The sequence below is a fragment of the Apus apus genome, chromosome 2, assembly GCF_020740795.1.
Source record: "Apus apus isolate bApuApu2 chromosome 2, bApuApu2.pri.cur, whole genome shotgun sequence".
Classification (NCBI taxonomy): Eukaryota; Metazoa; Chordata; class Aves; order Apodiformes; family Apodidae; genus Apus; species Apus apus.
The window spans coordinates 117221977-117294065 of record NC_067283.1 but is presented as its reverse complement, the minus strand read 5'-3'; the positions used below and the strand labels follow the sequence as shown (position 1 = coordinate 117294065).

Sequence of the window (72089 nt, the reverse complement as noted above, 5' to 3'; positions counted from 1 at the left end):
TGGGGAAGCAGGGCAGGACTGTAAGGAATCCTTCTTCCTGAGGAGGAAGGAGCAGCAGGAACCACCAGCCTGTGAACTGACTCTAAACCCCATCCCCTGTCCCCCTGTGCTGCTGGGGGGAGGGAGGGAGAGAAACCAGGAACAAAGCTATTTGGGCCTGGGAAGAAGGAAGGGGTGGGGGTAAAATATGCAAGCCCTGCTCTCTGTGTTGTCTGTGTCCTGTGTGTGTTTGATTAGTGTGAAATTAAATTATTATTTTTTCCCCAAGTTGAGTCTCTTTGCCTGGGACTTTAACGGTGAAGAACCCTCCTTGTCCTTTGTTCTTTGTCTCGACCCAGGAGCTTTGTCCTCCCTCATCCCAGGGGGATGCGGGGGGGAGAGTTGAGTGAGAGGCCATGTGGCTGCTCCTTTGTTGTTGTGTTGTCCCAAACCACGACAAAGATACAAAAAATGTTGAGCAAAATGTGGAAAGACTAAGACATAGAAGCATATTTCTCTGGACTGGGAGCTGCTTACTAAAAGGGTATGAGGATAGTCAGTATCTGGATGCAAATCCGACAGCTTTGTTCCAAGAAATTAAGCTGTGAAGTGGCACGCAATCTGCTTACATACATGGCATGAATATTTTTAAGGGAAAATCCAAAGAATTACCAGTGGGATTTGTAATTTCTTGAGAAAACAGAAGAATTTCTAGAGAAACAGGCCCACTCAGATCAGCTGATCTGTGCCCAGAATCTATTAGACAACATCATTTCTTGTTTTGACAGAACTTGATTTCAATTAAGTCATTAAATGAATGCAAAGCCCTATGTTCCATTATCACTGAGCATATCCACAGTAAATATTTTAAATTAAATTATAAGGAGATTGAAATACCTTAGGGATGGTATAATTATGCTTCAGTGTTTGGCATGTACATATGGGGATTTAAGAACACCAGGCAGAAACTTTTTTTGCTCAGTGATGAAAAAGAATATAGACTTGAAGGTGGATGATGAAGATCTGAACAATATTAGACAAATCAGTCTGTGAAAACTAAAATTCACAGAGGTTCTGCAATAGAACTGAATGATAAAATTAGTGCTTGTTTTCTAGCCACAGTTTACATTTTTACCATTTACATTATATCATTACATCAAGGTTCTCCTCATTATGAGGAAAACTTTCAAGAACAGCTAAGCACAAGTTTCTGAATTTCTAGCTATTTATGCAAATCTATACTGATATTATACATTCCTGTTATATATACCACCTCTATCAGATGAGTCTAACCCAACTCCTTTCAATGCAGAACATGAGTAAAAGGGGAGCTGACCTGGTTGCTAAAGACAGGGCTTTGGTTTCCTGCCAGAGTAGCTGTATGAGATGTAGCAAAATTTAGCATGCACAGATACCCAGAAATTTGAAAGTTTACATTTTTTAGTGGGTCAGGAAGGAAGACCAAGGATAGACCCTAGGGCATGCCTGTCTTTAGCTGGGTTTTAATTAAGAACTTTCCCTTTGGAAAAGGTTTATTGCTGTTCTGTCTAAGCCTGCTGCCTAAACCCTTTTGTTGATAACCTCCAATCCTCAGTGGCACATTTTTTTTCAAATGCTGTTCCCAGAAAGCATAATTACTTCAGGGTAGGAAGGCCACATCTGCTGGTCATAGCTTGCAAAGCATTTTTAGACATTGCCTTAGCCTACTAGCCCAGGGAGCCTTGGTCTGATTCCCTGCCCTGGGGATGTGCATGGTCAGAGCCACTTGGAGGAGGTGTAGGCTCCTTTCCCCTGCTCCTGGGGTCATTTCTAGGAGACCTCATGAATCATTGCCATCCTGACAGGGTGTGTAAGGTGCTGGTTGCAAAGGCTGGGGTCAATGAGCAGAGCCAAAGCATCATCCATTGAACAGCTGTGAGCTTTTCAGTTCTTTTTCAGGAACAAAGTGTATGTTGGGGGATAACATTTATCCTGGCTCCATGAGCACACAGAAACCCAGGACACTGCCCATTTTTGCCTATCCTTAGGCAAAGGTTGTGTCCTTACTGGCTCTGTCAGTCCTGGGGCTGCCTTCTCAGCACCTTTATTGATGGGGCCACTCAGCCCTTGGTCACATGCCAGAGGGAAAATGAAGGCCATTAAGACACACCAGCTCTGCAGCCTTCATGGGAAGAGCATCCTACACCACCACCGAGATGCTGGGAACTGGTGGGACGAGCCAGAGCTATACAGGCTGCCCAGCACAGGCTCAATTAAGTAACACTGATGTGCAAGGCACAGCTGATAACTCAGAGACTCTTCCCTCATTTGCCTCCACTGTTCACTCACTCATCTGTTGGCAGATGTCTACAAAACCCAGCAAGTTCTCTTAACATAGGATATTGCAGTAGAGTCCCTGGCTGCGCAAAGAGCAGGTTGTGGGGGCAAGAATTATCCTGGAGATGTCTCTCATAAGGAGACAAATGAAGCCTGGCAGACTGCACTGCCATCTTTGAGGTTTCTTGCTTTTCTAATATCATATCAGCAGACCGGGGTAAAATGCTGAGACTTACTTTGAAGACCATGAGTAGCAAAGAAAGTGTGAAGTGTGTACTGGGAGAGAGAGAAAGAGTTTAGCTCAGGAGTACCCCAAATGGCAACTCTGTTCCAAAGTGCATCTACATGTATGATCACAGGAAAAATATGAGAGAAATACACACCAGATTTTAAGATTATGAGTGTTCCATGAAACAACGAGAAATGACCTTGACAGGGTAATATCACTGGCAAACTTTTAAGACACTTTTATACTGCATAACTAAATTGCTGTTCATAATCAACAGGAGTCATTAAAGCTCTCTGCATGCAGCCCACTGACACCACTGCTTTTGTCTAACTAATACCATATTTCAGATGTTCATTTCAGTTATATTCCTTCTGAAGGTAGAGAAAAATATAATACTCATCAAAGGTTCCCTTATTGCCAAGACACAGGCACAGCAAAAACACTCTTCTTGCTAAAATGAAGTTTAACATAAAATTATAATCTGCCATGATACTTGGTGATTAAATGTCTAGTACATCCCAAGCCAAAACCCCTGTGGTCAAACTTATTATGAAAGGAGTACCATGAACTATTAGTACTGCTTTGAAAGTATAATCAGTGACTGATGGCTCAAAAGATAACATAAACTCTCCCTGTAGAACTTCAGAATATATTTTTGTAGAGGGGAAAATGATAATTTTCAACTGACATTGAAGCATGGGAACTACTGAGAAAATGTGTCACATCCATTTTCTTCACTCTGGGAACTTATTTCTGTGGCCTCTTTCCATTTAAAACAGGACTGAAATATTTTTTTTTACAATTTGGATCAGTCCATGAAGAGCAACATCATATGACCACTGCTTTTTCTGGAAAAATCAGAACATGTATCTGATCCAAGCAGCAGAGGGACACACTTGTTGATGTGAAGGTTTATTGAAAATATCTACTGGGGCTGGAAATGAAGGGGTATCAGGAGAGGTGCTCTGGGAAACAACCACAAATAAACAGTAGTCCACACAGCCAGTGTTGGTTTTAGACAACAGAAAACACCAGAGCTATAGCAGCAGCTGCAAGACAGTGAAGAGAGACTGTTTTCCTGTGTCAGTGTTCACTCTTAGTAACAGGAGCTAAAGAGAGTCTATGTTAATAGAATAAGCCACCACAGAGACAGCTGTGCCCTTTATTAGCGTTCATGTCATCTGTCTGTCCTCACTCAAAAAGAAAAAGAGAATAAATATCAGAAAGGCTAATGCATCTTTTCTGAAGTTGTTGTTCGATAATTATAAAAGGATTAGTATAGCACAACTAGAAGAGCTTACACCTGGTTCCTGATGAGCCCAATATAAAACCCTCTGAAAGCAATATAACTTTTCTCTCATCTTTGGTGGATTTGATTTCAGGCTCCCTCAGGGCTGTGTAATGTGCAAGTTATCTAACACACTCAAAAAGGAGAAAATTAAAGTGCATTACCAGAAAGCTTGAATCAAATAATCACCAATTTTGATTACCACTGAAAAACAACAGTTCTGTTCATAGTAGAAAATATTAGTTTCAGTTGCACAGTATTGCTAGCCATCTGAGAATTTCTTTATTAAATTTTATAAATATGATAATACTGTGAGCTTCACAAGATTGTATGGCTTTATCAAGAATAATAAATCAAAATTATTTTGAAGCTCCTGGTATTTAAGGTATAAAAATACAAAGGTTTTTTCATTACAAGTACAGAAACTAAATGTCAAATTCTATCTTGAATTAAACAAAAACTTATAAAAATTATCTTACCAAAATTCATATGAGAGCTGACAAAATTATCTGTTCAAAATAAATTTAAAATAGTGTATATTGAATATGATAAACCTTTAGGGTTTGTCTTACCAGTAACTGAATTGTAAAGTCAAAAATATTGTTTCAACAAAACACGAAACTTCCCATTTTGAAAATATCTGAGGAGGATACTCTGATTGTTTTGAAAAAAAATCACAAGTGGGAAATACCTAAAAACTAATATTTCCTTGTGAAGCATTATGGATCAAAAGAAATTACATTTTACAATAAATGAAATGCTGCCTCAGAGAAGTCCTAAGAAGAGATGGAAATGTAGGCCAGGAGAGGAAGTCAGGGGGCAAGAAAATTCATGTTTCCAGGAAGTTTTATTAAGAATCTGTATTAAAGTTCCCTTTAGGGTATTCAGCTGTGAATTTATCATACTCAATTCACGTCCATGATAGAATTGTTTCTATATTGTCACGTAAACAGATGACTTCTGTTTTATCTACTTCTTCCCATCTCTGCCTTCACAGATAAGGCAATGTCTGGAGCTTGGGCTTCCCCAGTGCTGAAGATCAGGGTATCTGTGAGTGGTTTTAAGATCCTAATGACAAATGCCTAAGTACCTCTCTGACTGAAGGGGAGGATGCAGATATCAGACCGGCACAATTGCAGCTCAGGTGATGGCACTGGGTGTCCTAAGTGGCTGAAAAGGCAAGAGGCAGCAAGCTCAAGAGCCCAAAATCCTCTCCTCTCTCACTGCTAAAGCCAGTCTCACCCCACTGCAGGTGCACACAGAACCCTCAGAACAAGCTCCTCTGTCCTCTGCACCCCCCATGGAGTCTTCATTCACCCCAGTGAGGACAGAGGGAACCTGCCTGCCCCCCTGCCCTCCCTGCCGTGTGCCATGCTCCCTGTCATCCCAAGTAAGGAAGTCTTGTCAGAGGCGCAGGAGTGGCTCCTGGGAGAGCTCTGGCCACAGACTGGGTGCCAGGTCTGACAAAATACCAGTTAAGGTGGCTGCCAAAGTCTGCTCCCCTGTTTACAGCTGGCGGAGGGCACCTTCTGGGCTGACACCAAACACAAGGGCAGATCTGCTCACATCTCTCATCACACAGTTCAGAAACATAGCCAAACTCCAAGTCATGCCAGTGTGTGGGAATAGCCCCCACAAGCAAACATAAACTCTAAATTGTTCTCAAACCTCCAGAAATTATAAATTACTTCGAAATGCAGCAGGTGAACTGGACCAATGGGATTAGCACTGGTCTAACAGGAAAATTATAGAACAAGATCCTTCAGCTTTGTGCTTCCTGTTAATTTAATATTTTCCCAGTTTATTTCAACATCTGCAGAACTATTATCCAGCACTGAGATCACCGCCATTCAACGGATTATCTTCTGCAGTCAAGTACAGCTTTTATTTTTACCCTGTCTGAGATGAAGCATGATAATCCACGTTCAAGCTGGATTTGTGATATTAGCAGTGAGATTTAAGAAGTGTTTACAATTCCAGCTGGGCAATTAAACAGTGTTAATTTTTGGAAACTCACTGCACTCAATAATGTAACAGGCACTTTCCTGATTAATAAGATATTAGACTATCCATAAATTCTCTGCTGGATGCTAAAAGCTTTGCTGTGACAAGTGTCTTCCACAGTGTGACAATTAAGGCATGCATCTAGCTTCCTAGTTTCCAAATCTTCCATGCACTGTTATGCTCCTTTGTCATCATCGTGTCCACAGAAAATGCATAATATCTTCTAACTCAAAAAAAGGCTACAGGAAAAGCAGTGCTACCCAAATTCGGCTTCTGAAATATGAAAGATTTAAAAACCTATTTAACCAAAACAAAGGAGAGAATTTATTTTGCTGAGTAAAAGCCATTCGTAAGTACAAGACTGAGATATGAGGCAGGATACTCTATCACAATGTCTAGGCTGCAGCAGTAACTGCTGCATCCTCTCTCATACTAATTGGTCTTGGATTTAACTGGTTTTGGTCTGCATGGCTTACATGATCTTACTCCTTACATGACTTACTACTTACTGCAGTCCACACTGAACATCTACAGAAAGAAATAATTTGGAATTGGTGATATCCCACCATTTTACATGTCCAGCCATGGCTGAACTGAGTTTTGCCCTGAGTTTACTGGATGGGGTAAAGTGTAGAGCTGATTTTTCATAATATAGTTACTCAAACCCACATGCTAGGAAGGTACAAATCATTCTAGTTCTTCTTCTGAAAAATGTTGTTTGCTGTGCCTTCCCTAGAGCAATGAAATCTAAACAGGTATTTCCTTTTTCTTACATCTCAAGAAGAGTGAGAGAAAACATATATGGGAAAAGTGCAGGTATTTCAAGACTGTTAGGAAACCAACATTTGGAAACAAATCATAAAAGTTCCCCAATTTTATTTTATTTTATTTTTGGTTGAATAACTTCTGTAAAAATGTTGACTGCATCATTTTTTAGGCTCCCAATAGAAGTTAATTCAAAAATTGCCTCAAGAAAGAGGACAGCATAATAGTAAGTTCTCACAGTTACTAGTTTTCAGGTTCTTTATGGCTCAATTAAGATTCTCCTAAATTAGTCAGCAAAACCCTTGTTACGGGGGCATGGACCCACATCACAAGCAAAGAGTCAAGCACTTCAAATACAAAGAGCTTGAGATGAAACCCAGGCTTTGAAGCAAGAACTTTGTGATTCCTTTTTCACATCCCAGAAAATTTGTTAGTGAAAAAAGGTAAAATATGGCCTTTTTATTAGAATCAGTAGTGCTTTAAATTAAAGTTGAAAATTCTAAAAATCCTGGAAAACTGACAAAAAAAACCAAACCAGAATCCACATGATCATGGGACCCAAAAGTTGGGTCAGGTTTCGTGAATCAGGTCATCTATCAGTAACAATCTACCGGTTGTATCTTGAGATATCATTAAACAGGCCAGTATTTTTTACACCTATGCCAGTTGACAGTTCCCATGGATGGTCCTGTCCCCGGTTCATGTTGATCATTCCCACTGCAGTGTAAGAACCACTTAGGCAAGGGATATAATCACATTCATGTGATTTAAGTATATCACAGAAAGAAAATGTGAGATAAATTTGCTAGTACCTAATTAAAATAGCAGGTAGCATTTGACAGACAAAAAAGATGGCATTTCAGTGTACTATATCTTGGGCTTTTTACCACTTTCATACTGGAAAAAACGCACTATTGATTGAATGATGTTCTCCTAATTACCTGCATTATAAGCTTCCAAGTTCTGCATACAACATTGTTGCTGCCAAATTAAAAAGGAAAGTATTCCATATAAAATAAATTTATTATATTTATTTATTTGTTTGTTTATATAACATATTGCTATAACAACAGATGAGTACACTTAACAGTACTTTCAATATAGCATTTTTCAGTAAGCTGGTAGTGAAGCAACAGTGGCACATGCTGTAGTAGGAGACTGCAACCTGTGTTCTTATTCAAGAGCCTCCTTTTTCAAGGGAAAAAAGGCCACTGATTACAGCCCAATGGCTCTCATACAGAGCATGGACTTGAAGTTCTCTGTGGTCACTCAGCTGGGCAGAGGTGAAAGGTTGGTTTTTAACAATGTTTGGCTATTTGTTTCTGAACTGCAAGGGGAAAACTTTCTTTTTTCTTTTTTTCTTTTTTTTTTTTTCCATAATAGTAGAGTCAAAAAAATTGCTCTCTCTCCAGCTAGGAACAAAAACAATAATGGAAGCTCTTCAAACTAATGTTCAAATGAGGAAAAGAGAGCCAACACATTATTAACTTCTCAGCAGGGAAAATGCTGTTACAGTCAAAATACTTGAAAATCCCTTTTCTTACAAGATTCATTAACAGACTTTCAGACCTCTTTGTCCTCAAAACAAGACTGTATCTATTTCTCCAGTGGTTTGTCTTTTGGGGAATTGAGGCTAACAGCGCAAAGCCTGTTGTCCAATTATTTGTCTCAAATATGGCACTTTTGTAAATGTCAGTGCTAGATGGGTATTAAAGTCATCAATCTGTACACGGTCTCTGAGCTTTGCTAAACAATAAAATAAAATTGTATCACTGCACTCTGGAAAAAAAGGATTTTTGAAATCTTTGATATTTCCTCACTAGCCAGCACATGAAGCAAATATCTAATGCAGATTCTACACATTAATCTGTCTTCTAATACTAAGTAAATGGTAACTGTGAAAATGGTGTAAAAAATCCTTCTCCTTTCTATCACAAATTAAAATCTCTTGGGAATTTTACTCTAGTTCCCATTATGGAACATTATTTTGAGTTTTTGGATGTATTTTATTTTCAGAGAAAAACAGGTTTTCAAAATCAAATTTAGATTGTAAGCATTTCGTAACACTACCTGAATTTGTTTATCAGGCACTAATTAGCCTATGACTTTCATTTAATAAAGGCATCCTATTATCATCATCAATAACTCTGTGTTATAATAGTCTTCAGTATTCTAAGAAACAAGTTTCCTAGCAAGAGTATTCATGGAATTTTTTTGCTTTGAGACAGAAAATACCTGCCCAATACTTGCAGTAAATACAGTCTCACAACTATGAAGATCCTTACTAGGACTTTATTATAAGTTACACAGATCCAAAAGAAAATAAGAAATGTGTAAAATGTGTTGTAAATGCAATCCAGATATAATTTAAGACATTCAAATTAAAAAAAAAAAAAGGTATAAACTGAAATCACAGACAAATATCTTTATAAATTCAAAACATATAATTCCACACTAAGTATGTAACCAGACTCTACTTTAAAAGCCTTAATTTAACTTTAATAACATTTCAGAACAAGAACTTTTCCCATGAGTCAAAATTTTTAAGAATGGTATCCTGTGCAATACTTTCTTAAAACTAACAATGTGGCTGATTGATACTGATCACAATATAGACAATAGTCCATTTGGGTTTTGTGACTGCATGCAAAGGTGAACCTCTTTGTTTCATATCATCCCATATTTTGTAAACCTAAGAGGTTTACAATCCTGCAATGTTTCTGAGAAATTTGCTTTCGCAGTTTCTGAGCCACAGCAAAATGCAAAGGTTCACACCTTCTCACAAGAAGACTTTAGAGATAAAGATTAACTTCTGTTTGGTTGAAATATTTTCTTTCTTTTTTAAAAAAAATTTACTCCTTAATTTTGTAAATAATATATTTAAATTGATTCAAGCAATCATCTAAAAGACAAAAACTGAAATGCTTTGTTTCAAAAATACTTTCTTTGGGAACACTAACATTCTCCGAATTTTTCCACAAGCTTTTCTTGGAAGCAAATCTTCAATTAAATTGAAAAAAAAAAAAAAAAAAAAAAAACAAACCAAAACCTCTTCAAGAGCTCCCTTCAATGTTAGAAAACAGGCTTTTAAGAAGTTTTTAATTTCTAACAGTAACCCATCACACATAAAACCTTTTAGTCTGCAGCCCATCTCTAATTAAAAACATCCTGTAACAGCCCTTCTTTATGAGCCATAAAATTTAGCAGCTATCTAAATAGCTATTCTTGTAATAAAAGAATGCTTATCAGCATGTATATATCTATCATTATCTTCATTTCACCTAAAAGGTCAGCCTAGTTGAAACAAAATATTTTTGTCATTCACTTCTTGTTTAGAAGTTTTACCTGCAGAGCAGCTGCAACATACGGGTACATCTAGACACCCCTGTGTACCAGACTGGATTGCAGAGCCATATTCAGTACCCTCTACAATCACATATTTTCAAATATAGACAGGCTTATTCTTGATTTTAGTTATTCTTAGTCCTTGTCTTTCCCTAAGTTTAAAGCATGGCCTGCTTGAGGCCAAGCCCCTCAGCCAGTCCTGTCCCAAACCTAAATTTTGACCTTGGGCTTGCCTGGTTTTTAGTTTGTTCCCTGTTCCTTCCATCCTACATGGGATGCATTTTCCATTTGAGATTAAAGAAAAGAGCAACTGTTGTGCCATCCTTCTCTGAGTTCAGAATTTCAGCCCTTGTGTTTGAAAACCATCAAATATTGCCATCATTTTTTCCCAAACATGGGATGACTGAATTCAGTATCTCGCATCAGCTGCTGGCTGCATTGGGCACTTGCAGAGGGAGGAGTCACAGGCAGATAAAATGGTTTCATTAATTAGGTGGTATTGTCAATCTGCTCAAGGGTACGGAGGCTCTGCAGAGGGATCTGGACAGGCTTGATTGATGGGCCAAGGCCAATGGCATGAGTTTCAATAAGGCCACATGTTGAGTCCTGCACTTCAGCCACAACAACCCCTGGCAGTGCTACAGACTTAGGGAAGGAGTGGCTAGAGAGCTGCCCAGAAGCAAGGGACCTGGGGGTGCTGGTTGACAGCCAGCTGAACATGAGCCAGCACTGCGCCCAGGTGGCCAAGAAGGCCAGTGGCATCCTGGCCTGCATCAGGAATAATGTGACCAGCAAGACCAGGGAGGTGGCCCTGTCCTTCTACTTGGCCTTGGTGAGGCTGCACCTCAAGCACTGTGTGCAGTTTTGTGAACCACAGGATAGGAAGGACATTGAAGAGTTAGAGAGGGTGCAAAGAGCAACTAAGATGATTAGGGGTCTGGAGAACAGGTCTTATGAGGGGAGGCTGAAGGAGCTGGGACTGTTCAGTCTGGAGACGAGGAGATTGAGGATGATTCCATGATGCCTGGTATGACTACATATAAATCAAGAAAAAGAATGGGCAATTACTTGATATCTGTTTTTCACTTCTCTTGAAAAAAAAAGTAATTAAATGGTCTCAACTTTTAGAAATCTGCTGTGAAAATGAATTGAGTCTTTATAAGGCATTTTCCTAAAACTGCTAATCAAATATTAAGCAAGCATTTGGGAAATCACAAAAACAGAAGTTATTTTCTAAAAACAAATAAAATTGAAATTCACCCTAGCAACAGCCTGCTACAGCCCTCACAATGCCACACACTGCCTGCTCCCTCTTGGAAAAAAGGCTGCAGTTTTTGCAACTGAAGTGGGCATTTATGGGAAGAAACAAAGTTAGAAATTCTGAAGTTCTGTGCTGATTAATCCGTTTCCTTCTTTGTTAGTCATCTCTGGCACTTCTTCAGCGCAGAGAGACAAGAGACTCTTGAGTGACACATGGCACATGAAGCTGCAGAACAAGCAGGGAGAGGGAAGACTCCCCTCCTGCTCTGCACCACAGGCTGCACAGACTTTAGGGACTTCTTTCCATGCAATTACATGAGTACTGTGAAAACAAACTATTAAATAAGCCACCAGAAATGTTTCATAATGAGTCTCAAACTATAAGCAGCACCATGTGGGAGGAGATTCCCTCAGACATGGGAGCTAAGAGGGCTCCCACAGGCTTCTGTCTCGGAGGTATATGTGCTAGCAGTATGTTACAAGATCATGCCCAGGTGGCTGCAGGTCTATCCCTGCCGTCAGCCTCGGTCTGTATCACACTTCATGTCAATAAACAGATGTAAAAAAGCACTAGAAAATGGAGGATTTAATTGCAAGGAAGGCAGAAGTACAGCCTTGGCACTATTAAATGTTTGATTGTCTCCCTGTGCTGGGCACTGGTGAGGCTGCACCTCAAATACTGTGTTCAGTTTTGAGCCCCTCACTACAAGAGGAACACTGAGGTGCAGGAGTGAGCCCAGAGAAGAGCAACAAAGCTGGTGAAGGGTCTGGAGAACAAGTCTTACAAGGAGCAGCTGATGGAACTGGAATTGTTTAGATTGGATAAAAAGAGGCTGAGGGGAAACCTTACCACTCTCCTCAATTACCTGAAAAGAGGTTGTAGTGAGGGGGGGTTGTCTCTTCTCCCAAGTAACAAGTGACAGAACAAGAGGAAATGACCTCAAGCTGTGTCAGGGGAGGTTCAGATTGGATATTAGGAAAAAGTTCTTCACCAACAGGGTTGTCAGTCACTGGAACAAGCTGCCCAGGGCAGTGGTGGAGTCACCTGGAAGCATTTAAAAGACATGTAGATGTGGTGCTTTGGGACATGGCTTAGTGGTGGACTGAGCAGTGTCACGTTAAAGGCTGGATTTTATGATCTTAATGGTCTTCTACAACCTAAACAATTTTATGATTCTATGATTCTGTCTTGTATAGTTTCCTACGGCTGTGCTAACAAGACACTGCACAGGGCTATGGCAAACTAAGACACAGGCTATGAGAAGACTTTCCTAATCACCTCCAGACTGAGTGAGGGAAGCAAATTGGGCCTCTTGGAAAAAAAACAGCTAGAGACCAAAATCATGCAGCCGCATGCATCCAGCTGAGCACCAAAAGGAATAAAAAATATTTTGGGCTAGAAATGAAGTGGTGAAGGAAAAATGTCTGAAATTTATAGGAAAATTATATCTAAATCAAAACCTAAAGTGAATTTTTTTTTTTTTTTCAATCTCATGGCCTTCTTTTTTTACAGAGACAAAACAGTAGTCAAAATTCTCATGGATCTTGTATTAAATGTGCTGTCAACAAAGTCAAAAGATGTCTGACTTGGTGGGCATGCTGTCCTTGGCCCTTGATATCAACTGCCTCTTGCTAACACTGTCCAGGCTGGACCCAGCTGGGATGAATCCAGAGGGATGGAGAGGAGAGCTGCGGTATGGATAGTGGATCATTAGGCTACAGCAGAGCAGAGCTGCTTTCCTCCAGGTCCCTCTTCAATTACTTCCACACTTGGCTGTGTCAGCAATTTCTCTATGCACTCTCCACTGAAGCCATTATAAGCAGAGATGACAGACATACATCAGCATGGCCTTTCCCCCTTCAGAGTGCTACCCTGCTGTGGGAGACTGAAGCAGACACACTGCAACACATTTAGGTTCAGACACAGCAACTTAGTATGGTAAAGTTCAGGGGACCTGACTCTGTGGCACTCTTACATTGTGAAACTATAAATGAAAATGAAATGGATTACGAAATACAGATATTACACAAGTGAATGTATATGAATATTATGTACATTAATATAATCCAAAATTTAAAAAAATAACCAAACATCTGTGAAACAGCAGCTATCACTAGATACAGGGTCTGTGTCTTCAGTTGTTTAGAGAAACTTACAAGAGGAGATAAAAATCTACCAACTAAAACTGATCATAACAACAAACAAAAATTTCTAACAGTTCACAAGATACTGGATGGGCCTTCCCTAACAAAGACACTTAGAGGCTAGTCACAGAGAAAAAGCAAACTTGTGGGCCATTTCATATTTGCAGTCAGCCTAAGCATAAAGGAAGGAGTAAATTTACGTGTTCAAGTTGTAAAATGTAGGTGAAATGAAAAGCAAGGTATTTCAAGAGAGGCACAGAAAGTATGCCAGAAGAATAATCAGGGCATTAAATTTTATTCTCCTATTTTAATCGTAATAATGCAATAGAGAATTACTTGAAAAATACAGAGTACAATCAGTCTTCATGAAATAGTAAATGTAAGGGAATTTTTATGGTTTATCAAAAAGAACTTCAAGATGAAAAAGAGCAAATTAACAGCCTTCTGTCAGCTTTGAAACACCTCCTCTCACTTCTAATATCAATATCCATTATTAAAATTGCTGCTCCCCAAATCCAGGGATTGAAACTATTGTGATATCCTCGCATTTGTTCATTCTGTCAGCTCTCTCTACCTTAATCCATTTTTATGGGCTGACAAAGGCTTGAAATCGGTAAGAAAGCTGTTTGCAGGGGGTTTTACACAATGTCAAAACTGACATGGATGGTGAGGGATGCTACATGGTGACATATGGTCACAGCATGCTTTGGGGACTTGAGGCTCTGGCTAGTGCTTCCTCCCCCTGAACATGTGAGAGATAAAAAGGCTGCAGAAGATTTTTAACACAGAGTCCTCCCTGGACACCAACCATGGACAGGAGAGAAGGAAAGAAGAAGCAGGAAGGAAGTTGTCTTCTGTGATCTCTGACCTTCCTCTGAGCTTAAGTAGATATATGGAATGGAATATCTCTGGCCAGTTTTGCTGTCTGTCTAACTCAGCCTCCTATGGGGGGGTCTTAGATCTCCCCATAGTGTCTGAGCCAGCAGAGCAAAGATGTCACATTGAAGATCCAGCAGTTAGAAAAACATTCCACCGTTTGTTATCATTCCTAGCTGGAACACTCTGCTACTAGTTAAAAGAAAGCTTACTGAAGGAAAGAAAAGTGGCTTCATCCTGGCTCAAACCAGGACAGGCTGACAACTAGAGACTGCAGGGCTGGGTCCATCAGACCCTTTACTGCCAACATGAAGGTCTCTAGAATTAGGAGTCGGGCTCTGTGACTCAAGATGTCACAAAACACTGGTCCATAGTAAGCACATTCATGTAACTAATGGTTTTTGCTTCCTCTGGCTGGTTGTTCTTTGTCCACTATAAGCTTTAACAGCTGACCCTAATTTTTTTTTCTTTATTCCAGTTTCACTCTCTCTGTAAACATTCGTCAGCCTGCACAGAACTAGTGAAGGATGCTATAGTGTAAGCATGGTTTGCAAACTTCCACAAAACAAATAAATGATCACTTCTGTTTCCTCCACTTTGGAAACCAAGACCAGTAGAAATAAAATTCTTATTATTGTCCTCTCATTGCAGATATTCTGGCATTTACTTTTCAGGTTCTTGTATTTGTCACTAAGACAGCTAAAATAATGCACTTCTTTTACAGGTAAGCTGGAAGAATCCCATTTATACATCTGCCACAGCCAGAGCTTTAGCAAACAGCATTGTGAGGCTGGTGCTGCAGTTGCACAGGCTGGCAACACTGCTGTGCTGCAGCCCCATAGCTCACCTGCTGAATTACTTTGATGGATAGTACTCACCATTACTAACCTGGTCTAGTGGAAGATGTCCTTACCCAAGCAGGGGGCTTGGAACTAGAAGACCTGTAAGGTCCCTTCCAACCCTAACTATTCTATGATTCTATGGAGAAACAATGTTGTAGTGATGCTGGGACATCAATGGAGGGATCAAGTGCAAGTTTGCTGATGAGACCAAGTTGTGTGGTGTGGTTGACACACTGGAGGGAAGGAAGGCCATCCAGAAGGATCTTTCCAAGTTGGAGAGGTGGGCCTGTACAGACCACCTGAACTTCAACAATGCCAAGTGCAAGGTCCTGCACATGGGTCAGGGCAATCTTAAGCACAATTAGAGGTTGGGCAGATAATAGGTTGAGAACAGCCCCGAGGAGTAGGACTTGAGGGTGCTGGTTGATGAGAAGCTCAACATGAGCCAGTAATGTGTGCTTGCAGCTCAGAAAGCCAACCCTATCCTGGGTTGCATCAAAAGAAGTGTGACCAGTAGGTCAAGGGAGATGATTCTCCCCCTCCACTCCACTTTTTGTGAGACCCCACCTGCAGTACAGTGTCTGACTGTTGAGCATGTGAATGAAGCAGTTCACCCATGAGGGAACATGGGTAGGCACATGTCTGCAGCAGTGAACTGAGTTGGGATGTGATGCGCTGAGGACAAGCAAGGAGCAAATGAGAGTTTACCACCACAGTGACAAACTGCTGACAAGCTAGAGCTCTCCAGCCCTCCCCTCTGCATAGTATGGTCACCAATGCAGCACTGCTAGCTGCCCTACCTCCTTTACAAAGTGTCCTGAGCAAAGGATTGAAGGGAAGGCAGCAGATCCAGAGAGGCACAGCAGCAGCTTCCGATAAGGCAGTTGGGCTTGGGAAGGCACATCAAACAGTGAGAAGTACCTCCACAGTTTGTTTCCCTCTCTTGCATGAATGATAAAAGGAATGAGCCAGAGTTTGAAACAAATAAAAATACAAAGATCTGTTATGCTTGCATATTTGTTTGACAATGTGTTAAAACAACTTGCATAACGTAGTTTACTTCTTTCATTCTTCAGTACATAAAGTGTATATTAATGTATTTGGGCAGTTGGAGAACAAGGGATTTATATTGAGTTTTGCTAGCCCTGAAATTTCAGAGTTATTGCAAAATCTGAATGCATCTAGGGAAAATATGGTAACATATCTCTTGACCAATGAATAATTAATAATATATTTTAAGGAAGATTTAATACAGATCAAACAAAAGAATTCATTATGTAGAAATGGAAAAATGTAATGCAAGTATGAAATATAAACTGTATGCGACCTTTCCAGAGAGTTATTAGGAAGAGAAATTAATGAACCCAACATGAAAGTTGTAGTAATCATATTGGACTTCAAGAAAATACAAGGTCACAGTGGGACTGGATGTTGAGTTTTACAGGCCATTCAGAAGATTTTCCCACATTGCACTAAAGTGTATAATCAAGTGTTAAACAATGCCATATAACCACAAAGCCTCAGGAAACCACTGATTATGACTGCCAAGTGTCCACATCCCTGATCACAGTAGACCTTTCAATTACACAGATTTGTATTAAACATGCAATTGTCTTCTCACTGCAGTCTAAGGAGCATTTGCCCACAGTCTGTGGGGAGCTGGCTGACCTTTTTTTTCAGCTGCCAAACTGCGTTAATAAATTAAAAAAACATACACAAGAGACATCCTGAATAATATTTGTCAGTAAACAACAGCAGTCATGCCACAGAGATGTTATGCAACTGAGAGTTGCAATGATGATATAATTTCCCTATTAACAGAAGGCAAGCACACTTAAGTGTCCCAGAAGCACAGAACAAAGTGGAAAGCTTTGTTAGCTAGCCTTGGTTATCTACACTTTCTCTCCATCCTTCTTTTCATTCCCACCCTAGTCTAATCACCAGATTTCCTCTCTACCCACGCCAGCACAGCCAAGCCGCCTCGACAGCAGCTTAAATATCTGAACCTTTCCACAATGGTCAGCATGAACCCAGGCCTTCTGGTCTCACAGAGCAGCTACTTCTTCCAGTGGACATTTAAAGTCCATTCTCAGCCCTGTTTTGCATGCTATTTTTCCCTATTTATTTCAGCTTCCTCAAGGGAATAGTCACTGCACTTCCTCTCCTTTGTGAAGCCAGTCCCTGCATTTCATGAAATCTCTGGGTTAAGGTTTATCATAAACATCTTTTCATTCCTAATGCTTCCAGCTTAAATTGAATAAAGCACAACTACAACCCAAATCCTCTTTCCTACAGCTACTCAGGATACATGGCTTTGACTGTGAGATCACCCATCTCCCTCATAAACAGAGGGCAACTTTAGACTCTGTGATGGTCCCTGACCGTGAATTGCTTTGTTCTCTCCTCTCCTGGATGCAAAGCTCAAGAGACTGACAAAGTTTTGAGGCTCCATCAAAACTACTCCGAAGTCCCATTTGTGCATTCCTGTGCAAAATGCTCCAATGTCATCCCATGTATCTCTAGCTAACAAAACTAGAGCGTCTGGAAATGATGCTTAAGAGAAAAATTCTTCAGGGTCCCAAGTCACAAAAACCCTATGGGAATTATTATTAGTCTCTTACTGTGCCCAGTCCACAAAGGATACTATTTATCCTAGCTGTGACTTCTAAGCAGCAACTGTAGCTCAAGCAACTGTTTGCATGGTTTTAGAGACCTTTTGTTCAAATTCCTGTACCGTCTCCCAGTGCAAGATTGATCGCCATAAGCACACAGACCAGCAAGAAAGAATGGATCAGAGAATTAATATGAACCTTTAAGAGAAAGAAAAAAAAAAAAAGTCTTCATGACAAGAGTGAGTACAACAGGAATAGGCAGCCCAGAAATGTTGTGGCATGTCTAGCCTGGAGAGTTTCAAGACTTAACTGAACAAGGTCCTGGGGAACCTGATCCAACTTTGCAAAGAAGTCTGAACTAGATGACCTCCAGAGATCATCTCTAGCCTACATTTTGTTGTGATTCTTTATTCTCATGTGCATTCTTTTGTCTTGAATGGAGACTACCTCCCTGGGAGAAAATGTGACACAGGAAGCTGTAGCAGGACTATCACTGTCGCCAGCCATTGAAGAACAACTTCACTCTCTCAGGCATATAAAAGGAAAGGATATAATGAGCACTATGAGAGATACTTGTATTCCAAAAGGGTTCCTGGTTTCAGTCCCAAATACAATATAGACTGTCATGGTTTGAGGAAAAAAAAAGATTGAAGCATTTGAGTATAAACAACAGCAAGGAGGTGATTGGTGACAGCCAGCATGGCTTCCCTAAGGGCAAATGGCGCCTGACAAATTTGGTGGCCTTTTAATGACAGGGCTACAGCACTGTTGGATAAGGGAAGTGCAGCTGATGTCATCTACCTGAACTTGTGCTAAGTATTTCACACTGTCCTTCATTACATCCTTGTCTCTACATTGGTGAAATATGAACTTGACGGATGGACAACTTGGTGGATAGGAAATTGGCTGGATGGCTGCACTCAAAGAGTAGTGGTCAACAGCTTGATCTCCAAGTGGAGATCAGTGATGAGTGGCATTCCTCGGGGATCAGTATTAGGACCACTGATGTTTAACATCTTTGTTGGTGACATAGACAGTGGGATCAAGTGCACCCTCAGCAAGTTTGCTGACAACACCAAGCTGTGTGGTATGGTCGACATGCTGGATGGAAGGGATGCCATCCAGAGGGACCTTGACAGGTGGGCCTGTGCAAACTACATGAAGTTCAACACGGCCAAGTGTAAGGTCCTGCACATGGGTCAGGGCAATCCTAAACACAATTACAGGCTGGGCAGAGAATGGATTGAGAATAGCCCTGAGGAGAACGACTTGGGGGTATTAGTTATGAGAAGCCCAACATGAGCCAGTGATTTGTGCTTGCAGCCCAGAAAGCCAACTGTGTCCTGGGCTGCATCAAAAGTATTATGGCCAGCAGATCGTGGGAGGTGATTGTCCCCCTTTACTTTGCTCTCATGAGACCCCACCTGGAGTACTGTATCCAGTTCTGGGATCCCCAACACAAGAAGGGCACGGAGCTGTTGGAGCAAGTCTGGAGGAGGGCCATGAAAATTATCAGAGGGCTGGAGCACCTCTGCTATGAAGACAGGCTGAGAGAGTTGGGGTTGTTCAGCCTGGAGAAGAGAAGGCTCCAGGAAGTCCTTAGAGCAGCCTTCCAGTACCTGAAGGAGGCCTAAGGGAAAGCTGGGGAGGGGCTTTTTACAAGGGTTTGCAGTGGTAAGACAAGGGAGAATGGTTTCAAAGGGGAGGGGGGCAGGGAGGTGGGCAGGATGGGTAAAGGTAAGTTTAAATTAGATCTTGGGAAGAAATTATTTCATGGGACTGTGATGAGCCTCTGGTGCAGGCTGCCCAGGGAATTTGTGGATGCCCCCTCCCTGGAACTGTTCAGTGCCAGATTGGATGGAGCTTCGAGCAACCTGGTCAGTGTACTACAAGGTGTTCCTGCCCATGTAGGGGCGTTGGAACTAGATGACCTTTAAGGTCCCTTCCAACCCAAACCATTCTATGATTCTATTATTCTGTGAGTGTGAAGAGTATAAAAAATATGTGCAGGATGCATGGAATGAGTTAGGAGGAAACAGAATATGCTTTTTTTTTTTAAGCAGTTTTTAAAGTATTTTATGCAAATAAATATAAACTATGCAGCAGGGGCAGAATAAGACTGAACTTGAGAAGGAGAGTTGGGGTAGAAAGGTCTCAAACTAAAAAAAAAAAAATCATTTTATGATTTTTTTAATTCTAGGAACATGTAATTTCTGTTTATCTTTAATACTGCAGCTTAGCTATTGCTGCCTGTGTTCTCCTTGAAAGTGGCCTCGTAAAGGTATGTTAATCTTTCCCTGTGGATGTCACACATGGATGTGGTTGTCACCATGCTCACAAGCAGCTTCCTTTCTGACCCATCCTAAAAAAGTAACTTTTGGATTTAGTTCTAAAGCTGCAACCCTGATACTGGTGGACTTACTCAGTATTTATGTGAAAGGGGAACATGTTCTGTTTCATTATAATTTAGTAATCATCAGGAGTCACAGTTTTTCCTATTTTTCGTGCTGAAAGTAAGCCTTGAAACAGTTTCAGGATTAATAAGTCTTTGAAGGGGTAGCACTGGGAAAGTTTCTAAAGACGAGCAATTTGATAAAGAGCGGAATTATTGAAACTCAAATTTCAGGTTTGTCTGTCTTTACTCTGTGGATCCCGATGCCTGAAAAAAGGAGAGCTCATTGTCTTTCTATCTACATAGGCTTCCATTCTCCTGAGTCTTGTAAGAACTTAGCAGCTGAGAGGTTTCCATCATTCTGTCAAAGGGAGTTGGAATGGAGCAAGTTCAGAACTTGTTCTAGGGAGTCTGATACAAGCCCATGCACACACAGTGGGACTGCACAGGTCTTATTTCTTTCAGAAATCTAGCTATAAGAAAACAGGATATGAAAGTAAAATACACCTTTGGAGCAAAGATAGGAAAATTATAAGAAAAAACTCAATACCTTGGTTCTGGGAAAAGAAAGCATCACATAATGAATAAATAAATAAATAAATAAATAAAGCTGTGACAGCCTGGTAAAAGACAGATAACTCATTCATTGAAAGCTGACGTGTCTTAAATTACACTTTGTCTCAGAGCCTGATAAGCAAACTGGGCAGAAGTAAAGGGGAATTTACAATACCTTTTGAGGTTTCCATTGCCCAGAATTACTTCTTTGCAACCCATTTTTTTGTTGTTGTTTTTGTTTTGTAATAGCAAAAGATCTTGAAGGCCACTAAGAAATGCAGATATCAAAGTATTTGATGTATTTCATGTGTACTGTTGCTGCATGTTTCATTAGTAATAAAGATAATGACAGCAAAAGGTACCCCTTACTGTGACAGGCATTCATGACACACAGAAAAACAGTCAACACACTATTAGTAATGACAGATAGACAATTGTGCCATGTCCCACTATGGTGCAAAGAGTCAGAAACTGACAGAGGTCACAAAGCACTTGTTGATTTTGTCAATTTAATGATACCTGGTAAAGCAGACACAGGAGATTATTTTGGGTGGGGTAATAAAGATGCATATGTGAGTGTATATCTAGCATGTCACATCAAAATGTAACATTACATTTCTATTCTAGTCTCCACAGTAAAGTAAATTTTCACTTTCTGAAACAAAATCATGTCTTTTGCCAGGAAAAAAAAAAAAAAAAGTGTTTGTGCATGGGAGAAAAAAAAATGTGCTTATCTGATGAGATATAGTTTTATGGAATGGGAATCGGGGTAATAATTCATCTTTATTCCATTGCTTTTGCACATAAGGCACTGCCCAAGGTTTTCATCCATGCAAACTACAACCTCCCAAATCACTACACTGAACCACAGATCTTCCAGATTATCTGCTTTTATTTAGCCACCCTAGAAATATTTGATTCTCTCCATGAAAGTAAAAAACAGAGCTGTGATCCGTCTGTTAAGTTATAGACCATAAGTTCCCATCTGTCATCAATGGACCAGCAGCAGCCCCTGGGGCACTCTCTGCCAGTCTACAGAGAGTTGGCTGCTCTCCTGGTGCTGCCTTCTCCTCATCTCCAGCTGTTAAATCACGTTAAAAGATGGGTTAAAAAAAAAAAAAAAAAAAAAAAAAAAAACACCAAAAAACCAAAATTAAAAAAAAAAAGTGAATAGCATTAATATTTCCATGTAACCAATTGCTTTAGCTGCAAGAGGGATGCTATACAATTGTGAATGTGCAGGAAGGAACTGCGGGGCCAAGCGCCTTTCTCAGCTGCTGTTCAGTGAATGTCAGGTCTCTGCCAGTGGCTGCAGCAAGGGCTCTGAGTGGGGTGGGCTGTGGAGTGCTCCTCCAGAAACCCAGGACCCTCATTTAATTATCATCATTAACTGGTTCACTGCTGATTGCTTTAATAGAAACATCTACCTCTTTAGTGAAGAAAGAGCTGATTTCCCTGAATTAGGCTGGATCAGTTGTCCTCTCTAACAGCTGTTCAGCTGTTCCTGCACCCGAAGCACCAGCTCAGACCACGGCTGAGCAGTCTTGTGACAGCTCTCCCATCTCCACAGTTTTCAGCTTGGGGTTGGAAACATCTTTTTTGTTTACTTCAGTAGCTGTCATAGTTCAGCAATTGTTACAGATCCCATTCCTGGAGATGAGGAATTAGTGGGGCATTTCACTCATCCCACTCTGATCCCACACATGCACAAAGTGACACTGCCTGATCCCTACCCCTTGTTATGTCTGGTGGGGCAGCAGTAGAAGGGCTGTTGTTCCCCTCCATCCTCCCATTCCCCCTGCTCAAGGCTACTGAACCAACCCAAGCCACATCTGAACATGCTGTCCAACCTCCTCACTCACAGCCCAGCATGAGAGCAAAAGTGCCATCAGTTCTGGTTTGTTTTAAAATATCTCAGGCCTTTGCATTCTGAAGCCCTGCCAGATAACCTGCTGGGGTAGATTCTTCAGCTATCACATCAGAATCTGACAGAGATCTTGAAACTTATAATACAGAGCCAAACTGTTTCACAGATACTTGAACTCATCAAACCATCTTCAGCCAACACCCTTCAGACACTACACACAGTGTTACACACAATGTTGCTATTACAGATCAGACTGAAAACTGAGGATGCAAGAGAAGCATAACCCATCATTATTTAATTTCATATAAGAGTACCTGAAGGGAGGGTAGGTGTGGCAGTGCCTCTCTTAGCAGGTTTTATTCATATTTAACTCAGCAAGGTTTGCCATTTTAATGTGTGCCAAATACATCAAAGTGTTCCTGTACATCATGCCAAAGGAACACAGGAGAGACCCTGATGGCAAAGACAAGTTATAGGTGTTTGTGGAGTTGGTGCGTGATGTTTATTCTCATCTGCACAACAGAAGCTGACACACACAGGCTACCATCCCACAGCCAAAGCTTTGCCCAGCTGAATCTATTTAGCAAAGCAAACCTCTTTCTGTGACCAACAGCACACCAGAGAGTAGTACACCTGACATTCATCATGAGTCCAAACAGCCCAGCACCAATTTACTGCTGGGTCTGGTGGGACCATCCTTACACACACAACTGGGACAGAGCTTCAGTTCTTACATGTGGATTAACACTGAGACTGCTCTGCAGCTCTGCTGCCAGTGTTGAGAGCACCAATACATCTAAAGACAGGCTGACAGGGGAATACTCTAACACAATGAAAAATATCATCCCTTACTTAACTGCCCCCAGAAGGGCTATTTTAAACCTTATCTCCTCATTCTTGGAGTACATATGCATGTACTTCCTGTCTAGTAAAATCAGACCTAGCTAATATATTAAAACAACTCCATGAGTGAAGATGAACGTGTTTGTAGGTGTCCACAGAAGTAGCTTCCTGGGTTCAGTTTTGCCAGGCCCAGGGTTCTTTGGTCTCTTCAGATTCAGTGTGGGTTTAAGCACTTTACAGTGTTTGAACTGTAGTGCTTAATTCTAGGCTTCTGGGAGCCCAGAATACTCCACACACTAAATGTGTTAAACAATTGACACTCGGGGCCCTCAGTATCTCTCAGTTATTCATCTGTAACAAAAGGCTGTGCTTTTCATGGACTTTATGCTTTGCTTGCCTGGAACTAGCATTTTTCCAGCCCCTAAGGCCCAAATCTGATCTCATCCAAACTTTGGGAAGGATGAATTTGGCTCCAAGCCCTGTATTTCAGGGCCATTTTTAGTCCAGTCCAAGGAAAGTATTTGGGCTTTTTTAATGCTAATTCCCCACTTTATCTTCAACTAATGGAACAAAAAGGAGGAAAAACTATCTAGGTCCTAGGGATATTATCTTCCTTTTCTTTTGGAAATACATAGATGATGAACCAATCAGACTGTGAATAATAAAAAACTGCTTTAAATAGATAAGAAGCAAATAGGCAAAGAGACAATAAGGTTATTAAGGGATAATACTGGGAAACTGAGTGACAGATTATTATCTGAACTTCATTGAATTTTGAATTTAGCATTTCCTTTATGTTCTCTCTTATAATTTTTCCTTTCCCTTTTGTCCACATTCACTTTCTGTGGCAAAAAAAAAGTGGGGATAAATTCAAAAGACATAATTTGTCATCATCTAAACCAAGAATTAAACAACTTGCCTAAAACTTAGTACTTTGCCACAGGTCTCCAGGTCCACATGCAGGGGTTTTCATGTAGATTACTGCCTCTGTTCTCTCCTCTTGCTCTGTGGCACAGAAGCCCACACTACCCAACACAGGACAGTTTTGGTGCAATTGGAAAGTGCTGCCCTGGCTGCCTACTGTGGAGACCTGAGCTGGCTTTTTGAGACAAGACCTGTTCTTGAACCAAGACCTGCTCCCTGCTGGCCTGAAGCATGGGCAGAGATGACACGTGGCTTTCTATCCCAATCATGCAGGCATCGCTTCAGAAACTTTTGTTGAAGAACATAAATGTAGAGGTGAAAAGTCTCACTTATTTTTCTTTTTTTCTTTTTTCTTTTTCTTTTTTTTAATTCATAAAGTGAAACTTGTGAGGCGTATCAGTTTGTGTTGTTGTTCATTTCCCTCAAAATAAACAGGAAATTTGATTAACTGAGATCGTCCTGGCTTCACAGGCCTCAGGAGAGATATCCTCTTTTACTCATGTACATGGGAAGGGCTAAATGCTCTTCTGAATGGTCTTGCTAGTTTCTGTGGCACTCGGGGAGTTGGAGGAAGAGGACTGGTTGTGCACCGTAGTAGTCTCATGGAAGGAGCAGCAATGCCTTGCTCCTGTGGAAGTTGTCTATTTTTATACTGCTGACCTACAGCTCAGTAACTATATCATACACTTCTCCCAACAGATCTGACATCAAAACTTCACCAAAATGTGCTCGGTTCTCTCTCCTCTTCATTTGGAGCCCCAACACCCATTTTGTAGCTTCCATCCAAAAGTACAGATATTTCATACTTTGCTCTAAATCTTGCCACCTTAAGCAAAATGAAATTTAAATCCTCTCGCCTTCTGCTCTATCCTCACCTTATTCTATAAAGTTTAGCTACTCAAGGATGAGTAGCTTATTACCTCTTTGAATAAAGTATCAGCAATTTTTCTAAGCATGGTTTCATTCACTTGGCAGTACCACAGCTGTTAGGACTACTGTGGATAGTATCCTTTTAAACAATGCCTGAAAATAATGTCATTTTACACTTAGAAAGTAGCAAAGTTATGTAGTTACATTGGTTCATCCATGAATATGCCATCCTAGAGCCCAAAAGGGTCACTATTTTTTTTTAATCCGTACTAGAAGGAAAATATAAAAATTCCTGGGTTTATACTAAATTAACACCAACAGCTCCTGCAATCGTATCTCTGATTTTATGTGCATAGGGCATAGAAAGGGTTATAATAAGCGGCAGTATTTTTGTCAAAAGAATAATTCAGTATGGAATGACATCAGCATTGTGAGTAATATTTCTTCATTTATTTTAGGTAAAACATCACAGAATTTTTGTGAACTGATTTTTCATTATGTTTAGTTGAAGTTCCACAAGAAGCATATTATGATTTTCCAGATCTGGCTTTAGATAGTAGGAAATTGAGCTGACAACTGGTCACCAGTGGTGTCACTTGGGGCTCAGTTTTTGGGCCAGTTTTGTTCAATATCTTTATCAAAGATCTGGATGAGGGGTTTGACTTCACCCTCAGTAAGTTTGCAGACAACACCAAATTGTGTAAAAGTGTTGATCTGCTTGAGGGCAGGAAGGCTCTGCAGAGGGGCCTGGACAGGCTGGAACGATGGGCCAAGGCCAATTGTACGAGGTGGAACAAGGCCAAGGGCTGGGTGCTGCATTTCGGCCACAACAACACCAGGCAATGCTACGGGCTTGGGGAGGAGTGTCTGGAAAGCTGCCCAGCAGAACAGGACCTGAGGGTGCTGGTTGACAGCCAAATAAGCATGAGCCAGCAGTGTGGCCAGGTGGGCAAAAAGGCCAACAGCATCCTGGCCTGCATCAGGAATAGTGTGGCCAGCAGGAGTAGGGAAGCGATTGTGCCCCTGTACTCAGCACTGGTGAGGCTGCACCTTGAGTACTGTGTCCAGTTCTGGGCCCCTCACCACAGGAAGGACACTGAGGTGCTGGAGTGTGTCCAGAGGAAAGCTACCAAGCTGGTGAAGGGTCTGGAGAACAAGAGGAAATGACCTGAAGTTGCAGCAGGGAAGGTTTAGTTTGGATATTAGGAAGAATTTCCATACTGAAAGAGTGCTCAGGCACTGGAACAGCCTGCCCAGGGAGGTGGTGAAGTCATCATGCTTGAAGGTGTTCAAGAAATGTGAAGATGTGGCACTTCAGGGCATGGTCTAGTGGCCGAGCTTATAGGGGTATTCGAGGGGTGTTTTTTGGTGGAGCATGTGTGGTTGTTTGTGTTTGTTTGACTTTGTTTGTGTTGATGGTTGGACTTGGTGATCTCAGAGGTGCTTTCCAACCATGACAATTCTGTGATTCTGTGAAATGTTGGGTAGAAATCGGTAAACTAAGCAGTCTTTGCTCAGTGCCATTGAAAGCTTCTCCTTTGTGGAAAATCCAGACTATTAATATCGCCTAAGAGGTTGAAACAATCAGGTTCTAAAGAACTTCAGCTGGGTTTTATTGAATGTAACCTAAAATCTTCATGATTGTTTTTGAGGGGTAGGGGGGGTCTGCTGGGTTTTGTGCATTCAGTGGAGATATTTTACTAACTATTGTTTGGTTTTTTGAGCTGTGTAACTGTTCCCAAATTGAGCTAAATTCTACATGACTGTAGACAAATAGTCCCTGTTTTAATACTGAAGAACATGGATAAAAGTAGGAGAGAGAGTCTTTTGGGAACACTGATGCAAATCAGGGGAAATACACATAGTTTGCCATGTGTTGAATTTTGTGAATTTACATACTGAATGAATTCCAACAAAATCCCAGTTCTGCAGATAGGAGATAATACAGACCCTTTCTAGGCATAAGTTGCTTCATCCCAGTATCTCTTGGGAGCAGCATTTATAGGAAAATCCCCTGGCATTTATTTCACTGCAGCAGCTTCACAGAATCAGTTTGTAGAAAATACGAAGCAGCCCAAACATAACCTTATTTGCCTTTTACAACTTGTTCTTTGGGGGACTTTTTTTGCTGACATCAATTTTTTTTAAAATAAGAGCAAGACAAAGAGGGTTCCCATGTCCCCGAAGTGGAACTGTAGAATAGAATTGAGTCTGGATTTGAGCTTGTATCTTTCTATAGTGAGGAAAATAAATGGACTGCTACCATGTCTTTCAGAAGCGGGATGGGGCACCAAAGTAAAGCAGAACAGCTGCTTCAGCAGCAATGAGATAAAACAGACATCCTGTTGTGAAGAATACAGCAAACTAAAAAAAATTTTTAAAAGGTTGATGTGAACAGCTACTGTTCACTATCCTCTTGAGAAATATGTTCAGAGCATCACACAGCCAGAGATATTGAAGAATCAGTAATGCTTTGACATGCCTCCACAGTATATTGCTTGGGAAACAAGCACTGTTCTTGCTGCCAGTGAAGCTTGGAATTACATTTCCAATTATTAATTTTGCCTACCAGAGAACAATAAGGTAAAAACTTATTAGTATAAAGCTGGTGCAGAACTAGCATCTAGTGTAAAATGAAATCATGTAACTACATAATGTGCACTACAGTGGGCTGTGGTGCTACATCTTCTATCAAATACAGCTACAGTAATGCAAAGAAAACCAACCCATCTATCCTCTATAGTTAATCAATATAGCAAAAAGGATAATACTCACATTTTGATATGCATTTTAGTTTCACCTAAAATGTCTTTGTCAAACAAGCACACACCCGAGCTGACATGAAAAGCAAGGTTGCATTCATTTGTATTTGATAGCTGTGGTCTAAAGAATAGAGCCAATGTGTGGAGCAGGAACACTGCTAGTGGGCATCTTGACATGACTGGGACAAATGGGCATGATGGTGACAGTAGCATAAAGCAGAGGGAAGGTTAATGTGGCTGAAGGGGTATTTTATTGTCCACAAAACATGTATTCAATAGTCCCAGTCCAAAACAAAGAAACAAGCTCCTAAGCATACATGCAACAATTATTTCAGAAAGTGTATAAACAGTTGCATGTTTATCTGTTGTTAGATAGGTGTACAACCTTTTCCCCTGAACTACTGAAACAGTTACTATATTTCCTACCAGTATTCACTCCCATTCTTTCTAAAGGCAAAGAGAAAACCCAAAAGCTAATGAAAAGGCCCTTATAAATGTCATAAGAGGAAAACTGCACTGTATAAATCCATGGTTCATCTATAACATGAACACAGCACACAGTTCTGATCTCCTCATATTTAAGAAATAGACAGTGCAAAATTAGAAATATTTCAGAGAAGGGCAGAAGAGGAACCAAGTCATAGACCAGTGTCTGTGTGAGGAACTGTTTCATAAGCCAACATGTTTCAGTTTGGGAAAGAGAAGATCCGTGGACAATATAAAAGAGAGCTCCAAAATCACTAGTGATATGGAAAGGGCACATGGGATTAAGCAGTTCACTGCCTCTACTCATACCAGAACTACAAACAAAGCTACTAGGAGTCAGTTTAAAAAAGGATTAGGGGGAAGTTGGTGGCCCCCACATATGGAGTAGTGGGTATGCAAAGCTCCTTGAGAGATGACCCTGGCAAGGTTTCCCAAGGAGCTGCTCATGTGAGAGGAGTCTTCTGCGACATGACACACAGAAACCAATCCTCCTCAGGAGGCACCTGTGCTGAAATAACTAAAGGCTCAGAAAATATTAAGGGAAGTATTACAAATGCTTGGCCTATTCTTGCACTTTCCTAGACAGTGATGCAACTGGGTACTCATGAACACAGTGGGATGCTGGTCTAAGCCAGGATGGTTCATTTTATTAGGCTGAGAGAGGGAAGTGAGCATTTTTTTATGGAGACAAAATATCACCAAATTAGCTTGGTTTACGGTCATGAATTGTTGTGCTTCATTTTGCCAGAGAGAAAATGCATTAGTCTCCATCCAGAATTCTGCTCCTTTATTTGCCATTAAAATGTCACAGGTACTCAGGTTAAAGACACTTCTAGTTCAGAAAAACAACATTTCACAACTACATGTTGTCTTCAGCTCCCACTGATTGCACATTAGCAAGCCCATGTCAGAGCCTTTCTCAAAACCAACCTCCAAGACTGATTCCTTTCTGTCAAAGGGGCAGCTAAGGAGCACACAGAACTCTGTGTGTCCCAGGCTATAAGCCAGGTATAACACTCAGATGAATGAAGTTCATATCCTGTGGGGGTTTTGTTCAATGCATAAAGTATTTAGAAGCTTTCTGCACTTTTCGTATTTCAATAAATGCTATAAATATTGTTTTGTCCAACATTTAAGTAGTAAAACTGTACTTAGTCCCTTCAATTTGACATTGTACGAAAGGACTGTGTAGAGTACAAACTCTTAAACCCCAGATCTTCTTATTAAACAGATAGTCACCAGCTACCTGGACATGGTGAAAGTGGTTTAGCATAAAACAAAACAGGGTTGTTGGTGGGCCTGGCAGAAAGTGGCAAGACAAATAGTCAGGGTCTCTTCTAATGACTTCATTATGAAACTGCAAAGGGACACTAGCACGAGTAATTCCGTAGGGTCCAAATTTTTCTTAATTTCAGTCATGTTGAGCAATAATGTGTTGCATGTGTGGTTCTGCAGAAACCAATGCGATTCTCATCAAACACTATTCAGTGTTAGAATATCTACAGGTGGCTTGTAGAGTTTGGGAGTGAATTTTGAAACTAGCTTGGGAGGACATACACCACAGCATGGATAGAAGCCTTTTCTCCTTCCACTCCTGGGATTGGAGGACTGCTATCTCTGCCCTTGCTTTCTAAACTTGTAGATTATGTCTTGAATTTGCACACATTTTAGATCATCCGTCACAAGCGATCCCTCCTCCTGCCCTGAGAAAGAGATTTTGACTCATCTGATTTTAAGAAATTAGAGGAGGGGGGGAGGGGGGGGGAGGGGGAAGCTAATAACTTTTTAAGGAAAACTTTGAATTTTGTAGATTGTGAATCATTTGGCACTCCTAAGCATGTTGGAGGGGAAAAAAAAAAAATACTGGTTATTTGTTTTAGCAGAAAGGTTTGTTGGATTTGCTGTTTGTGCTTGAGGCAAAGAGACTATTACTCCAGGTACAAGCTGAAGTCATCAGGGATTCATTAGAAAATACAGTATCATTTACCAATAGGAAAATGTATCATCAGTGTTGCAAAAGAGTTATGTCAAAAAGGTCTGATTTTCTTCTTTAAGATAAGAAGATGGATAGAGATCAGTGCTGGAACAATGTGTCCACTTCTGGGATCAATGTTCTCTAAAGGCATTAGGAAAACATGGGGACTACAAGTACAATTGGAGAGTTAAGTGAAAATCCTTTCCTGTGAGAGACCAGACAAGACAGATCTTACTAGCTCATTTGAAAAAGTACATTTAGAAGAGATCTGATTACAGTGCACAAATACTGCTCTGGAAAGAAAACAACAGATGGGAAAGGCTGTGTAATGCTACAGAAGATGGATTATAAGGATCAAGAACTGAATCCTAAGCAAAACTAATTTAAATTTAAAATCAGACATCACTGCTTAATTATGGGGAAAGAGGTTAATTAGTGAAAAAAGCTATGAAAAGAATCTGAGCATTCTCCATCTCTGGATATCCTTAGAACAACATGCCTCTTTTAAAGCCAAGATGTTGGCCATATAACAGGGTAACTGGATGAAGCTGAGTAACGTATGAAAACAAGTGGATAAGACTAGACTTTATAGTCAGTTCTCATCCTAAAATTAGTAGAAAATAACATGAATCAAAACTTGGAAAGCTGAAAAATGAGGTAAAGGGTTACTCTGCAGACTTGATGGAATCCGCTCACACCTAATGCAAGAGCTGCTACTGGAGTACCACAGTACTTAAGGGCAAAATCACAGCCTGAAGAACAACCTGCTGTAGTAATACAACTCAGAAAAAAAGCAAGAAAACAGTGTTGTTACCTTGGTGCTTGAAGAACGTGTAAACAAGTTCCCAGATATTCTGCAGTGTTCACCTTCAGAATAACAATTTAAAAAATTAAATAACTTGCAACTTAAAGCTTTTTATTGATTAATGAATCTGGGCTGATGGATCTTGAGATCATCCAGAATTATGCACACAGGAACGAATCACAGAATCACAGAATCTTAAGGGTTGGAAGGGACCTCAAAAGATCAGCCAGTCCAACCCCCCTGCCAGAGCAGGATCACCCAGAGTACATCACACAGGAACTTGTCCAGGCAGGTTTTGAATGTCTTCAGAGAAAGAGACTCCACAACCTCTCTGGGCAGCCTGTTCCAGTGCTCTGTCACTCTCACAGTAAAGAAGTTTTTCCTCACGTTTATGTGGAACCTCCAATGTTCCAGTTTTCTCCCATTGTGTCTTGTACTATCAGTGGACATCACTGAGAAGAGCCTGACTCCGCCCCCCTGACACTCAGCCTTTACATATATATAAACATTAATGAGGTCGCCCCTCAGTCTCCTCCAAGCTAAAGAAGCCCAGCTCCCTCAGCCTTTCCTCACAAGGGAGATGTTCCACTCCATCATCTTTGTGGCTCTGTGCTGGACTCTTTCAAGCAGTTCCCTGTCCTTCTTGAGCTGAGGGGCCCAGAACTGGACACAATATTCCACATGAGGCCTCACCAAGGCAGAATAGAGGGGGAAGAGAACCTCTCTGACCGACTAACCACACCCTTTCTAATACACCCCAGGATGCCATTGGCCTTCTTGGCTAGAAGGGCACATTGCTGGCTCATGGTCATCCTTCTGTCCCCCAGGACCCCCTCATCCTTGGTATGTCTAGACACAGCACTGAGGATAAGTTGTTTCATCACCTTTCCAGGGATGGAGGTGAGGCTGACCGGTCTATAGTTACCCAGATCCTCCTTCTTGCCCTTCTTGTAGACTGGAGTGACGTTTGCATTCCTCCAGTCCTCAGGCACCTCTCCTGTTGCCCATGACTTAGCAAAGATGATGGAGAATGGCCTAGCAATGACCTCTGCCAGATGAATCTTTCTAAAACCCCAGGAATTTAAGCAGGAAATTTAAATAGATAGCTTTGCCCACAGGTGAGAAGGTGCACCATGGAAAATCATTTCACAAACCTTAGAATTAACATTTGATATCTTTAATGAGAAATAGAGTGGAGGGAAATGGCAAATGAAATTCTGGAAATTTATGTCACTTGATAATCAATTACAGATATTCTCCATTGTATTCTACTTTCCTCCCTTAAATCCACTATCCTAAATTCTGAAATACGGAAACACTTTCATTTCTTCAGAGTTAAAGGTTAAGGCTGGATCCAGCCACACTGAGACTTTCTGAGGAGTTTAGAAAGGAAGGGAGTCCAGTCTGAACCTCACAACTTGGCAGGAGGGTCATCCCACACTCTTATTTAAAAATAGCACGGCTCTTTTTCAGACATGTTATAGTGTTTCATTAAGCCAAAGTGAAAAAGAGTTAGAAAGGTAGATGAACTTTAACAAGACTCCTCTCCTTATGTAAAATTCAATGAAGCTGAATTGAATTTCAACATATTATTTATGCACTATTTTCATGGTATTTACTAAAGGGAAGTGGCTCAAGAAGATGCCTATTAGACCTTAGCACTGACACATATGATGTTTACCTGAAAATAATATTTTCTGTGCCTGAGGTAGCTTAAAATGTCATAAATGTGACCTTTTTATTATTCTTAAAATAAACTCTTCCTGATATCAGTGGTAAAAGGCCATTAAGATTTTTTCTTATTCATTTATTAACATTATTCCTCATTAAAGAAACCTGATTTTCATTCTTCAACATCTGACAACAGAAGAAGGATGTCTTCCTTTTCAGAGCAGCAGAGAGAAGAATGTACTTGAAAGAAAAACTTTTTTTTTTTTTTTTATTTTGCAATTATTTAGTCCCATTCATTTATCATTTACCAAGGCTCTGTCTCTTTAAAAGCCAGCTAGTATGAACTCATTCTTGGGGATATGAGATTCAAATAAAAACGTAAGAACTTATTACTTGTTTCATTTCCTCTCTCATTATAAAAGTAACGTTAAATATCTTTAAGTATACTGAATAAAGATCATTATGGTAAAAAGCATTAGCTGAACATGGAGAGATATGCACTGTTTCTTCAGGGAGTAGTATACAACAGACAGCAAGAGATAAAATTCACTCACAGCCACACCACCTTGCTCAAATACTGCCTTTCAGCAGGAGAAAGTAAGTGGAATGTCTGTAACATTAGACAACACGGCATCAGATTGGAATTACTGGCATATTTGGCACAAACTATTAAAATCTGTGAAAACCTTACATTGGTTGGATGAAACCTAAAATCTTCATGAATTAGAGATGCAAGAGATGTTCCTGAGCCATGGAACTCCTCAAAAGAATAATAACTACTATTGAAAATGCATTAATCTGTTGGTGTTTCTGTACCTCCTTCGTGCCTGCTGTGCAGAAATTAACATCACTTGGCCATTGTTTCCTTCTGAGCTTCCTACTAAGTTCTTTAGAGTATCCTCTCCTGTTTCAGGACTCTACATTAGCCAGAGTTTCTTTGGTGCTGGCTCATTATTAGCTTGTTTCACTCAGCATCCTGAATGTGTTGTGGCTTTTTTAACTTTGTCAGTGGCCCATGTGCTCCAGCACTTTGATGTGCCAGCAGGGATGAAGAGCTGCTTTCTTCCCCGTGTCTTCAGATGGCTACGCTGCAGACTTCCAGGTCCGCCTTTTGTTTAAAGACCTACACATGCTGAAAACAAACATAGATCCTTAGCCCTTGAAAGCCACCTTTAAAATAAGAACAATAAACATTTTTCTGTCACTGAGATTTTTATTTATAAGCAAGAATTACCGAGGCAATGTGATGCATAGCTTGCTAGTGATTGAGGTTGAAATCCAGCTTACTTTTCAAGGGTTGGTTCCATATGGACCGATTTACTACAGAGAAAATTGCTTTCCAGTTTAAGGAGTACATACAACAGACTATGATGTGCAATCTGAAATGGAGGAAAGCTACCTCTTGTGCAAGTAATTCTATCTCATCAAATCTGTCTTGCAATAAACAAAGATGGAGGGAGTGATGGATGAGAAATAATTTACTGTTAAGATAGCCTTAGTCTGAGAGAGTCTTGCAAACTACAGCTCCAACTTATTTATGAGAGTTTACAGAGTTTGTCTTGGATTTGACAAATGTAGACACATCTTGGGCAAGGCTCTGATTGCCTTAAATGACATCTATAATCACATACATTTATTCTTTACTTCATCTGTTTTGCATCCTGTTGCCTCTCTGTTGCTTCTGGTAAAATGAAAAAGTAAAAAAGTTGTGTTATGAAAAGCTGATATTTTCTGTCTCCTGTCCTTGAATAGTAAAAGACATTATTGTCTAATCAATGGAAATAAAATTTCATATCCATGATGCTACCAACGGCTTCTTAGCCGTAGCTCTTTTGTTTTCATAAACAATTCCTGTGATAGGCAGTTAACATTTCTTCATCATTATCTGTCCTTATCTACATTTTCAAAACTTGTTTACAGAATTGATTTGGAAACTTCAAGAAATTGAATTAAGTTTTTTCCCTATCAAGATGAAGCATGAAGAGTCATCTGTAATAGAACCAGAAAAGCTGCCACATGACAGACTAAAACTCGATCAACAGAAGGCTATAGCCAGCTTTAAAAAAATGTAAACATCAATTTCAATATGAATAATTGTTTAACTTATTTATGAATATATTTATATATTTATATGATGAATCTGCATCTGCAATTTAGCTGAATTAAAATTACAGGCAGAATCTGTAGCACATTAATTTTTTGAACAAGACAAGAGAATTCCTTGAAATCTATATAAACCAACATTTAAAAATATGGTCACATAAACTGTGTTTTGACAGCAAATGAAATGTTTGTCTATTCTACAATGCTGCCTGAGATGCAGCAATGTAAATGTTAAATGAGAAATGTCATTGAAGAGGACAGGGAAACAGGAATCACAAGGTTCTCACTACTCATGCACAATCTTGGCTTAAAGCAGCAGATAATCCTTATGACACCAGGTTCTGGTGCAAACTTGAGATAACAGAAAAATGTCAAATTTTTGCAAAGGTCACCCTTGAAAGGATTAGTAATCTGAAATAGGTCTTCAAGTGAGGTTCACCTCCCCACACACCTAGAGTTTAGAAAAAAAATGTTCAAAGTTTTTAGGAACACACAGAAAAAGTGGGTGTTATATGGGAAAAAAAAAAAATATTTTTATTAAGAAGGAGGCAATTCAGGTAACATGGCATCAGTAGGAAATTACATAGATTAATGTATCCATTCTTAAACAACAGAGAGAGTATTGCCCTTGCAGGAATGAGACAGACAAGCTTGTTCAATGCAATTGCTTTGAGATGCTTGGATGAGAACTCTATGGTTACAGAACAAGTGAGCAAAATTGTACTGAACTTTAAAATAAATCAGGTTTTTCTTGATTCTTTTAAAATAAGTTTGGCTTTTCCAATAGTAACAGAATAAACAAGGTCTGCAGGGCTTATCTTCAGTGTATAGATATTTATGCGGTTATAGGTCCATTCTTCTTGAAATATAACATGCATCAAAGCATCAATAAATGAGGTGGAATTACCTTTATTAAACATATTTATTGCACTGATATACTGATCCCCACTGCATAATTAAATCAACTGGCTGAAACTAAATCAAGCAATAGGGGTGCCACCACTTATATGCAGCTTAATATGGGGAACAGTTTAAGCCCTTCATTATGTTAAAAGGTTTTCCTGAAAAGTAAAATACCTGATATTAGCTCAGTTTAATGTCAGTGGTCACAGTCATGCATCTATCTTCTTTTCTTACTGTTTTTCTTTATAATGAAACAGTTATAAATCATTGTCTGTAATAGAATTAAATCAAATGATGCATAGCAACTAAAAAGATCAGTGCCATAAAAAGTGGCAGACTGGAAAAATATTAACATGAGTACATGACACACAGACAAGGAAAAGTAGTTTTGAACTTCATCTAGAATACAAAATATGGTACTACTGTACCTACATTAATTTGGAGTACACAAGATATTGCCACTAAATTTCCAAAGGGTGACACCTTATACTCCTTGGCCACCAAAACTAATCCTCACTGGACTGAGACATGGGATCTTAATTTATAGATAGAGATTAGGTAAGATTGGGCAAGGGGGTTGATCTAAACAGGCAAGGAAAGGTGGAACACTGAAAATCTCTCATGATTTGGGGAGTTATTTTATTAAAGACAGAGTTAAATGCTGGTATTTGCAGGCCACTCCAGATTACCTCGCACAGTAAATTACCTGTAAACCTTTCTTCCCATCCAGAGAAGGTGGAACAAAAAAGGAAGAGTAACACGGCATTAGCATGGGTACTAATACCATGAGTTTCTTTTCTGTAACAGATTGTGAGTGCTTTCTAAATTGATGTTCAAGAAGCAATCATCCCTAAAAGAAGCGATTACTTAATACTTAGATCACTGCACTTCAGACATTATTGCCCTGTAACTTTCATGCATTCTGATGTGTAACTCAACTAACTGCACAATATATACGAATCACAGCTCAAAGTGAAAAGTTTCTTTTTTCAATTGGCCTCCTGAATCTAAATATCATATAGCCACATTTAAATTAGCCATAAGCCTCTGCAAACATTAAATGAAAAGTTTTACAGAACTGCATTAATTCTGTGTCTATAAAACACATCTGAAAATACCAGATTCAGTTTGATGGTAGTTTTCTTTCAGGGAGAAAGGCCTACAGGAAAGTTCTCACTCTGTAAAATCAGATGCAATACTAATTTCTCTGTGTGCATTAGTGGACATTATGGGATTCTGCACATTCATATTGGTAACCTTGTGAGAAAGCTCCAAGTCATAATTTAATTAACCTTATAACTGAAGACATCATTAAACATAAATTCATCACCTTTCTCTGAACTTCATATTGCTTCATACTTCTTATATTTTATTTAGCATTTTTCTTCCAGTATTTGATAAAAGAAAACAAATTAATCCATATCTGAGAAATAAAAATTGCACTCATCCTTTAAAAAATAAAATTTACATCTCTCTCCATTATTCTTGACCCATTTTGCTGAGCATTTGCAATGTCTCACATAACAGTTGCCTTTTTTGAATGGATTTGCACTAATACAATTACTGCATTGTACTGCAAAATAGTCTTAGAAATAATAACTAAGGCACAGATGTCAAATAGTTTAACACTGATTTGCCCTGCCTTTTGGGGGGGTTTTCTCCTTTTTAGCTTACAGACTACGATCATAAAAGGGACCATAAAAGGTCCCTCAGCAATTAGTTTTCAATTAGCATTCTGTTGTCTAACTTTTTGATGGAAAACTCTGGAGGTGTAAAATAGAAAATATACACTCCTGTGAGAATTAGCAGAAAAGGCAGGTAGCTCATGGCAGAAAGGAAGATGTGATTTTGACTCAAAACACTGAGATTCAAAAGCAACCAGTGGGGTTCATCACAGTTAAGCAGTCAAGCAGGCCCACAGCACCAGCCTTGGATTTCAAACATTGAGTTATCTCCACGCAGAGCACATTTTTATTAAAAGGGATTGGTAGTTATTTTCTTGGACTCAAATGCACATTCAGACTACGCAAAAAAGAGTAACCACTTCTTGCCCCCAAAGTACCTTTCAACAGTCCACAACAAAGGACAACACAAACATGGACACCAGATTAAAGCTAATGACAGGTAGAAGACTTTCACCATAATATTAAAAAACTGGAAAGATTTTTAAATATTATGTGCCTTATACTTTCTCCCGTCTTTGTTTTCTGTTGCTGCAGCTCCATTCTTCATAAGAACTACTTAAATGAGTTGTTCATTTGGCCTCAGTCCACCGTACAAAAAGACAGGGAGTTCCAGCTTGGATATAGAGAACCTGGAGGCCACCAAACAGAAGATAAGTCTGCAGACAAGACAAAGCAGAATTCATTGGAACTGTACCTGTCTAGCAGACCTCCACAAGCACTTCAAAACTTAAAGTATTTTGTCTGACATTTTTCTTCATGAGCTTTAACTTTGAGCTTTACATTTATAGTTACAGTTTATTGACTCATAATTAGTTTACTGATTTATCATTAGTTTACTTTACACATACTTTCAGTAGGTTTGCATGCATGCAAGTCATGCTGGGCACCCCATCTACAGCTCTGTTCCTGAGTTCATTCATTCAGTTCAACTGAAGAAGAACCAGAAGGTCAACTGCTAAGCACTGGTTCCATCACTATCCTAATAAAAACAAGTATGTACCACAGAGAAAAACCTTGGCATCTCAGACATATGTAAAAGACAACCAGCCTACACATTCTGTGGTGAAACCTGACATGGATCCCCTGCAGACCCCTCTACCACTTCCAGGTAATCCCATGAATTTCTGTGCTGCTTAAACAGGAGTAAAAACAATGGACTATGGCTCAAAATGACCGTCAGCTCTTATATATGAGAATTACTTTATACATCAAAGGGCAGCAAAGCAGCTGTGTGACAACACACAGCTCTGTCTCCAAGTGCTGAATCCAAGAGCTGAACAACCAGACTGGTGACAATGGTTACCTTTGCCTAGAAGCACCCTGGCCTCCTTGACAGCCTCCCATTTCCTTCTGTTGGTTTGCATTTTGATCAATTGACCAGACAACACAGATGCCAGTTATTTGTGCCACATCATTTAGTTTGCTATTATTTTAAAGATATTTGTTAATTACTTTTTTTTTTTCTTTTAAGTCTTTCAAATAACAAGCTTATCATTTTTCAAAACTAAACTGACATTTCAAGAACCAGCAGGAAACACCAATAATGAAAGCTCCTCCAAATTCTGACATCACTCTGTTGGTACACACCTTGAATTCAGTTTTAGCACAAAGTATACACCAGATCAATCCTAAATATTCTGTAAATTTTAGCCTAGTTTAATAATAAACATTAGTAATTTTATTTATTACCACCTGAAAATAGCAGAGCACTTTAGTCAACTATGTAGCACAGAAACTTTGCTGCGGCATTTTTGAAGAGTGGTCCTCAGTAGTAATTCAGTGAATGGTTTCACACTAGTCATTGCAATAGTCACCTCTAGTCATGACAAAACTTTGCCTCATCCTGGTGATGTGGGTGCAGTTACTAGAATGCTCTAGGAAGCAGGTGCAGAGTCTGCTTCAGCCAGTAAGCAGCACTGCTGCCTGCAGAGAAGCAGGGAACACACAGCAGGCAAAAGCAGGAAAGTAAAAGGGAGATAATCAGCTTGAGGAATGTTTTATGACATGAACTAGCCTAGCTCATAAAAACACAACAGTCACTTTCCCCATTCTCCCTCATGCTAGACCAAATTTTCCTCTCTGTGAATTATTTGCTTACAGTACTTGTTCTCCATACTTAATGTGCTGATTCACTTTAATAAGTTTAAGAACAATTTCTTTGTGCTTAAAATATATTAGTATTATAGTACTGTGCAACTTGCAATATTTTATATTCTGTGTCTTTCTTCTGAAATCTTAGCACACATCAGTCTGTTAACATTAGATGTGTCTGAACACATCAGCTGACTAAATCCCAGGGAACCAGTGTAGGCAAGGGACTCTCCAAAGAGAGTCCAAATCAGTAAGTTAAAAGTCTAAAATATCTGATATTTTACTCCTGTCTTAGATCTACAAATACTATACCTGACACTTTGAATTAATTCAGTCAAAGGCTATGAAACAACATCAATTGCTTTGTCTATAAAAATGCTGCCAAGCCAGGTATTATCAGGTCATAACTGATAGCATTTACATTACATTAGAGGGAAGTGGCGAATGCAACACTTTGAGGTGTCACAGAAAGCTTTTGGCAGAACTACAAAATGCAGTGCAGGTTAGCTGTGTGATAATGTCATTCTGACCACTTTCATATGAAAAACAAACCTTGCTTGATGTCTTCACTTTAGAAGTGGTTGCCAACCTGATTTTATAAGCTTCCAAACTGACAATGGAAAACCTAGGTACCATGATAGCAAGGCCATATAATGACCAAAATGGGAGATGGACCTTCGAAAGGTTGAAAAGGAGTCAACCACAAGGAATCTCCTCCACTACATGTATGTCATCCCAAAAAAATCAAAACGTCTTGCCACATCTGTTGTCACCACACCTAGATTTTCACTCAACATGATAACTCTTCTGCTTCCACAATAATTCTGGATCTTCTCAGCTTCTGCACAAATTCAATCTGCAGGCTAAACCTGGGCCCCAGTCAAATTCACAGTTTCAACTTTCATGAATATTTTCACCTGTTCTGTACAGGAAAAGCAATAAGGGCTCAGATTGCTAAGGTAGTTTCTGTTCAATTATGCAGCAGGAGAAATGAAATTATTTTCAAGTCTAAAGTAAACAGCTTTAAAGAAAAGGAATGTAGACCAGTAAGAGGAGAAGAGAAAGGTCTGAGCTCAGTTTCCAAGTTTCTCAATAGAGAAATACAAAGTTCAAAGAGGTACAAACAATGGCCGTTGAAAGTGGTCAAATATGCATTAAATGAAGGAATGTGTTACTAGTGTTTCTTATTTAATTTTCAAAGTCTTAGGATGTTTTTTGTATGCCAATATCTTCTTCCCTGTCCTAGTTAGATAACTTGATTAATTAAACCTCCAGCTTTCCTTCCTACGTAAAACACTTCCTGGAACATAGTGGCAACATTTAATGGAAAGTAATGGGGACAAACTCTTTAGCAGGGCCTGTAATGACAGGAAAATGGGTACTGGTTTTAAACTGAAAGAGGGCAGATTTAGACCTTTTTTCACTATGAGGGTGGTGAAACACCAGAACAGATTGCCCAGAGAGGTGGTAGAAGCCCTATCTCTGGAAACATTTAAAGTCAGGTTGGACAGGGCTCTGAGCAACCTGATCTAGTTGAAGATGCCCTGCTCACTGCAGGGGGGGTGGACTACATAGCTTTTAAAGGCCACTTCCAACCCAAACTATTCTGTGATTCTAGGAACATAACTGAAGTCCCAATTTCTATAAAGCAACTGAAAATCTTTTATATTGAAAGAAAAATGGTGAATCTTTCACATAGTGGTTGTGAGAACCCTGTGTTCTATGTACCTTTCCCACTCCATTATTTGCATAAACATAATCTGTTTACTACTTACACTTCCACGGAGATTACAGCTGTGGCTGTAGCTAATCTAGAGTGAACTCTACCATAAACGAGCACAAAGTTGCTTTTGCATCTGAGGCATTTAGCCTACTGTTAGATCAAGGTGTGTTGTAAGAGCACAGGAGGTTCCGTGCTGCTTGCGCACGGTGCTGTGTGCTAGAGCCATAGCTGGCTGTGAAGCAGGAAGATTCCCAGTGTGGACAAGGCCATTTCCAGCAGAGGTATAACAAAATTAATCACAACCCTAACTGCTATCTGGATCACCTCTGGAGAATCCCTCCAGCGCAAGAGCAGAAGACAGAGAGCACGCATGGCCCTTCCCTGCTCCCTTCACGGCGAGAGAGAAGCCATCCTCAGGCCACGGTGACAGTGGAAAGGACAGAGCTCAGTGCTGGCCCTTACAATACTCCCTGTTGGGCTGCTGGAAATCACAGCAACAACCAACACCATTCTAAATTACTTTTCTGAACTGCCCAAAACATGAGAGTCTGAAGTCACCTCTGTCTGCCCATCAGCACCAAGCTGTGTCCCCCAAGGAGGGAACAAGGAATCTAGCCTTTACCCTGTCTGTATGTCATGTGTCAGGCTCTCCTTAACAGCTCCAGTCTGCAAAAACCAAACAGCAGCAATGATAATGTGAGGCTGGAACTGGGGAAAAAGCTGCAAAATTCTGCTGCATGAATGTGAATAAAGGGAAAACAGTTGAAGCTTGCACTCCAGATACATTATTTAGACTCTAATCATTTGTTTTTCTTAGTATGATTGAAGTGATCAAAATCTCTCATTTACAATTTTCAGCTAATCCTTTCACATATGCATTAAACACTGCAATCCTTTCATAGAGAAATGAATACTTCCTTGCAATTCATGGAGGAGTTTTCTTAATTAAAAAAATGATGATAGATCACTTTACTTGTGCGGAGTAGTTATTGTCTTAAATAACAATCATTGTGCCTGGATTTCACCACAATGTATTTTGCTACTGAGCACCCTGTTTTCTTCTTATTTTATTGGAAATACCCCTCCCATGTCCTCTGTGGAAATGAGCAGCATTATGCTTTTATAACAAATACAGATTTTGTACAGTTTGTTCTACTTACTCTGCAGCACATTCTACTTACTGCAGTTTAGGACTGATCTCAGAAATCTTTGAGTGACTGTGAGAAACAGAGAAGCATGGGAAGCGTTCCTATGTGATGTACTCTAGGTGACCCTGCTCTGGCAGGGGGGTTTGGACTAGATGATCTTTCGAGGTCCCTTCCAACCCCTAGGATTCTATGATTCTATGATGGGATAAAGTGACTCTTCATGTATCTCCACAGAACAGTATTAACTTCTCCAGTTTGTTCCTATCTTGTCTGATACAATCCCAAGTAAAGAAATGCACAGTGCTCTTTCAGTGAAAACATATTCTGGCCACTAGATCAGTGTGTTGTTTTGCCTTCTTAAAAAAAGGTGTAATTTGTTCAAGGGCAAAAATACTACTACTAAGAGCCAGCTTTGTCTGAGATGGAAAGTTTAGCATCCCAGTTCTTCGTACAAGATTGATTTCAGCAGCTGTGAGCAGAAGTGTCTGCATCACTGATACCTTTCTTATTTCTTCATCTCTTAAATTATACAGATGTATCTTGTGATATATTAGAAATACACTCTAGGATATACAAAGATATGGGAAGCACTGGAACCTCTCTGTCCTGTAAAGGTACATTTTGAGCAATGCCATACCAACCTTACATTGAGTATCTCTCTGTATTATAGTTCCTCACTGCTTATATTAGACATAATTTAATAAAGACATTTTAAAAGTAGCAATGCATACTTTGTATCTATAGATTGATAACTCATGTCTCTAAATTACTTTGGTGATAAGTCTGGTATAAGACAGTTGACCTGCAATGCCTTTTGTGGCTCAGATATCAGCTATATATGTTCCCACTAAAAAATAAGCCTGCTTGCAGTGAGGTAAATGGAACCTGACTTTTTGGTCTTACAAAATACTGTGACCTTTTGCACTGAGCTGAAGAAACTAATCAACATGCTGGTTTACATTCCCTGTTCTTCATTTCAATTATATCAAAAAGGCTCTGTGTTGCTTGGGGTGCTAACAGCATGTTTATTTCATATTTCTGTACATCCACCTTCATTTAATGAATTTGTAGAAGCTCGATTAGTATAAGTACAGTACAGAAAGGAAAGCTTGGTCCTGCAGTAAAGATACTGATGTGAAATCCAGAGAGAGATTTAGTTTCTAACTTGGCTGCCCGCTTTTGGCAAGACCTTGTAAAGTCATTCAGATTGTGTTCTCAGTAAAATGAAGATGATTTCATCCTGGCTTCACCTTGCTCTAGCTTAAGTCTGGGAGTCCAGACAAGCTGTAGGACAACAGGACCCTTGGGGCTGCAAGCACTACTACAACACAAACAGGTTTCTCTTGGCTGGTATATTTTGGTGAGAGAAAAAGGTAGTTGGTGTTTGTGGTAATTCTGGATTATATAAATACCAATGTTGTTATCAACACCAGGACATTTTTATTATAAAGCTAGCACTGAGTAAAAAGTTACCATCTTTACTGCTGTGAAAAGACTTCTCTTTCTTTTTACACCTATTTCTTTGTTTCTCAGTCCTCTGTTGCTGAGGAAATATTATCCTCCACTCCTACAGCGAGTAGGAGTAATTTTGCTTTGCAGCATTTTGTTAAAATTTTCCAAATCACCTCATTTTCATCCTCTCTTTGCAAAGAATACTTTTCCTATACAAAATTGAAGTATGACTGGGAATTACAGAGTTTCTATCTGCCAACACTTCTCTTTGGGAAGTATTTTCTTAATCATTCCTTCCTTGTATCTTGTATCTGACTTAGTCACTGTGAATATTAGCATCTTTCAGGAGAAGACTCTGTGTAACAAGCACTACTACTGCTATTGAAAAAAAGGCAAAATGAGAGTCCAGCTGAGACCTTTTTCCGGCTCCCCACCTTTCCAAGCCCCAGGGACTCTAATGCAACCTCTGTAAGGATGCAGGATGAGGACCAACGATAGAGAGGAATCAGCCAAAGATTCAAACAACAAAGGATATGGAGAAGCAGATGAAACAAAGAGTCAGGGATATCTGCAGCGCTTCAACAGCCAAGTCTGGATTTCTTCTGCCCAGTGCTGGCTGTGTACCAGTACTTCTCCTCTCTGTTGCAGTGTCCTCACACCTGTGCATTTCACATCCAATCTCTTTCCATCTTTCTTATTTCCTTGTCTCAAACAGCAGCCATGAAACTTATCCACTGTAAAATAACCTTCCCCTTTACTTCTCTACACAGGATTTCCATGCCTTTCATTCAGTCCTTTTATATGCTTTACTCTTTACTTCATCCTTTAACTTTTCCTGTTATCTTCTCTACAGGGATTATCTGCATCTCTGTATATATAAAGATTCTGACACAAGCTGAGTTTTCATCATTACCAGATTAAATGCAATGAGTAGCATTAAGCATAGTACTGAAGGGCATGGCAGACTGAGTAGCTGTGTGGGCAGGCTGAGCACAGAAGTTCATGTACAGAACAGTGTCACTTCTGGAGTTAGTTAGTGCTAACCATCTTAGAAACAAATTTATACCATTCCCTGCATTCAGTGGTATGAGAATTTGCTCACTGCTCCAAATGCAGATCCCTCACATGCTAACAGAAATACACCCACTGTGGTGATCTTTAAAATGTCTATCTCTTCTCTTGAGGGTTCACTCACAAAGTTGGCTGGTATTACTACATAAACAGACCTTGATTCTCTTCTCACATACACTAATTACAAGCAATAGCTTTGTCTTTGGCTTGAATGGATTTATTTCTGACAATCCAGATGCTCATTTCAGCACCTTTAATCTGAGTCAGATAGCTGATGTAAAGACCAACAGGTGGCAGAAAGCACAGTTTCCATACAATAAATAGTACTAGATTTTGTGTTAGTTCTGAAGGATAAAGACCTGATTGTATCACAGTTACCAGTTAAGTGTGTGACACGAACATACTGCAGCATTAGGAAAGGCAAATGAAATCTGAGGAGGTATGAATTGAGGTGTCTTCCTCCTCCACGGGAGATAATTACGTATTAATATCCTAATAAAATTTCACCTGACATACTGTGCACGGTTCTCATCACCCATGCCCAGAAATTATGAACTCCAAGTACAGCAAATGCAGAGCAGAACATTTCTTTGAAAAGTGCCCATCCAAGACAGAGAGGTGAAGAGCACAGCTTCTTTCCTCCAGAAAAATGAGGACTAGGGAGAATAAGTCCACTCCAGAAATACACCTGGAAGGGGAAAAACGCTCTTTAAACTGAAGGACAATGCTGAAGGAAGATCCAATAAATACAAACTAGCTAAAACTGTCTTGGGCTTGGAAACAGAAGGTGGCTTTGACAGTCAAAGAAACGCTGCTTAGAACAGCTGGGACAGTGCTATTTACAAAGAAGAGATGTCAGGGATCAGCTTCACCCTGCTATGTCAGTTTCCAGAGATGTCAAACAGAGCAGAGTAGCAAGCTGTCCCAGTTGCTTGAGTTGAGAACCTTGCAGAAGTGCTCGGGGTTTTGTTTCTATCTGATTCCTGCCTATTTGTGTTTTCCTGGTCACCGAAATGGTGAAAAGAAGGCAAATCTATCCATACTTGAGAAACTCCAATATTTTCAAAGATCCTCGTCTTACCGTTCACTCTAGTAAAACCTGCTTTCCCCAAGCACAGTGGTTTACACCTGAGGCCCAAGGAGGGATGTAGGAGGGATGTAGAAAGCCTGCAGGAGGGACCTTCAGCACCAGCGGCTTGAGGTTTTGCCAGGGCAGCAGAGAAAGACGACCAAAAAAAAAACCAATTAAAAAAAAACCACCAAAAAAAACCCCACACACACAAACCCCGCAAAGCGCAGCCCCGCACCCCGCCGCTGTTTAACGCTCTGCAGACAAACGGCGCCCGCCGCCGCCGCGGGGAGCGGGGCTACCGCTGAGGAGCTGCCGCCAGCCCTGGGGTGCCTCTTCCCCTCCCGGCCCCCCGTGACTCACTCCGATGTCTCATCCCCCCTGGAAACCTCCCCCGGTAACTCTCCCGGTGCTAGTCCCCAGCTCCCCCCGAGGGCAGGGGCACCCCCGCCCCGTCCCAAGCCCCGTCGGAGAGTCACTGACGGCGGTGCCGGGGGGAGATGTCGTAGATGCTGCGTCAGCGGGAGCCCGACGGCGATTGGGGGAGGCCGCGCTCTCCCCGCGATCACGAATTATAAAGTGCCGCCTCCCGCACCCGCTCCCGCTCCGCAGCGGCGCGACCGGCCCAGGTATCGGGCCCTCGGCTCTGCGCCCCCGGAGCCGCCCTCGCTGAAGCTGTCAGCAGCTGCGGGGCTGTGAGTTCCTCCCTCCGCGCCCCTCGGGGGTTTCTCCAGAGGCTGCTCAGCCTCGCTGTAAATAACAGCGTCTCCGACGCCGAGGCTCAAGCAAAGCCCAGCTCACTGCCGCGCAACTCCCGGGAGCCCCGAGGGGAGCCTGTATGTGAGTGAACTGCTCTGCCTGCGGGGCGAGGGGGGACGCCGAGGAAGGGCCGGGGAGGGCTCTGCCGGGGCTGGTGACCGTCGTCGGGGCGCTCCGGTGGGAAACCCTTCCCGGGAGGGGCTGCCGTCCCGTCCGGTGGCTCTCTCCCCCTGAGGTTCTGCCTTTGCGGGAAGGGCGGGATAAAATAATGGGGGGCGACGAGTTTCGCTGGACGGGAGCTTCTGGGCGCTTCGTCCTTCGGGTCCGCCTCTGCTCCGGATGCGGGTCCTTTGCCTTGCGGCTGCCGAGCGCCCGCGTACCTTCAGCGCCTGGTCACCTCGCAAGCGCAACCACCCCGGCTCCAAAAAGCCTGTCAGTTACCAGAGTTCCGTGCGACCCAGAACTTGGTTTTTAACCGGCGGCCGAAAAATTTCGTGCCGCCTTTCCCTGCCCCGAAGCTAATGGGAGGCAGTTGGGGTGGGGAGTAGGAGCTGGGGGGGAAAGGCGACTGCTGGCTGACCTCTCCTTCTTGCAGCCCCATGGCGTTGCTCCTGAGACTCGGCTGCTCGCTGCTGGCCCTCAGCACCTGCCTGCTCCCCAGGGCGCGGGGGGACTGCGGTCGCGACTGCGCCGGCTGCGCCTACCGCCTGGGACCCCGCGCTGGCATCCACCCCCTGGTAAGCGGGAACGGGGCTGGGGGGTTCGCCTGGCCGCTACGGAGACTCCTCGGCCGGCCCGAGCCCCCGCCCCGCCTCAACTTCGGAAGGGAGGAAAAGTGGAAGGGGGCAAAGGAGCGCAATAACAAAAATTAATGGGGAGTGGGGGAGGCGGTGGGGGTCGCTTGGAAGACCCCCATTTTTCAAGGGGGTAGGGAGGGAGGAGCGGGACCCGGAACCCTGGGGAGAGGACGAGGAAAAGAGGGGGCGAGCGGCACCTTCACAAACCCAGCGCCCCGAGGAGACGCCGCTCTGCCGTTCCTTCCCTCCCTCTGCCCGCCAGCGAGCGGCGGCTTTCGGAGGGGGACACCCCGCGACGGGCAGTCCCGGGCGGGTAAAGGAAAAAGCCGAGTGAAAGGGGAACGTAAACTTAAAGGGGAAGGGGAATCCAGCTGGAAAGGGCGGCTCTGCGGAGAGAGGAGGGGTCGCCGCCGGGTCCTTCAGCCGCGGCAGGGCGGAGGGCAGGCGGGTAGGACGGGAGGGGAATCCTGACCCCCGGCCGCGGACTCCTCGGCAGGATGAGCTCTCTCCAGGCAGGATGGCCGTCGAGCTGAAAAACGGCGGATCTGCCTGAAATCTCACAAAAAGTGGGGTTCAGTCCTGTTTTGAGTAGCAGTATCTCCCCGCCGCTGATCCTCTTTGTGCAGCGTTCAGAATACGGCTGGGAAAGATCCCTCTGACATGGTCTCCTAAGACCAATCATGCTAAATTCACTCACTCCAAAATGCAGGCTTTGGGTTGTTGGTTGTTTGGGTTTTTTTTTAATCTGTAATTGAAATTATTTAAAAGTATAGCCACAGAGGGAACTCAATTTGAAATTTAAGGACCAGGGTCAGTGAAAGTCTGGGGTCTGTCCTAAAGATGGTGGGAACTCAGGCTGCCGAGTCCTTTGCCAGTGGCACCTGCCGTGCCTGACCTCGAACAGGTGCGTATTAAGGCATCATGCTCTCAGCATACCTAAATGATCTGAAAAGTTTTGTTCCAGTGTTGTCGTGGCTTATTTGGGAGCACAAAAAAGGAAGGACTGAACCTTATTCTTACACAGAATTAGGATTCACTTGCTCCGAAAGTGCAAGGACTATTAAGATTCATAAGGGCACTCTTACGGTGGCTGGCAAAACATTTCCCTGTATTTTTTTGCCTACATTAGCTGTCAAACTAACTTTAGCCTTAATGTCAACTAGAGAAAAAAGTGATAGTTTGCTCTTTTGGAGGGACAGCTATATCCTTTTTTTGGAGTATATGTTGTGGACATCTATATTGGCATTTTCTCTAGTACACCTCCAGTAATTATTTAATAAATAATCAAAGTCCAATTCAGTAACACCTATTATCAGAAGATTAAAAGAAGCAATGTGCCATATATATATGTCTTTTTTTTTTTTTTTAATACATGTACACACAATTTTTAGCATCTAGTAACATCATAACTGAATTTATCATATCATATCTGTAAGATGGAAGATTTATCACATTTTGCCTGGTCATTCACACATGTTGAGATCCTTAGAAACATCACCCATAGGCAGAGCAAGTGTTTCTCTTACTTAAAATACCAAATATTTCTTCTTTAATTATTGTGGTATATAAACTATGGTCAAGAAGGAAAAATACTGGATTCACCTTTTTTGCAACTGAAGAGTGTGACTTCACAAGAAGTTATTTCCCCTGACAGAAACAGAGAAATTAATAGTGAATATGTATGATATTACCTTGACATGACAGGTTATGAAAAATGTATAGAGGTACTGAAAACTTTATGTCTAGCCTGAAAATTTTTCATGACAGTCAGGAGAAACACAGCTTAGAATTTGTTGGTTTGTTTTTTTTTCTGATGGCCACTACTTTGTATATCAAACTAGCAAAAGCAGAACTTTGATTCTGCTTAAGAGAGCCTGTCTTTCTACATTTGCATTGGTACACATTTGAAAGATCTGTTCCACGAAGATCAACTAATGATAACGGACAGAAATGCAGCCTTGAAAGCTGTGCAGTGTGTCAAAGATAGTGACCAGTACAGTACAGCAGTAATGGCAATACCGTGTCACTTCTTTCCTATAAATTCTGAATGTTACTTTTAATTATGAAGATCGAATACACTTCTACACATGTATTATGAAGCAAACAACAGTTAGTTTTTAGCTTCCTAATAGTCAATAAATGAATGAAGAAGAGTAACAAAACACCAGAGTGTAAGGGAGGTGCAGGAACTGCATGTGTGGCTTCCTTTGAAACAGAAGCATAGGGACAGCCTTGACATACAGGACCCATGATCCATCTTGTCCAACATTCTCCTAGAGTGAGAATACCATTTTCTTCAGAGAGGGATAATGAAGAACTTCAGAACAGACAGGTACCAAATCAGTTGTTCACAAAGCTTCCAAAGCTTCCAAGCTGCTCACAAAGGGAGAGATGCTCATGGTCTTTTAAAAACAAGTAAAGCTAAGACAAGGTGGCAGTGAGGTGGTTGCTACTATCAAATTGTTCTCAGTAAACCACATCCATTTTTCAGGCATGTACACTAGAATGTGAAGGAAAGCTACCTTCTGCCAAAGCCTGGGAGACCTGCAAGGAGCTCCTGCAACTGGCAAAGCTGGATCTTTCTGAAGATGCCAACATTGCTCCAGGAGACAAGAAGGAGCTGGATGAGAACCATTTGCTTGCCAAGAAGTATGGAGGCTTCATGAAAAGATACGGAGGGTTCATGAAGAAAATGGATGAGCTCTATGGGGTAGAACCAGAGGATGAAGCTAATGGAGGAGAAATCCTGGCTAAGAGGTATGGAGGGTTTATGAAGAAAGACTCAGATGACGAAGCCCTTGCTAATTCCTCTGATCTGCTGAAGGAGCTTCTAGGAACAGGAGACAACCCTGAAGTGGGGCATTACCGAGAGATAAATGAAAACGACGGCGACGTCAGCAAAAGATACGGAGGCTTCATGAGAAGCATAAAGCGCAGCCCTGAATTGGAAGGTGAAGCCAAAGAGCTGCAAAAGAGATATGGGGGCTTTATGAGAAGAGTAGGCAGGCCAGAATGGTGGCTGGATTACCAGAAACGATACGGTGGGTTTCTTAAGCGCTTCGCCGACTCCATTCTCCCTTCAGAAGAAGATGGGGAAACTTATTCCAAAGAGGTCCCAGAGATGGAGAAGAGATACGGTGGATTTATGAGATTTTAATACCTTTCCCTTTATCCTTTTTTGTCCTAAATCAGAAAGACTGCCTTATTGGTCATAACTTATTGTAACGTGTTGCTTGTACTGTACAGTTTTTTACTGTCTTTGGTTAATGATGAAACCTGCAATTTGTTGTTTCAAGTTCTGTGTTCTTTCAAGTCAAATAACTACTTTCTGGTTTAGTCAAGTTTCAGTCTGTATTGTAGTTCCCATGCTAGAACTATTTTGATTAATGTATTAATTTTCTTTAAAGAGGAAGTACATCTACAGTAGAGTTGCTTAACTGTATATACAATAAATTCTTCATCCTAACTGCATAAATTCTCAAATGTTATTTATTTTCCCTCAGTCATTTAATTGAACATCATTTCAATTTTTCTTTAAGCAATCAGTGTAATACCAACCTCTTTTCTGTAATTACAAAATTTGTACTGCACACACAACAGCTGAAACACATTTTTTCTCAGTTTCTTAGAACACTAGAATAATAAATATGTTCTAAAGCAAATATAACCATTTGCTCTAACTGCTCTTGTTTTAGCCAGTTAACAGAGTGAATGTTTAGAGCCTAAATTTATAATTCATAACATTCAGACAATTCCCATGAAAAAAAAATCCTGTGTGTTTGACTTAAAGCACTAAAAACATTTCTCCATTGCACAACACAATGCCACGTTTGATTAATTACACCTTTTATATCAATCCAATATAGTACAGTTTGCCTTAAAGTTATGATATATACTACCTCAAAAAGTGGTAACTCAGTTTGTGCAAAATAAACATGACCCAACAATTCATAAAAAATCCTAATTTTACAGAGCACCTGACATGGTTTTGCATGGAATGGCTTTGTGTTGGATTTCTCAGATGGTATAATCACTTTGGCACTACTGAAATAGGGGAAACTGCTGGTCAGTCTTTTCCTGTTTCACACAAAGGCAGTATAAGGACATCTGAGAACAAAGAGATCTACTAACACTGTAGATCCTTTAAGATTTATATAGGTGGCACTTACATCAAAGTCCAGCTCCCGTCCCAGTGCACTTCCTTCCATAATTCCAACTGGTCCCTTAGACTCCCAGCCTGTGAGAACTTTTCCCCCACGCACTGCTACTAGTTACTTGTTACTTCCCAGTTAATTACCGTAAGAAAAATCACTTTGACCACCAGTATTGACAATAAAGTTTCTACAGTCAAAAACCTCAAAGCTGTTTAGATACCTGATTAGTGCTGAAATAGTTTTGGGAACTGCATGTCTAAAACCATCTGTGGCTCTGCATTCAGTATCTGTGTTTCAGTTTTGCATGGTACTTGCACTTGACATAAAGGGTAAATTAAGGGTCTGACTTAAACTTCAAGTCAATGGGATCTTCTAGATACTCAGGTCTTCCAAAAATTAGGCTATTTTTAAATATGCACTTACAAGCCTCATCACACACATACAATTAGTTGTGGTAATTTTTGGCTTAGACCATGATATAGGTGGTCTGTTGAAGAGTTGATAAACAGCAAAGCATTCCTTTTCCTTCAGTAAAAAGCAGGTCACCAGTTTCCCTGCATTACAGAATTAATGGTAACAAATTTTAAAAGGCAGAAAATACAAGTGTCTGTAGAAGCTCCATGGCATTTTCAGGATTCAGTTGTTCCCTATCACCTGCCACCAGCCCAGGAAAAGGCATCTTCCCTTTCCCCCCCACCCCCCCGCATCGCACCTGCCCACTAGTGGCTGGAGAACATCAGTTGGACTCCTGAAGCACATCACCTGCATGGTTTCATCCACCAGGACCTCAGGCTGTGCACACTGAGACTGCTGTGTAATGCAAACCCATGCATGGGATGCAGGCATCAGCAGCAGGTTTGCTTCAAACATACGCTCAGAAAGAAAGAAAATGACAATAGAGTTGCATCCGTAATCTTTCACTTCAACATTTATTTTTTTCTTTTCCCTAAAACTTACTTATCTCTCATCTAGTCAGACAGGCCTTTGCCAGTCTTCTAACTAAAACAAGTATTGTTGTACTCAATGCTGCAAAAGGTTTACCAGTTGGTGTCACCCATCCTTCACAGTGAACAGAAAATTGGTGACTTAATAAAATGGCCAAAGCTCTAGAGACCTAGTATGTAACGTGCAGAATGAAGTGTTTTGATCACAGAATCATAGAATATGTGGGGCTGGAAGGGACCTTTAAAGGTCATCTAGTCCAGCCCTCCCTGCAGTGCACAGGGACATTTTTAACTAGATCAGGTTGCTCAGAGCTTCGTCAAGCTTGACCCTGAATGTCTCCAGGGATGGGACCTCCACTGCCTCTCTGGGTGACCTGTTCCAGTGCTTCGCCACCCTCATAGTAAAGAACTTCTTCCTAATATATAATCCAAATCTCCCCTTCTCTAGCTTATGGCCATTGTCCCTCTTCCCATTGCTACATGCCCTTGTAAACAGTGTCCCTCCCAGCTTTCTTGTACGCTCCCTTCATATACTGGAAGGCCACTATAAGATTTCCCCAGAGCCTTCTCCTCTCCAGGCTGAACAACCCCAGCTCTCTCAGCTGGTTTTCATAGGACAAGTGCTCCAGCTCTCTGATGATTTTCATGGCCCTTCTCTGGACTTGTTCCAACAGGTCTATGTTCCTCTTTGTGTTGAGGGTTCCAGAACTGGACACTACTCCAGCTGGGGTCTTCTGAAAGGAGAGTAGAGGGGGAGAATCACCTCCCTTGACCTACTGGCTGCACTTCTTTTGATGCAGCCCAGGATGTGATTTACCCTCGGGGCCACAAGTACACATTATTTGTTCATGTCCAATTTTTCATCTGTCAGTACCCCAAAGTCCTTTTCTGCAGGGCTGCTCTCCATAAATTCCCCCATATTGGACAGTTCTAAGTCTCAGTTTGACAGGGTGCTAAGCCATCTCATATAAACTGTAGTATAAACTAAAAAGGTTGGATCAGATGATCCTTGAGGTCCTTCTAACCCAGCATTCTATGATTCTATGATTCTATGATTGGTTCTATGACTAGGAGGAAATTCTTCACTATGAGGATGGTGAGACACTGGAACACATTGCCCAGGGAAGCTGTGAATGCCCCATCCCCGGAAATGTTCAAGGGCAGGTTGGATGGGGCTCTGAGCAACCTGGGCTAGTGGGAGGTGTCCCTGCCCATGCAGAGGGGTTGGAACTAGATGATCTTTAAGATCTCTTCCAATCCAAACCATTCAAAATAAATAAGAATAAGAATAAAACTATGAATATTTAAAAAATAAATAAATAAAAACCATCCTCTACCCTGTATTGATAACGAGGATTGCCCCTCGTCACTGCCTTGGCATTTTTACACTGAAATCAATATTCCACAGTATGATCAAATAGAGTATCATTGGTCTGAATACTAAGTATAACAAAACCTGAATAAGAACAATGAATGCTGGAAGCGTCTAGACCAGTCAAAGAGATTAATGCCTGAAGAGGCTTTGTGCAGATTAGGAAGAAAAGGAAGAAAACGCTAGTCTCATTGAGGATGAGGCAAGGATGAGTTGGGCTTTTTAATAGGAATTACAGGAAGGAAAAAAAATTATGAAAAGAAAAGGATTTCCTGAACAAAATGGAGTTCACATACATGAGGAGATCATGAGGGAGAGAAAAGCTGATAAATGCAATGATTTCCAAATATCAAGTTGCATGCAGCTGGAGGTCTGCCTGAAAACCTACACTTAAATCTTGGGATAATGAGGAAAGATCATAAAGCACATTTGGTGTAATCTCTGAGCTGAAATATGCAGAACACAACTTTGAATTTCCTGGAGTCTTTTTCCAGTAAAGGAATAGGTGGTATGATACACAATAAAAATAAATAACCACAACATTATTATTACAATAATTACTTTATAATTGTTTACAACCACATAATAAATTCAAATAAATATAGCCTCAATGTTGTTAGCTGTTTCAGATACTGTTTCCCAAGATAGAATCTTTATAAGAACAGAAACATGTTCTAATTTAATATACTGAAACCAATATTATTAAACTGTGTTCAGCATAGACTCTAAATATGTACTGGCTCATTTCAATTCTAAAGACAACTTAATTAACAAGTACCAGTTTTCAATGTACAGTGTATAAGGGCCTGTCTGTCATTAAGGATTGATTTGAAGTCCTGCATATAAGGCTAAATTACAATTCATAGCACAACTCTATGGTTTATGTATACATCTCAGTGCCACATAAAGTTTTCTTTGCAGCCTTCTTCCTCAAGCACTACAGAACTCAAGCTGGACACAAACAGCAAAATTCCTTCTTATGCCAACAGGAGCATCCCAGAATTTACAACTTAAAAGGCAAATGGGTGGTTAAGTTCCTTGACCCTAAGTTGCTTTGAGAATTAAGAAATTCCTGGCATGGACTAGCTGGCCCCAAAACCCATTTTATTTACAATCATGTTCTGGGACAATCACATACCACTCTGTTGGTCTTTTAATACACTGAAGTGAGATCTAGAAAGCCACACAGAGAGCCATGAAACCACTTCCCTATCAGAATCTTAAAGCTTTCACACTTCTCTTCAGTTCCCACCAAGATGGGTCATTCAAGCAACACCAAAGAGATCCCTCTACCTGTCTGAGCTTTGCAGTTCGGTCTACTTCTCCAAGAGCAGGCATTTTGGCAGTGCACAGACTTGATCTTTTCCATTTCCCTTGCATTCCTACCACCCCTTAGAAATCTGTCAGCCTCAACTCACAGCTTTGGCTGTAATTTCAAGACCCACAACACTGAGGTTTGCTTTCTGACTCCCACTGTGAAAGACAATTGTATACATCTAATTGAAAAATGACTGAGACCTCCAGTCCTAACTATGGAGGGTAGGTCACTATTTTTAAGTTTTCTGCTTTTAATGTTTTGATCATAATCCTTTACTTCCCACAGTATTAGAAATCATTATAAATATCAACAGGTATACACTGATTAATACATCATACCTATATTGTAGCTATCTCATAATATCATGACTATATTGCATTTATAGGCCACTACTCATGAACCTCATGAGGTTCAACAAGGCCAAGTAGAGGGTGCTGCACCTGGGCCAAGGTAACCCAAGATATGAATACAGGCTGGGGGAGGTCATGCTTGAGAAAACGATCTGGGGATTTTCTGTGGAAAAGGACCTGGGGGTACCAGTGGATCAAAAGCTGGACATGAGCCAATGTGCAGCTGCAGCCCAGAAGACCAGCTCCATCCTGGGCTGTATCAAAAGAACTGTGGCCAGCAGATCCAGAGGTGATTCTGCCCCTCTACTCTGCCCTGGTGAGACCTCACCTAGAATACTGCATCCAGCTCTGGTGCCCCCAGCATAAGAAAGATGTGGATCTGTTGGAACATTTCCAGAGAAGGGCCATGAAAATGATCCGAGGGCTGGAGCACCCCTGTTATGAGGACAGGCTGAGGGAGGTGGGTTTGTTCAGTCTGAAAAAGAGAAGGCTTTGGTGGACCTCATTGTGGCCTTCCAGTACCTGAAGGAGCCTACAGGAAAGCTGGGGAGAGTCTTTTTACTGGGGCTTGCAGAGAGAGGACAAGGGGTAATGGTTTTAAGCTGAAAGAAGAGAGATTTAGTTTGGAGATCAGGCAGAAATTCTTCAGTGCAAGGGTGGTGTGACACTGGAACAGGCTGCCCAGAGATGTTGGAGGGGCTCCATCCCTGGAGGTGTTCAAGGGCAGGTTGGATGGGGCTCTGAGCAGCCTGTTCTAGTGGAAGGTGTCCCTGCCCATGCAGGGGAGTTGGAAGTCAATGATCTTTAAGTTCCCTTCCAACTCCAAAAATTCTGTGATTCTGTGAGTCTGTACTCCACCCACCTGATAAGGGTAGGGAGCTCTGTTAACATAGTTGCAAGCAAGGAAGAGGGTAGCAAAGCCAGCTGTAAGTCATTAATCCAAGCATTCAATTACTAATCCCATCAGCCTCATTTAAAGCATTTAAACTGACAGTTGCGTATCCAATTAACTGTTGCTGTAGAAAACGAAAATGCTTAGAGGTATTTGACAGACAAATCTCTACCGTCCCAGCAGGGACTTAGACTGAATTTGTTTAATTAGATTGTGACTTTACCTAAATTGAGCATTTACTGTAATCCTTTCAGAAGCCATGGTGTGAAATCTCTCAAGGTTAAACAGTCACCACAAAAGCACATTGCCCTGCTAAATGATTTGTTAAAAGCACTGCACTGCTCCCTCAAGGAGAAGGCTGGCATATCTTTGTACACAGATTGTGAAGGCTAAACCTTTCCATAGCTGTCCACAGAATCATAGAATGGTTTGGGTTGGAAGTAACCTTAAAGGTCATCTAGCTCCAACACCCCTGCATGGGCAGGAACACCTCCCACTAGACCAGGCTGCTCAAAGCTCCATCCAACCTGGCCTTGAACACCCCCAGCAATAGGGCCTCCACAGCTTCTCTGGGCAACCTGTTCCATGTCTGTAGGGATACAGGGGTGTACATGACCTTTGTCTCTTGCCTTTCTGCCATTACTCCCTTTCTCTCACACAGTCTCATCCATCCCAACAGTGACTGTTTGCAAAAGATCCTACTAACCCTGTATTTTCCTACTAAATTTAAATATATGCATTGACTTGCACTCCAAGTCTGCAGTGAGATGGGTGTGCAGACCTCTGATCAGAGCTCATCTTGATTCCAATCCGTACAGAATTACAGAATGCTAAACTAGGAAAACTGTTCCTACACTCCCATGAGAATCCGCATCTTAACTCTTAGACTTAATATCTCTGGAAAATATTATTCAGGTAATGCTTTTTCTTTCTCTCATGAGGCAAAGACAATGGCAGCAGCAGCAGTACAAATAATAAGTGAATTTATCTCATAAATAAACAAAAAGCTGAGGCAGGTGAGCGACACAAGCCTTTCTTAGAATATACACAGCAGCATTTTTCAATCATGACCTGCAGTATAAATGGGTTTTACAGTGGGACTTCCACATTTCTCTACATTTTCATCTTCATCTCTGCAAATATATAGCCGACAAGGATGGGAAAAGGGGCTGAAATTTCAACTGCACCACGTTTCTCCATCTAGAAATACATTCTGTAGAATAATATCTTTTTCTTCTTTTTTTTTTTAATACGGCATAGCTGTCATGCTATGACAGTTAATGACACAGTTAATGTGACAAAGTCATTCTCAGAAAGTGATTAACTCATTCTTTGCCCATCAGCCAGGAAGAAAAGCTGTCAGTTGCCATCTGAACAGAAGCAGTAGAAACTTGTCAAAGCAAAAAACTTCCATGGGAGTCCATGGATGCGCTTAAACTTTGCTTACCAAGCTGCGTATCAGCAGACATGAGATATGAGAGGTGTTTCACTCCCAGGTATCCAGAATATTCATGATCTCTGTAGAAACTGAGACCAAAATTAGTTAAACAGGGTAGATAAAGAGGTTCAGAAGCAAGAGCTTCTCCTTCTGAATTGTTCACTGATTCCTTAAACTCAAGGAGTTTCACTGGTGCTGCATAAAATGAATATTTTCACAGCATCATGGCAAATACCTTTTAAACATACCAACCTTCACTGCCCTAACTCCAATCCTTGTGGGCCCTCAAAGGGCTGAAATCACTGGTGAGGCCTGGCCAAAAAAAGATGGCAGTATGCTGACACATCTACTCCTCTACCTTCTTTGCGTAAATATAAATACCTTGATGGTTCAGTAAGTGCCATTATAACCACATGCAAATAAGCAACCAATCCTAGTGAAATAGCTCAGTTGCTTCAGGCTAAGAAGTGTTAAAGAAATAAGAGTGTGTAGTTCCATAGCAATAAATAGCATCAGTCTTCTCAATTAATTGGGAGACAAGAAATACTGTTTGATAGAAAGAACTGGTCAGACTACATAAGGAAAGATTTGTGTCTGACTAACTTAGAGAAGACATCATTCTCCTCCCAGCTCCTCCTCCTGGGGAATATGGACATAGCACCCTGGGAAGATAAGATGGTTTTCTTTTTGACCTGCCCATTTACAAGAGAAAACTTTATCATCTTGTCCTCTGCTCATTTGCCTAAACCTGTCTCAAAGACGCCTGGCTTTTTCCTTGCAAAGAGGAGAGTCAAAGGTAGATTTTTTTTCCAAAGGACACAGACTTCTAATGGTTCTGCATCTTAAATCCTTAACCGTCTTTAGGCACAGTAACACCAAGCTCTGTGCTTCATGCCCTCTTCTTCAGGAGCAGTGCCATCAGCTGTGTGTTTTCTTTGGAGCGAAGCAGCAGACAAGCACCAGTGCCCTGGGTAACTTGCACCAGCTTTGATAGATACCACATCTGGACACCAGCAGGTCACAAGAGGTATAAACCTGATTCTGGATGGGCATATATTCCAAGCACCTTCTCAGTCATGGAGTGGTGTTGCCCTTTGACCAATACTGTGATTACCAATGGGCAGAACATTAGATGCAGCTGCAGATGAGCAACAGCTCTGAAGATGTCTGTGGCATACACAGGCCTGCTGAGGGGTCCCTACACAGCTATAGAGGTCTGAGCTGCAATACTTCTGTAGGCTCACTGTTGGAGGGCTTGAATTCAATAACTGATTATTTTCTTGACAGTATTTAAAGTCTTAAATGCCTATCAGAAATAAAAAGCCTCCCATACCTGCAGTAGCATGTAGTTTCGCTATCTCCTGGACCATGCCCCAGCAGTATTGCAACAGCCAGCTGATACAGCATAGTTTTCATTTCAACACTTGGGTTGGAAAGTAAATTAATTTGGCTAACTGTGTGATGAAGTATACCGAACCAATTAGAAGAAAAGAAAAAAAATAGGAAAAGACATCCTGTCTGCTCCTTATTTTTTTTACCACGTGATCTACGCGACTACTTTAATCGTTAGCACTAATACTATAGCAAACTACTGAATGTCTGAAATAAATTTATTCCACAAATTCAGAAGTTACCTGAATCACTCTTAGAGTCTGCAGTAATGAGTTTTGTCAGAAAATAATTTATCTGTATTTGTCAAAGTATTTGTTTGACACATCTCTTTGCATCATGTGAATGTTTTGAAAAGACAAACACAGGTCATTGAGAAACCCAGTAATAAAATTACTCATCCAGCACTTTACTGAAGTTAATAAACTTTTTTTTTTCTTTTTGGCAGTAGAGTTTTAAGTTTAACATATTGATAATACCTTGATGTCTTATTAATATATTGATACATACTTCATAATGGTTTATAAAATGCTGTGGAATATATTAATTGCTAGTAATTTGTGATATTTGAAAGGTCCTGATGGCTTGAGAACAGAAGCTAATTCTCTAACTCTAATCTTTACTACCAGTCCAGAGGCTGATGTGTTACACTTGCATTTATTATACATGACCTAATGCTGTTTGATAATACAATGCATCACAACAAACATATACGTACTGAAATATTACATCATCTTTATTACCTTGGCAACTGCAAGTGTGCCAGGGAAGCTCAGCCAAATCCTCCCCATGTGGGTAGATTTTAGCATGTGTGTTTGACAAATTCTTATGCAGTCAAAAAAGCAGAATACTGATTTATTTTAATAGACCTGTTTGATAGGCTTAATTTGATATGCTTGCTATAACTTCTCCTATGTATATATACACACACACACCAGAATATATCTATTCTGGTATATATACCAAGCATACAAGAGCTGCATAAAGTGCTGGTGTACTGTCAGTTTTAGGTATTCTCAGCTGTGTGGTTATTTCTGTCCTTGATCTTGTTAGTGGGGTACCTTTAACTTTTAAATTGATCCATTTGTGCATTTGCATTGTTTCATATATTTAATAGCTTTGTTATAATTAAAATTAATAACAGCCATCTGAAGGTTTGTTATTTGAAGATCAATAGTAAAAATGCCCTGCAGAACTGTGTGCATGTCTTCTCTGGCTGTAGAAATTATTTCTTTTTTAATGTAATCAAACATTGTGGACAATTTCATGACTGTTGTGTTGTTGTTGTTTTTTTTTTAATATCAGTAATAAAATTGAGCTTTTAGTACAAGCCATTTGAAGTTCAGTGCAGAGAAACATAAGTTTGGAGCTAGAGACTAGTTATTATGCATATAGCAGCCAGAAGAAAAAGTTTCTGTTTGACAGCAAAATTCAACATTTTGAAACACTGGGACAAAATTGGGACAAGAAGCCACACTTACACATGATTTCCGAATGCTAAACAAGTCTCTAAAAGAGCTATCAAATCTAGCTGGCGAGCAGAATGCAACCTATTCTAAATATACCCTGCATCCCCAAAGTATCTTGTCACTTACCACATCCAACCTCTATCAAATGCTAGAAACTAGCTGTAACCCTCCACTCCCACAGGAAAGTTTCTAATTTAGGTATCTAAATTATTAATTATCACTGTCATCATGACTACTTATGGAAAGATAGCCAGATGCTGCTTACATCAGTTTAGTAAGAATCACGGAATCATATAATCATAGAATCAAGAGAAGGGAAGTTATGTGTTTGCATACTTGTATGGGCACATGCCTTGGAAACAGGCTCCTCCTGTTATCTTACATCTTGCAAAGTTCTGAGTGCAACATCATTCCTTACTGATGTGGTTTACCTTGAAATGTTGTCCATCTCCTCCGGTTTATTTCATAACCAAGAAGTGATCACTGAATCATTTAATCTGATCCTTCCTGCCATCTCCCACTTTTGCCACGTAATTATTGATCACAGTGCAGGTCACTTGGAGTTACCTAGCCCACCTATTTTGCATTGTTTGGAACTGCAGTTCACTGAGGTTTTGTGACCTGCCTTCAGCCTCCTTGGGTGTCCTTCAGCTTCACTATTTGATGACATCAAAACAGAATATGTAACAGTTAATTGCTCATGGAAGTACCTGACTTTCACACAATTATTATAAGCACTGACAATGTAAAATTTGCCATCATTTTTCTTGGTGTAAATTAATCAAATTACAGGAACTAACATTTTACTTCAGCAAAAATGAAAATGCCCCATGAATCACCAGGGAAAACAAAACAAAACAAAAAACAACAAAAAACACACACCACAAAAAAACCACAAGATTAAGAGATCAAGGGGACACTGTATCCTCCCCCCGCCAGACAGATGGCAGTAGCTTAAAGGAAAGGAGTGAATGGAGGCAAGTCCATGGTCAGGGCTGCAGGCAAAGCTCCTCCTTGCCCCCCTTTCCTTCCCAGGTGCCTCTGTACAACAGGTATAAGGCTCTTGATGTGGAAGGCATATCAATGGATGATGGGGATGATGGTTTATCCACACTAGAGGTGTCACCAAGGTCAGAAAGGCCCAGCCCCTGTATCACAACCACCTGCACCAGGAAGAAAAGAAGGGTTATAGTTGTAGGCATCTCCATTCTGAGAGAAATCAGAGGGTGCAATGTTCTGGATAGGATCTCCACTTAAGGAAGACTGTTGTCTCCTTGCAGTTCAGGTTAAGGACATCACTATGAAACTTCCTAGCCTGGTGCAGCCCTTGGACAATAACCCATTACTGATCTTCCATGTGTGCAGCAAGGAAGCCACAATGCATCGTGAAAGTGCAATCAAAAGAGACTTCAGGGCCTTGGGATGGTTGGTGAGGGAAGCTGGGACACAGATAATTTATTCTGCTCTCCTTCCAGTTGCAGACAGCAACCCTGGAAGAAACAAACACATCCAGTCTATTAATACATAGCTCCATGGATGGTGTCACAGTTTTGGTTTTTTTTTATAATGGGATGGCCTATATTGCACCAAGGTAGCTGGCATCAGATGGGGTTCACCTTTCTCAAAGGGGGAACAGGGTCTTTGGTCAGCAGCTTGCAGGGCTCATTGACAGAGTTCTTAACTGGATTTCAAGGGGGAGAGGGATAATACCAGGCTTCCCTGTGACAAGCTGTAGGGTGACATGCCAAGGTTAGAGGGATGGGGTGCTAGCAAGGGCCCTCAGCCTGTTAATCAGAGGTGTGATGAACACACTACAGTATATTTGCAGTCTTACAGAGATAAGCCAGGGGCTCCTGAAGTAATAGGGGCCAACAGGGAACCCCGGGTGAAATACCTCAAAGGAAGCCTAATCAGTGAGTCAGTTTCACTGGGGGGCCAACTTAAATGACTCTGTGCAAACACACACAGCACAAGGAATAAACAGGAGGAGTTAGGGATGGACAAGTGCCTGCAGGGCTCTGATCCTATCAGAGACATGCTGGGATGACTGCTGTGACTGGAGTGTTGGAATGGAATTTTACAGGCTCTTCAGGAAGGATAGACAGGGCAGATGAGGAGTGGGTGTTGCCGTCTGCATCAATGACTATCTGGAGTGCATGGAGCTCTGCCTCAGGATGGATGAGAAGCTGACCAAGACCTTACGGGTCAGGATTAAAGACATGGCAGGGACAGGAGACATTATAGTGGGGGGTCTGCTACAGGACACCTGACCAGGAAGACTGAGCAAATGAGGCCCTTTATAGACAGACAGGAACAGCCTCACATTCACAAGCCCAAGTCCTCATGGGAGACTTCAACTACCCTGATATCTGTTGGAGGGACAACACCGCAAGGCTGAGCAATCTAGGAGATTCCTGAAATGCATTGATAATAACTTGCTTCGACAAGTGATAGAAAAGCTAATGAGGAGACGTGCTATGCTGGACCTTGTTCTCACCAACAAGGAGGGCCTGGTGGAGAACATGAAGGTCAAGGGCAACATTGGCTGCAGTGACCAGAGGGTGGACTTCAGGATCCTTAGGGCAGTGAGGAGGGCGTACAGCAAGCTCGCTACCATGGACTTCAGGAGAGCTGAATCTGGCCTCTTCAGGGACCTGCTTGGTAGAGTATCATGGGGATAAAGCTCTGGAGGGAAGAGGAGCACAAGAAAGCTGGTTAATACTCAAGGATCACCTCCTTCAAGCTCAGGAGTGATGCATCCCAAGAAAGAGGAAGTCAGGAAAAACACCAGGAAGCCTGTATGGATGAACAAGGAGCTCCTAGACAAATTCAGACATAAAAGAGCAGTGTTTGTGCCTGAAAAATCATATTCAGCTTCATCCTGAAGATGTTACACTTCCTGAATTTTTTTTTTTTTTTGATAATCTAATCTTACTCATATTTCCTCCATGCAAAAAAAAAAAAAAAAAAAAAAAAAAAAAAAAAAAAAGCTGAGGAAACAGTACTTACTACAGGCTCCGCAAATGGGATTGGAAGGCAAATTGCCTTAAAGTTTGCTCCTTTGGAAGTAACTTTGGTTCTTTTGGACATTAATGATGAAAATAACGAAGAAACAATCAGATTAGGAAAAAAAAAATGGAGCTAAATGAGTGCTTGCCTACCACTGCAACTGCAGCAATAGGGAAGAGGTCTATGAACAGGCAGACAAGGTAAGATACAGTGGCTTCTTGCTTCTGATTTTTTGCTTTTTTAAATAGTATATACTGTTGAAAATGTTTTTCAGAAACTGTACTTTTTGCTAAAGGGAAGTAAACATGTAGGGCAGTGATTGTCTTTTTTCAACAAGTAGCTTCTGGGTGGAATTTAAACATATGTTCTTGATAAAGTAACTGGGTTTCAGCTGTTCTGTTGAGATGTATCGATTTCTAGTCTTTGTTGTGAGATGGTAACTTCTGGCATACAGAAAAGTGGTGGTAATTATAATAAAAAAATAATATGCACCTTGAGAAATATTTAATGGAGCATAATCAGCTTGATTTTTTGTAGATGTAAATCAGGCTTCCCACTTTTTGGGGGGTAGTGAGTAAAAAGCTCAAATGAAGCCAGATGAAGAAAAATGCTGCTGTGTTGTCATGTGACGAAAAAGAGGATCATCATATGGATCGACGCAGTGGTCAAGAGGTACCAGTGTGGAGAAAGTGCAGATACATTCCACAGAGGAAGAGCTGGGTAATCCCACCATACTCAGCAGTGTCTGGATTTGCATTCACTTGTGCAGGTGGAAAGGTGCTAGGGTGTGAGCCCTGCTTGTCTATGATGAGGAGGAGTATCAAACAAGCCTTCACTGAACACTAAGGTTCCCTGAGGAAGCCAAAGGAAGGTCAAATGTTGGTGCATCAGATCCAACTATCTATTTTCAAATTGCCAGACAGCAGCAAATTATGTTTTTGTAATTATTCTATAGTTTTTGGGACATCAGAAATTCCTCTAGCACAGAAGTCTCTGCAGTGAGCCTGATTCTTAACATTATAAGTAAATCTTAGCCATCTGCTGTGATACAAATGCAAATCATGGAATAAAATCTTCTTATAACAAATTGAAATGGAGTTTTATTATGATTTTGGTCCTCTCTCCAAGTGATGTTAATATCTATTTCATGGTACATGCTTCTCTACTCAAAGGATTGGTATCCCCCAGGAACCTGCATTGAATTCTTTTCTGTTCAGTAGAAATGATCTGGAAAAAGGGTTGAACAGACTTGGCTGAGGAATGTGGACTCTCACAATACCAGTAAGAGGTGGCAATAAATGTTCAGGGTACAATTAAAGCATGCTTACAGTGCACACTAAACTTTGTAACTCATTACCTGAGAGTCCTGTGGAAACCAAAAGTATTATGGAATTCAGGAAGCAATTAGAGAAATTCTTGGGGGGAAAAAAGTAATCATGAGGATATAATAAATACAAATATATAGATATCTTATCTCTCTCTGGAAGATCCTAAGCCACAGAGTGTGAAAAGCTGAGGAGTACACTGGAGGAGACCTATGTGTCCTGGTCCTTTTTTACTGCTTTCCACCATGAGACAGGGGCTGTGAGGCTAGATGGACCTTTGATCTGATGCAGTTTAACAGTTCTTGTGTACTTACATTTCCCATAGAGATAGAAATAACTGCAAATATCACTAAACCTTTTCATAAATGAAACATGAGAGATAAGGATACCTTGTAAAGCCTTCTGATTGTCCCTTTTTTATTCAGGTTAGAAAAGAAGTCAGGGATGTTACTATTCTAATCAGTAATGCTGGCATAGGGGTTGGGGAAAAGTTCTTGGACACTCCAGATGCAAATTTTGAAAGAACTTTAAGAGTCAACTTCTTCTCTCAAGTCTGGGTAATGTAGTTTTTTCTCTCCTGGGTGACTGAAAGGTACAGACAAATATCTTACTGTGAAAACTACCATGATGGCACTTACCTGGGGAACCCAAATTTGAGTAGGGATGGGAAGGGCCTTGAATGGGGGAAGATACTTTTTTTTTTTTTAAATCATCCTATAATTGGAAACATACCAAATTGACAGTCTTCCCATTATGTTTCAGAAATGTTAACACAAACATGCCTGGGCACTCTGCTAAATCCAAAGCTCGTGCAGCCATATCGTGGAACACACTCTTTCTGTCACAGCTGTGGCTGGAGTTTGTGCTGTTATGATGGCATGTGACATTTCCACTCCTGATGTTTGTTGCTATCGAGGGGCTTTGCCTAAGAGACTTGCAGCATTCAAAGAGGCACAACCATGTTGAATGAGTCGGTGTCAGTCTTCAGGCTGTGCTTTCATTCCTAGTCACCATCTCCTTAAAATACATAGAAAACTAATCTAGATATTATGCTTTATCTTTGCTTTGTTTTCATACCTCTGAAGGAATTTGCTGTTATTTGACATCTCAATTGACCTTTAGGAGGTTTTGTTGTGAGGAAGTGTTACTCTTGCTCATTCCTAGGTTTGTTGTTCGTACACCTACCTGAGTGAGCAGCCTTCATCAGGGAAAAAATGTAGCATTATTGCAAATCCCTCTCTAAACAGGATGTCTCACCATATCATCATTGCAGATAGAAATCCTTTAATCATTTCCCAGTTCACAGAGCATCATTCTTCCAAATACTTGAGGCAGAGGGAAATGTTCTGCCTAGTAAGTCTGAAGAGACATAAGGGAAGAGGACAGTAACCATGAGGCCTGAACCAAAAAACATATATAGACACACACTTCTGAAGTGGAATACACACGGCAGCACAACTTCAGTATTGAAAACATTTTATTGCTGCTCTTGTCTTTTCCACTTCTTTTCCCCCTCATAAAACACGAGCATCATCCTTATATACTTAATACCACCCACAGTGCTGGTGTGAGGGGTCCAGAGTTGCCAGACAATTCCTTTTGTAGCAAATTAAGGCCCTCAGACAGCGGAGTTCCCCTTGATGTGTTGGCTTCTAGCTCCCTCTTGTGTACCAAATCTTTGGTAATAGTCAGAGGACTTAAACCGTGAGGAACAGGGGGCAGTGAAAATAAACACTGTGCTGCTTGTAATAAGATCCTTTTAATGCTGAGGGATCTTCAGAGAGGGGGCAGTCATTCCAGGAAATGCTGTCTGTCTTTTATAAATCCTTGCAGAGACAGAGGTCACTTGAGTGTTTTGTATATTGAAGGCCTAGAAAGCAAATTGGGTTGTGAAAGCTAATTTGAAATGCAATATTTTTGGCACATCTAGTTATAAAGGGGTTTTTTATGTCTCTCAGACCTTTTTTCCAGCCATGATGACCAGTAACCGTGGACACCTCGTTAGCACAGCCAGTGCAGCAGGATTGTGGGGAACCTACAGGTTGTCAGGTTAGTATCATGAAGTACCATCACAAATTAGATCCACATACTAATAACTTTCCTGTAGCTCTCATAAATGCTTGGCTTAAGCAGTTTATACTGACATAGTGAACACTGAGGAAGAGCCTGCAAATACAAAAGGTGGTGGTGTATTGAAGAATATGATGGTGGCGTGTTGCCTGAGTGGCACAGGGAGCTTGCTGCAGATTTTATTGTCTGACTCCAGCCTGTCTCATCTCCACAGAGGGACAATATAGTTCATACATGTGCAGAAGGAGGGAGCCCTGCACACAGGTTTCTGCAGACAAATATTCAGAGTCGTGAGACATACATGGGTTATAGTTAGAACTAAACATTTAGTTGGAAAATGGTTTTCAGGTCCAAAAGGCATTTTGGCAGAATTTTCATTAAAATTAATTTGAATTAACGGTGTTTTAAGCTCCATATTCTCAGCTGTTTCCCTCAGGAGAGCTGTCTGCTGCAGTCCCGACTGTTTCATCAGCCTGAGTCTGCTGCCCAGTCTACCCTCAAGCCTCTCTGACATTCTGATCATATTCTGATCATACCTCTTACTCCTTGTGAGAATGTGAACTTTAGTGTAATAAGTATCTCTTGTTTCTTCAACTGATTGATGGCATTACTGTAGTGGGTTTTTGCCACCTGTTATTGTTGGATCAGATTTCGTAATGATAATAGGTCACATCCAGTTTTCATCATTTAACTGTAAGGCTTTTGAGAGTGGACCTGCTCATCCATGCATTATAACTTTTTACACCTTAGCTATGCATTTTTGGCTTGTATGGTTCCGTCATCCACTATGGGTGAATCCCTGAAGAATAACAAACTGTCTGTGCTGCCAGTTTTTGAAGTTACTCTTTTAGCAATTGGATTTTGTTACGTCTAACAACTATTGTCACACTTTTGAAAAAGCCTGAGGAAACCACATGTAAATTCCTATATTAAAATAAGATTATTATAGTTGCAAAACTGTAGAATAATTTAGGTTGGAAAGAATCTCTGGAATCATTTGGTCCATACCTCCAAATAAAAGCTGGCCCACCTTAGATGAGGTTGCACCAGGCCTTGTGAGGCCAAATTTTTATTATCTCCAAGAGTGAACTCCATACATTCATCAAACAATAAAAAGCAGACAAGATTATTCTTGGGCAAACAAAATGGTATTTTAGTTGCAAGGCAACATTTCTAAGTTGCATATTTTGGTTTTACCGGTATAAATGGTTCTTCTCAAAATGTAACCTGTGGTATTAAAGTGTGAAGACATTCTCAGCTGAAAGAATGCTGAGCTTTTATGTGAGTATCTGGAAACATACATAAAATGTTGAATAAACTCATCTTCTTGTATCTCCCTATAGTGCACTGAAAAAAGTCCTCTGGAAAGGATTAATCTTATCCTTACACAAATGTACAGCATAGGAAGAGATTAAATCTTTCCAGAGGAAATCAAGGAATGGTTAAGGGATGCATGGCAGTATTTAAGACAACCTTATTTGCCAGTAGAATGGGCACTGCTGAGGTCCTCTGCCCCACGTACATTTGGTGCAGTGATTACAGTTATGGTTCTCAGGATACCCGTGACCATTATTAACTGTATTAGCAGGTACTGTGTTTCTCTGAGTAGTAACAGCTGTGGTGTTAGTATCTGGTGAATTCCTGTATTTTTGTAGTCCTGGTAGAGGCTGCTGGCTCCACATCAGCCGTTACAATAGCGCAATAGCAGTGGCCTTGGTGCTCCCACTTGCACCATCCATCATTATGTGGCTGCATATATAAAGCAGAGCACAGCCTTTCTCCTGGCTGGAAACAGGACTGGTCCTGCTTTATTTAGCTGTAACCTCGCGATCTACAGTAGAAAAGGAGGAGGTGTGCATTCTTATGCACAGAAGGGCAGATACTGTGGATTAGCTGTGGGCATTGGGTTCATTAGAGTCTGAGCAGGGCTTGCACAAAAAGGTACTCATTAATCATTAAAATGCCCAATATCACCAAAGTGTTTTCAATTTATTTTGATGATAGAAGGAACAAAGAGGACCGGAGTCTCCTTTTCAAGAATATTTGAGGGGACAGGGAAAATTTCCTAAATTATTTAATTAAATTATTTCTGTGTTAGAATGCATCTCAAAAGTAAAGTTTTATAATTTCATAATGCTTTGTTTCTTGTTTTCACCAGAGACATTCTGCTTCCTGTTCATATAGTCAGAAAGATCGTGGATGCAATTTCAAAGGAAAAGTTTTATGTGCTTATGCCTCTGACTATATACTCTCTTGCTTTCAAAATGTAAGAACGTGACTCCTCTTCTAGCATTGCCTACTTTGCCATACATCTGCAAAATCAGCAGGAAAGTTTAGTAAATACAGTCTTCAGTTAGTGTTCCTGCAGTCAATCCAGTTTTATGTACCCAATTATGAGGAAACAATGGTTTTAATTGTTTTTGGCATTCTTCTGGCCACTTCTGTCTCTAATATACATCTTAAGCTATAGTTGGGTATAGAAATTTTAAAAATTTTCCTGGGATGGTGCACTGGGAGCAGTGCCTGGGCTAGAACTGCCTGATTCCAGTAGCTGCCTCCACCCCTGGCTGGGCTTTCACAAAGTGACTTGGTCTGTCATTCCTTTCCCCCATTTATAACATGAGAGTACCAAAAGAGGTATTGCCAGACATTAGAAGCAGTGAGCACTTACAATGAATTTATCATTGCTTTATTGATAGAGTATATTTTTCTAAAAACTCAGTGTTTATCTCATCAGTCTCACTCCTCGGAAAATTGTACTGTTCTTCGAATCTTGGCTTAAGGTACCCAACAGCTTGGATAAAGCCTGCAGTCGGAGGAAAAAGGATTGAAACCAAAATATTCAGAAGACCTCAAGTGCCATCTAATTGAAAATTTTCAGTAAAAATTAATTTTGAATCATGTTTATTCATTGAAAGAAATGCTGCTTCTTGTATAATACTTGACATTGGTCAGCATGCAATTTAATTCTTTGTAACTGTCTTTTAATCTCTGATTTTTAGCCACAGCCCACTGTCTCATTTCACAAAGGCATGCTGCTCTTACCTGAGCTCTCAATAAAAGTCATTAAGACCAAGAAGGAATATTTGACTTAAATTCATACTCTGAATTCTCAATTTCTGAGCAAAATCTCAAAGCGTGGAAAAAAAGCACTACTGTTTCATGTTCAGAAATTTAAAAGCAAAAACAAACAAACAAACAAAAAACAAACAACACAACAACAAAAACAAAAACAAAACCACAAAACTTTTAAAATGCTTCCCTTCCAGAGCCAAAATAGCACTGCAGTTCACATGGAGCTGACACAGAATCATAGAATTAATCATAGACTTAAGAGTACTGTGAGAAATTCAAATTTTCAGAAAATGCTAACATAAAACCCTCATAATTTGCTTAATTTAAAAATAAATAAATAAATTTCAGACCAGAACAAGGAACCAGAATAGTTTATAAAACTCCACTGTAAGGAATTAAAGAGAACCTTGAATGGTCATCTTGCCTAAATTTGTCACCATATTTTTATTGTACTTAATACCCCATAATTAATTGTACCCCATACTTACAAGTTCCCTTGCAACTACAAATGCCTCTAAGAGTGCACAGTCCAATTAAGAACCTTTTTTTTGAAATCCCAGTGTTTTCCACGTACCCATAGATTCAGTAAATACTTTAATGTTTCCTGTAGATATTACTGGGAAATCTTAGCTGAGAGAAGAAGTTTGGCTCTTTGGAAAGTAAGATTTAAGGATTTATATTTTGAAAAACTCTCTACGTGATCAGTAATTGAAATGTGCTTTTCTTTCTATTGATGAGCCAGGAACAAAGTCTAAATTGCTCCTTGCAAATAATGATCCTTTTCTCAACTACAAACATATGTTGAATATTGGGATTCTCTTCTCCTGCATGAATGTTGCAATTTGGCTTGAGTTCTATGATTTTTTTCAAGTATGGCTACAGGAGACTATACAAATTGGCACTACGTTACATTGTGAATGTATTCTGGGCCTGAATATGCCCGTACTACATTATGCCCTAATACATAATTTCATTGCTTGTGCTACACAGCTTATGAATAAGGTTCACAAGACAAGAGACATAGGTTTTAAAAGTATTTAAAGTAGCTAGTGACAGTAAGATTTTGTGGACTAGCCATCATTAAAAACCCAGTATGTCAAGATGAAACATTTGCAGCCAAAGAGCACATTGTTGGGGCTCTTCTTTCAGTACCCTTTTTGTTGTTGTTGTTGTTTTTAAGTGACTCCAACTAAAATGTGCCAACCTTACCACCAACATTTGCAGTTTTAAGTTTGCCACCTATATACACAGGACACGAGAAGATTAATATAAAGGAAACAATGCATTGTTTTCTAAGCTATGTTTCACATGCTCTGCATAGCCACCCTGCAGAGCCTTATTCTGTATTTCTAAGGTCTCAGCCAAGGGCACTCTTGGCTCCATTTTCTCTGGCTAAGCCGCTTGTCTTAAGAAGGAATTTGTAAAGCTTATACTTTCTAAGTCTCACAGTGATCTGTTAGATCTCCTTATCAGGCCTAGAAATCAAGAACTCATTCTTTTCTATGAAAATACCAGGAAAATATTTCCATTTTTATTTGTACAGAAGTGTGATGGATCCTGTAACACTTCTAAAACTGTAAGCTAAGACCTTCTTTTAAAGTTCAGAAGATGCAATTGGATGCTCTTCCTGTTTTATTAATATAAAATTAACTCAGTGCTTTGAAATATAATG

At 40.7% G+C, this 72089-nt stretch overlaps 1 protein-coding gene and 1 pseudogene across 1 annotated transcript; both read left to right on the top strand.

Moving 5' to 3' along the window:
- Positions 1–46653: 46653 nt before the first annotated feature.
- Positions 46654–51083, top strand: PENK (proenkephalin). Its single transcript, XM_051610581.1, has 3 exons — positions 46654–46896; positions 47411–47552; positions 50104–51083. Exons 2-3 carry the CDS (start codon positions 47415–47417, stop codon positions 50767–50769), a joined length of 804 nt encoding a protein of 267 aa, XP_051466541.1. The 5' UTR covers positions 46654–46896; positions 47411–47414; the 3' UTR covers positions 50770–51083.
- A 12332-nt stretch (positions 51084–63415) lies between these two features.
- Positions 63416–70173, top strand: LOC127380807 (short-chain dehydrogenase/reductase family 16C member 6-like; annotated as a pseudogene).
- Positions 70174–72089: the final 1916 nt, after the last annotated feature.

Excerpts from the sequence above, each read along its gene's own strand:
- PENK (XM_051610581.1), top strand. The coding sequence starts at position 47,415 with ATGGCGTTGCTCCTGAGACTCGGCTGCTCGCTGCTGGCCCTCAGCACC. Across the intron at positions 47,553-50,103 it reads GCGCTGGCATCCACCCCCTG|GCATGTACACTAGAATGTGA; the intron begins GTAAGCGGGAAC and ends TCCATTTTTCAG.